Source organism: Staurois parvus, unplaced genomic scaffold, assembly GCF_062004578.1.
Source record: "Staurois parvus isolate SC_StPar_1 unplaced genomic scaffold, SC_StPar_1.0 ptg000249l, whole genome shotgun sequence".
Lineage (NCBI taxonomy): Eukaryota > Metazoa > Chordata > Amphibia > Anura > Ranidae > Staurois > Staurois parvus.
This window is the reverse complement of record NW_028318045.1, coordinates 7550918-7623006: the sequence shown is the minus strand read 5'-3', so window position 1 is coordinate 7623006 and position 72089 is coordinate 7550918. Positions and strand designations below refer to the sequence as shown.

General features: G+C 43.0%; 1 protein-coding gene across 2 annotated transcripts; it reads right to left on the bottom strand.

The window, feature by feature from the left end:
• Positions 1-14501: 14501 nt before the first annotated feature.
• Positions 14502-69789, bottom strand: SLC37A3 (solute carrier family 37 member 3). 2 transcript variants are annotated; one of them, XM_089680724.1, is made up of 15 exons: positions 69610-69789; positions 66467-66640; positions 62298-62412; positions 58488-58580; positions 56266-56349; positions 52861-53006; positions 51666-51762; positions 47839-47923; positions 46274-46461; positions 28556-28697; positions 25318-25419; positions 21534-21581; positions 21085-21236; positions 19261-19326; positions 14502-14764 (listed from the first exon to the last, which is right to left on the bottom strand). In XM_089680724.1, exons 2-15 carry the CDS (start codon positions 66565-66567, stop codon positions 14672-14674), a joined length of 1512 nt encoding a protein of 503 aa, XP_089536850.1. In that variant the 5' UTR covers positions 66568-66640; positions 69610-69789; the 3' UTR covers positions 14502-14671. The 2 variants fall into 2 exon arrangements, with proteins under 2 accessions (XP_089536850.1, XP_089536851.1); XM_089680725.1 differs by having other exon boundaries at positions 69664-69782.
• Positions 69790-72089: the final 2300 nt, after the last annotated feature.

Sequence of the window (72089 nt, the reverse complement as noted above, 5' to 3'; positions counted from 1 at the left end):
CACATTTATTTCAGGTAACCATTTGCAGCTTTATATTGAATACATGGAGCTAATTGTAGTCCTAGGTTACCGTTTAGTGTAATGAGACAATAAATGCCTTTTGCACTCATGAGCTACCATGCACCCCTTCACAATATAATGACTATATAATCTTCCCTCTGCTGGTCACACCATGCAATGACATGCAAATGAACTCAACTCCTTTGTTCTTCCTGGCTAAAATAAAGATCCAATTGCCAGTGTTATATGCAGACACTGATCAGTATCATTCTGTAAAGACGTGTAGCAGGATCTCTCAAATATTTTGTTACAAAAAGAGAATCTAGATAACAGGAGCTCATAGGGAAGAAGATAAAATGAATCAATTTTCAAATATCAGATTGTACAGTAAAGTAAACCACATAGCACATGCAATGTACAAAAGCAATAACCGACCAGAACACATCTTTTATTGTTCTAGTTACTCATTGTTAGCAGTCAGTTATTGCTGTTCCTATGTTTTTACTAACTAGCAGAAGCTGGCCATACACTAGTAGAATTTTATTGTTTTTATAGTGACAAGAACGTATTTTTCTCAAACAAACAAACTTCTAACAGTGAATGTGGTTTTGGTTTGGGAAAGTCTGCTCACTCCATAATCAAACGTTAAAAGCAAATGTTTTTTGAACTACTTTGGAATCACATTGATCATGTCATCGAATGTACTAAGAATTTTCGTATAAATATTTGCTTGAAAATCTACTAGTGTACGGCTATGTTAAGGTGCCGGAGACCACTGCAGTTTTTATAGGTTCCCAAAAAGGTGTTAACCTTGCCTAGGGTTGCCACCTCATCCCTTTAAAACTGAACACACATTAGTTACACAGATTCTGTGGCTGATTAACCGCTTCCCAACCATGCTATAGCCGAATGATGGCTACAGCGCGGTTGTCCAGTTCTGGGAGGGCGTCCATGGACATCAGCCCAGAGCACGCCCCCTGTGTGCTCCCAGCAGCATGCATCCAGCGCTGTCGGTGATAAGGTGAAAGGCCAATCATAGCAGCCTTTTACCACATGATTAGCTGTGTCCAATGACACAGAAGATCACCCGGTAAATACAGTTGCTGGTTATCAGCTGCACTTTCCTCATGCTGTCACAGCCCAGCAGTGTGACCCAGCAGTGCCATTCATCAGTGCCCATTGGTGTCACCCAGCAGTGCCGCCCATTGGTGTCACCCAGCAGTGCTGCCTGTCAGTGCCCAGCAGTGCCTCCAGTCAGTGCCACCCATCAGTTCCCATCATTGCTGCATATCAGTGCATCATCAGTGTCTCCTCATCAATGCCCACCAGTGCCGCCTCATCAGTGCTACCTATCAGTGCCGCCCCATCAGTGCCCATCAGTGCAGCCTCATCAACGCACATCAGTGGAGGAAATTACCATCAGTACTGCCTATCAGTTCCCATCATTGCTGCATATCAGTGCATCATCAGTGTCTCCTCATCAATGCCCACCAGTGCCGCATCATCAGCGCCACCTCATCAGTGCTACCTATCGGTGCTGCATCATCCGTGCACATCAGTGCTGCCTATCAGTGCAGCCTCATCAACGGAGGAAAATTACCTGTTTGCAAAATTTTATAATAGAAACAATTAAAACTTTTTTATTCCAAAGTTTTTTGTTTATAGTGCAAAAAATAAACACCCCAGCTCTATTTGTGTGAAAAGATTGATAAAAATGTCATATGGGTACAATGTTGCATGACCACGCAATTGTAATTCAAAGTACAACAGTGCTGAAAGCTGAAAATTGGCCTGGGCAGGGGGGGGGAGTGCCCGGTAGGGAAGTGGTTAAGGTGGTAATTAAACTCAGTGCCTTATCTTCATTAAATTAGTCTCATAACCTGTGTAATTAATATGTGTTCGGTGCTAAAGGGATGAGGTGGCGACCCTAACCTTGCTCCAACTTTGAGGGCCCCTTCATTCCTGTGCAGCCTGATGCAATGTTATTTGCGCATTATGTTGCATGTTAACGTGAAAGGCATTAAAGAAGCCAATTTATTATGAATACACTACAATGGACCTACATCATTTTTGCTGCTGCAGCACACTGCATTGCATTTTTAGTGCTTTACAACACAGGTGTGTTGGGTGTCAGCTTGTTTAATGCATAGTGGCATATGACTGCAAGCTAGAGTTGTCACTTCATCCCTTTAAAAGCAAACAAATATTAATTACACGGGTTCTGAGGCTAATCTAATGCAGGTAATTCACATTAATCAGCCACAGAACCTGTGGAATTAATATGTGTTCGGTTTTAAAGGATAAGTTCACCTTTGAGAAAAAAAAAATAATAAATGCACATTTTTTTACAGGTAAAAAAATGTGCATGTATTATTTTTGTCTACAGGATCCTGGAAAGCATTGCACCAGGGATCAGTAGATCGCTGGTGCCATGCAGGTCTCCTGCAGACCTGTCAGATTAAGTAATATGTTATCCTATAAACTAAGGGATGAGGTGGCAACCCTTCCTGCTCATGTTTTTTTTTTTCTTCCGTTTTTTTTTTTTTTTAATTTTCGGCTGGCCCTGCGGGCCAGATAAATGTCTTTGGCGGGTTGTATGTGGCCCACAGGCCAACGTTTGAGGACCCCTGCCCAAGAGGCTCTTACAATCCTGGTAGAGTGCACTCTCGCTAGAAAGGGTGGACAACAAAATGCACTGTACACTGTACCGCACTGGACAACAAAATGCACTGTACACTGTAGCGCACTGGACAACAAAATGCACTGTACACTGTAGCGCACTGGACAACAAAATGCACTGTACACTGTAGTGTACTGAACACCACAATGCACTGTACTCTGAAACGCACTGGCCAACGCAATGCACTGTAACGCAGTGGACACCGCAATGCACTGTACACTGTAAGGCACTGGACACCGCAATGCACTGTACTCTGTAACGCACTGGACACCGCAATGCACTGTACACTGTAACACACTGCACTCTGATACACTGGATACTGCAATGCACTGTACACTGATACACTGGATACCGCAATGCATTGTACTCTGATACATTGGATACTGCAATGCACTGTACATTGATACACTGGACACCGCAATGCACTGTACACTGATACACTGGACATTGCAATGCACTGTACTCTGATACATTGGATACCACAATGCACTGTACACTGGACACCGCAGTGCACTGTACTCTGATACATTGGATACCACAATGCACTGTACACTGGACACCGCAGTGCACTGTACTCTGATACATTGGATACCACAATGCACTGTACACTGGACACCGCAGTGCACTGTACTCTGATATATTGGATACCGCAGTGCACTGTACCTGGTGTGCTCTCCTCCTTTCCTGTCCTGTTGCTCCTCTGGCAACCCAGCAAGCAGCCTAGCTTTATGCTGGCCGATGCAAGGGTTTTTTTTCCACTTTTTTTTAATTTTTTTTTATTTCGGCTGGCCCAGCAGGCCAGATAAATACCTTTGGCAGGCTGTATGTAGTCCATAGTTTGAGGACCCTTGCCCAGAGTGCACTCTCACTAGAAACGTTGGGAGTTAATTATTCAAGCCTATGGTTTGAAGGCTAAACTGGTGGATCCAATGAGAAATTGTTGCCTTGGATGCCACTTGCCCTTTCCTTGGCCCCTCTGGTAGCACAAATAAGAAATCAGACCTCCTGATTTCTGACGACATTTCCAGATAGACTCTGACAGCTCGAACTTCATCCAAAGAATACAGCAATTTCTGTCCTGGTGAATGAGGATTTGGGAAAAAAAAGAGAGTAGAACAATATTCTGATTCAAATGAAAGCTAGAAACCACTTTAGGCAAGAAGGATGGATGAGGGCGCACACCACCTTATCCTGAAATATGATTAAAAATGTCTACCTGCAGGAAAGGGCAGCCAGCTCAGACACCCTTCTTGTCGAAGTGAATGTAATAGAAAAAAACAAACAAAAAAAAACATATTTTGAGTCAAAAGGACTAGCGGAATATCCCAATAGCTTCAAACAGCTGATCTTGCAAGGTAGCCAAAACTAAATTTAAGTCCCAGAGGCACAAGGGTGGCCTGACAGAAGGGACCACATGAATCACGCCATGAACCAGAGTGTGATGCAATAGATCTTTGAAAGAATACAGATAAGGCTGAAATCTGCCCTTTAAAGTGATTCTAAAGATGAAATAAAAAAAAAGTAAATAAAAACATAACAAACATGTCTATACTTACCTGCTGTGTGCTGTGGTTTTTGCACAGAGCAGACAGGATCCTCCTCTTCTTGGGTCCCCAACAGGCTCTCCTGGCTCCTCTCTGCTGTCGGGCTCCTGCTGCTGTCTCAGCCAATGAGAAGAGGGAGTGACGGGATAGTTGAGACTTCAGTGCACATCGCTGGATCAAGAGGGGGCTTAGATGAGTATTAGGGGGGCTGGGGGGAATACTCCACACAGGTTTTTACCTTCATGCATAAAATGCAAGAAGGTAAAAAACCTTCAGCCTTCAAAACCACTTTAAAGGTGCCCAAGCCCAGCCTTATTTCCACACCTGACTGAAGAAACAAAAGGATCCTCCCTCTGTAATAGAAACCGCCTTCCTAGTATTCCAGTTTATAAAAAACTGGACCCTAGATACTTTGGTCCTTCAAGAACCTGGCTTCAATAGCCCCACCATCCAATTTAGCAAATGTAAAGCAAGGTGCCATACTGGGCCGCTGAGATAATAATTCCGGCCGAAGTGGAAACGTGCATGGTCAGTTTTATTATATCTGCGTACCAAGCCCTCCTGGGCCAGGCCAAAGCTACTATAATCACCGGTGTTATCTCCTCTCAGATCCTGCACAAATGGCATGGCAGAAGCTGAATCAAGGGAACGGCATAAAATCAGGGAGAACTGATCTCAGTCACCAGAGCATCCACCCCGAGCACGAGCGGGTCCCTTGTTCTGGACACAAACTCATCCACCTTGTTGTTGAACCTGGATGCAAATAGATCTACATCTGGGGCACCCCAAATCTGGCAAATTGCCACAAAAATCGCAGGGTCTACTCCCCCCCCACCAACTGCTGGTGACTGAGAAAATCCACCTGCCAGTTCTCTATCCCTGGAATGTAAACTGCTGACAGGAAATGCACATATACAGTGGGGCAAAAAAGTATTTAGTCAGCCACCAATTGTGCAAGTTCTCCCACTTAAAAAGATGAGAGGCCTGTAATTGGCATCATAGGTAGATCTCAACTATGAGAGACAAAATGAGAAAAAAAATCCAGACAATCACATTGGCTGATTTGGAAAGAATTTATTTGCAAATTATGGTGGAAAATAAGTATTTGGTCACCTACAAACAAGCAAGATTTCTGGCTCTCACAGACCTGTACCTTCTTCTTTAAGAGGCTCCTCTATCCTGCACTCATTACCTGTATCAATGGCACCTGTTTGAACTTGTTATCAGTATAAAAGACACCTGTCCACAACCTCAAACAGTCACACTCCAAACTCCACTATGGTGAAGATGGCAAAGAGCTGTCGAAGGACACCAGAAACAAAATTGTAGACCTGCACCAGGCTGGGAAGACTGAATCTGCAATAGGCAAGCAGCTTGGTGTGAACAAATCAACTGTGGGAGCAATAATTAGAAAATGGAAGACATACAAGACCACTGATAATATCCCTTGATCTGGGGCTCCACGCAAGATCTCACCCTGTGGGGTCAGAATGATCACAAGAACGGTGAGCAAAAATCCCAGAACCACACGAGGGGGACCTAGTGAATGACCTGCAGAGAGCTGGGACCAACGTAACAAAGGCTACCATCAGTAACACTACGCCGCCAGGGACTCAGATCCTGCAGTGCCAGACGTGTCCTCCTGCTTAAGCCAGTACATGTCTGGGCCCATCTGAAGTTTGCTAGAGAGCATTTGGATGATCCAGAAGAGGATTGGGAGAATGTTATATGGTCAGATGAAACCAAAATAGAACTGTTTGGTAGAAACACAACTCGTCGTGTTTGGAGGAGAGAGAATGCGGAGTTGCATCCAAAGAACACCATACCTACTGTGAAGCATGGGGGTGGCAACATCATGCTTTGGGGCTGTTTCTCTGCAAAGGGACCAGGACGACTGATCCATGTACAGGACAGAATGAATGGGGCCATGTATCGTGAGATTTTGAGTGCAAACCTCCTTCCATCAGCAAGGGCATTGAAGATGAAACGTGGCTGGGTCTTCCAGCATGACAATGATCCCAAACATACCGCCCGGGCAACGAAGGAGTGGCTTCGTAAGAAGCATTTCAAGGTCCTGGAGTGACCTAGCCAGTCTCCAGATCTCAACCCCATAGAAAACCTTTGGAGGGAGTTGAAAATCCGTGTTGCCCAGCGACAGCCCCAAAACATCACTGCTCTAGAGGAGATCTGCATGGAGGAATGGGCCAACATACAAGCAACAGTGTGTGCCAACCTTGTGAAGACTTACAGGAAACGTTTGACCTCTGTCATTGCCAACAAAGGATATATAACAAAGTATTGAGATGAACTTTTGATATTGACCAAATACTTATTTTCCACCATAATTTGCAAATAAATTCTTTCCAAATCAGCCAATGTGATTGTCTGGATTTATTTTCTCATTTTGTCTCTCATAGTTGAGGTCTACCTATGATGCCAATTACAGGCCTCTCTCATCTTTTTAAGTGGGAGAACTTGCACAATTGGTGGCTGACTAAATACTTTTTTGCCCCACTGAAACTCTGCCCAAGCCAAAATGTGATTCTCCTTCTCCTGGGTCATCCGGCTACTGGTGCCTTGATATAAGCCACAGCCATGGCATTGTCAATCTGGATCCTGACTGGATATCTGTGCAACCTGATTGTCCAAAATCTCAGAGCAAAGTGAACCACCCGAAGTTCCAGGACGTTGATAGGCAGACTCTTTCTGGCTGAGCCCACTTCCCTTGGACTGTGGCTTCCTCCAGAACAGCCCCCCAGCCAAAAAGACTGGCATTCATGGTTACCATCCTCCAAACTGTGAGAAGAAAAGACTTCCTTTTCCAGATTCTGAGCCACCAATTCAAACTCTGCCACACTCTGGGGAACAGAGACATGTGACAATTCAGTGCTTGAACCTTCTTGTTCAAGACAGCCAGAAAGTTTCTTTGCAAAAGTTCTGTAGTGGAACTGTGCATAAGGAAGTGCCTCAAATGCAGATACCACATCTTCCCCAGCAACCTCATGCAGAGGCATATAGATGAATACCTTTTTCTCCTCAAATCCCAAACCTGATTTCTCAGAGTACTGTGTGGTGATCGTGGCGTCAGAACCCCAGCCCTTCTCACTAACTCTTGAACGAATGACTAGCCGATCTAAAAACCGCGCAGTCACGTGCGTAACAATACCACGCTCAGCTGCACCCTGTTTAAAGATTTTCCAGCTAATGGACCACAATCTATGTACCGAAGCCTGAGAGCGATTGTTACTGGGTCAGGTTAATTACGCAATTAACCCTTCACACTGCCACCACCGCCTTTTGTACAGAGAAGGAGGAAACTTGCCAATATTAGCAATAACACTATGATGTTTGAATAATCGTCTGTATACCACTGTCACCGCAGGCAGAGATATATAGAGGTTTAAAATACACAGTAGCGCTCTTCAGAGACAGGGATTCTTAGTTTGCATTAAAGAGATTTAGAAACAGTTCAACACTCTTCAGAAAAAAGTTTTAGAGAGGTAGAGTACTTGCCAAAAGTCCTGGGTTAAGCAGATCAAGTTTCAGAGCAAGGGTACCGTCTCACAAGTTGGTTCCAATGTTAAAAGGGGAGAATTCTTCAACTTCAACTCCAAGCATAACAGCCTTTTTCTAGGAACTCAGCAGGGTGTCTCCTTAAAGCAGAGAACCAATCGCCTCATTTGGGGAGGGGTGTTGTAGACGGGGGACTCAGGCTAGAACCAAAATCCCTCACAAGTTATAACAGGGCAATAACCTTCCCTAGGTACATGTAACATTCTATCCACATGTAGATTCATATGCAGAATCATCTGAACGTTTAGATATCAAACATGCCATAATTTACTATTCCAGCTAGAACTATATGGCTTTCTGCTCTCCTGTAGACTTCCACGAGGGATGTAAGATATCAGACGACTCGCATTAAACTGAGCTATCCAAATATATGCTTTATGTTTATGTAATTATTTCCTACCTTAAGATATAAAATTATATGGAAAAGTGGGTTTTAAATGTGAGGTCTGTTTTACGGCTAGCTGGAATGTCTTTGAAGCCCAGTGAAGGACTGGTTTATGGTTTTACGATTATCTCAGATTGAGAAGCTAACAGACACCCAGGCACCAACTAATTTGGGATTTATAACCATGAAGCTCTCCAGCTGGGGCCTGATGCCTTTTGAACTCAGCATACACACACAGACCACATTCCTGAGGAGGGGGATTGGAGGGAGAGAGATACAAGATGGAAGGTTTTGAGCAAGATGGATGACCGCGTCCATCTCTGTACGTACGATTGCTACACACTGCACTTTCCCAGAGGCAGGAATACTTTTACCTGCACTGTATCTAGGATCAATCCAAAATATTCCAAACTTTGAACCGACTCAAAGGCTGACTTCTCGATGGTTAGGATCCAGCCTAGATGTTCTAGAACCCACACTGCATGAGGCACATTTCGCTTTAAGCTTGGTACAGACTGTTCTCTCAGTAATAGGTCATTCAGATACCCTAATACTGATATTCTGTGGTCTCTTAGCAGGCCAAATACTGGAGCAAGAGCTTTTGTGAAAATTCAAGGGGCAGTGGCGAGCCCGAACTGATTAACCACAAACTGAAAATGATGACCTTCTATTACAAACCGCAGAAACCTTAAATGAGGTTGTAATATTGATACATGAATGTATACGTACTTTATGTCTATGGACGCTAGAAAATCCCCTATGTGCCGCGAGGCTACTACCGACAGACAGATTCCATCCGAAAAGAACAATTGGAAATCGATACAGAGCCTTGAGATCTAAAATAGGCCTCATTTCTTCATTTGGCTTTGGAACCGTGAACAGGTTTGAGTAGAAGAGATATATAGAGGTTTAAAACACACAGACGGCACTACCACAATTACCCCTTGGGACAGTAAATGATCGAGTGCTTGGAATAGAGAATTTCTTTTCAGCTGGTTTATGGGTACATTGGATTCCAAAAACCAAGGAGAGGGAAGCACCTGACATTCCAGTTTGTACCCCCGAGAACCTGTGGAAATTACCCATTGGTCCTGGATTACCGTCTCCTAGGCACTTGAAAGTTGCAAAAGCCTTACCCCACCTGCATGAATGGGGGAGTCCCTTCATAAAGAGGGTGTATGGCCCACCTTAGATGACTTCTGAACCCATCGCTTCCTCTGACCCTGAGGCTTGCCTCTGCCTGGAAGCTACAGGAAGAACTAGTGGTAGGAGCACTTGAGTTCCTAAAGGATGGATGCTTCTCCTTTCAACTGGTAGTCGAGAACTCCCCCTCCCCCCCTAAATTTTCAGGATGTATTTATCCAAATCGTTGCCAAACAGGTGCTTGCCTTGAAAGGGGAACCCAGCCAGCAGTTTCTTGCAAGGCAATGCCGCTGACCAGCTTTTTGACCATACAGGCAAATGCCTCGTCGAGTCCTCCATCTTCTATACCAGGCATCACTAAATGGCGGACCGGGGTCCGGATGCAGACCAAGTCACTGTCCCAACCGGACCCATGCAGCCCTGCCATATAGGAGCCTTTTCTTCCCCCAGCTGTCTCACGGTCATCCTCACAGAGCCGACAGTGTGAGGCAGGACAGTTCTTGATGGAGGGTGGGAGCTGCCTGAGGTTAAAAAGCAGGTGATTGGTTGCTAGGATGAAGAGCAGTTCTAGCAATCAATCACTGTCTGTGTAAGGTGGGGGGGGGGCAAAGTTAAAGGGGCTAAGGAAATTAGTGTGAAGGAGAGGCTGAGGACAGTAATGTGGGGGGGCTAAGGACTGTGGTGTGTGGGAGCTGAGAACTGTAATGTGGGCTGAGTAAATGTGTTTGGGGGGCTGAGGACAGTAACATGGGGGGGGTTGATGTCGCGGAGGTGTGAGAATACTACTGTGAAGGGGGTTGAGAGGGGTGATGTAAAGGGGGAACTGAGGACACTCATCAAGAGGGATCTTGCTGTGAATGAGGGGACTGTAATGTACAGTGGGGATTGAGGACACTGATGTTGGTTCAGATCTGTACATGTGCATTTGGTGCACACGTTGTGGGTAGGTCAGCACTACCTGCTAGAAACCTGAAGAAGTCCCCAACCCTTTTTCCCCAAAATTGCACTGCAGCAACGTGTGGTTTGGCGCACACGAAAATGCAACACTGGGACCTACGTGAGATTCGGACCTCTGATGCATGCAAATTTTAATACCCGGTCCCTGTTCTATACAAAGCCCGGGTAACATTCATTTTAGCCTTCAGGCACTTGAAAGGATCCGATTATCCAGGACCTTGATCTCTATTAGAATCATCTTGGAGACCAGGCAGCTTTCACAGAGAACTTGAACTTCAGTGACCATCATCTTTCAGACACTGGCAAAAAAAATGAAGTACTTGCTGTGTAGGAGGGGTTATATAGGAGAGGACCGTCTGGCAGTTTTGGTCTGCCAGTGTTCATTTACCTACAGGTGGCACATAACCCAGATAGTAATGATTACAGCCTGCTCTGTGTCCCGTGATGTACGATAACGAAAAAAAGGTTATATTGAATATGGAAATCCAAACCAAGGTTTTGTTTTTAAGAGTGGGGAAGGGTGCAACTTTTTTATTGCAGTCTGTGCATCTTTGGGGATATTCTCCTTACTTGCAGTCCCCAATAATCACTGCCAAAAGGAACAGAAAATGAGGGGAAATCTTCAACAGTGACAGTGTGAAAAAATAAAAAGCCTAATGAAAGTCCTAACCTGCTCCACTGGAAGAAAATAAATTTTTTTGATTTGTGCCAATGCTGAAGAGATATCCTTTTCCAGCGACCAATGTCATCAGGGTTGAAAAGGTTCTAACCCTTCCCTGCTCTGCAGTAGTACAGTATTACACATACACTTTAAATAAAAATCCCACAAATGCTATTCCATAATTTTTCCAAACCGTATGGAATCACAACACTGGCAACACTTTGCTCAACAGAATACTTTAATATGTGGTCCAAAAAGAAGACCTCAATCCCTTAGATAAAAACAAACAATACATCCATGGCATGAATGCTGTAAAATTAACTCAATGTCAAGTAAACATAAACCGGACCCTTTTACATTTCATTGTTTACAATTTGAGTGAATGCAATATAAAAGTTTGGTAAAAAAAGAATAGTTTCCTTTACAAATATACAAGTATACATGATTCAGCCCAGAGTCAGCTGTGACAAAAGGATACACAGCTGACAATGGAAATCCAGTACATTATTACATAAATAAACTACTAGAGGTATCAATTCTGGCTGTTTATTCTAGTGTTGCTTATTCTGTAGTGATCTTATGTACCTTGTTTTCAATATGGCATGCAGTATTTTAATTCCTGATACTTCACCAATTATCCTGTACAATTTGCTTCATCACTAGGGTGTGCTGCTTCTTGTTATTTTTTAGCTGCATAAAAATTCAAGTAATTAAAAAAAATAATCAAAAAAGTCTTTTGTCACCTGTATTTTATTAAAGTTGAACTCCAGGCAAACAACAAAATGCACAGCTGAAATACATATAAAATAATTTGATTTCAATCATTTTTCTTCACCTCTTCTAGGACTAATTCCACATATATTGACCTCACTTTTTGCCATTGCACTTTAGAAGTACAGCTTTTTCTTCAAAATTTCCCATCCTGTGACTGGACAGTGTAAGAGCAGCAGCAAACCAGTAAGGCCTCAATGTGCTTTCTACCTGTCAGTAAGCTCCCAGTGTTAGAATGACAGCATTCGTGCAATGCCGTAGAGCCAGGTTAGCAGACATGGTTATTCTTCCCCCTTTCAGCCCTGCTGTGAAGATTACAAAAATAAAGACAGATTACTGAGCTGATCTCACCCAATGAGGAGGAAAGGATTCTTATTTTTCAAACTCCTTCTCTGAGGGGACACAGAAACGTATGATATCCTGTTTAATGACGTACAGTATATATTCAATGCGCACACATTTTTATTTCTGACATGGGAAGACCAAGCTACATCCATGAATTGTACCACTAAATAAAGAGGCTTACACTCTCGGGGATCAGGAAGGAATTTTTTCCCCTACAGGAGCAAATTGGATCATGCTTTGCTGGGTTTTTTGCCTTCCTCTGGATCAACTTTGAGTATAGGATTATTATTATTTTTTTTTTTGTGGTTGTACTGAATAGACTTTTATCTTCGTTCAGCCAGACTAACTATGTAACTCTCATTATAACATCCTCCCAATAGCATTTAATTTTTGTAGGTGTCCGTAATGATGTGAACTGATGAGAAATTTATTTTTGCACTTATGTTCACTTTTTTGGGAGAAAAAAAACCAAACACATACTGGTTCTTATAATAGTATGTGAAACACATTTAACGCAAATATGAACTGAGAGAAGCTTGCTGGCTACTATTGCAGACCTTTCCTGAAAATACTAGGTTTCATGCTGATCAAGAGGCTTCAGATGTTTGAGTAAATGACTCTAAACATACACAAAGGAATTAGAATTTTGACTTGGCTGCATACTAGCTCCAGGCCAGTGACTCAATGTACTAAAGTCACCGATACAAATGGCTGCCAGACAAGTAGCATATTTAGAAAGCGGTTTCTTTATTGATTTCATAATCCCTGGTGATCTATTATATTTGTTAAATATTTTTAAAACTTTCCTGTTATAGGTTTCAAATGTATTGTAAAAACAGACATGACTGTAGTCCCTTAGTGATGGGAAAATTACAATATTCATTCCCTTTTATTCTGGATAATGAAGAACCATACTTTCCATACACATCCACAAGCTATTCTAAAAATCAGTTATTGGGAACATAGAAGAAAACATATTTTTTTTTAAAGCTCAGACAATCAAAGCAACTCACACTCACTGTGTGGAGATCTACAAACCTACTCAAGGGGAAGCTATAGTGTACTATCCCCTAAGTGCATACAAGACATTATTTATCAAACCTATCCCCATATTTCTGGGTCAGGATAAACACACATCTAGCCCCTCTTTCCTAAAAACTCCCCCAACAGATGGTGGCTTACAAAGTAACAGATACAAAGTAAAAAGTGTTGGCTCTCAGTCCAAATTCAGTATGCAGAAGAGTGTACGTAATGACAGAATTTCATTTTTTTCCCCTTGTTCTGAGGTTTGTGTGTGTCAATGAGATTCTCACTGGTGGCACAGTATTTAAGGCAAATATTGTGATTAGAAAGACTGCGGCATGGATGCACCATGTATGCAGAGTATGGGCTCATGTATTATCTAACCATTACATTGAACACATGCCCATTCTAAAGTAGACTTTTGCACTTTAATGTGTCTAAAGGAGCTACAGTGTGTTCCTATTATAAAGTGAATGGTTTCTGTGTAACACTACATCTTTCATTTTCTGACACAGAATTTCTCATTATTGTATGACTGCCTTTATTAGAACAAAGGATCCTGGGTTGGCGACTTATCTCCCCCCCCTTATATTCCTAGCACCAGTAAAATGAAACAATTGCCTGGAGCTGCCCTTGCTTGGGCAATATTAAACAAAGGAAATAAAATTGGTATTGTTTTCTAAAGTAGAACTCCAAACAACTAAATTACATATACATGGCCTGCTTTACCCACTAGGATATCTGTAGATTTAGCCATCTGTCCAGAGTTCAGCTCTAACAGTTGAAAATGGTTTAAAAAAAAAAATACAGCATCCAAACTTCAGTTATGATCCTAAATATCAGTGTGATGAAAGGTCTTTGCGTTGGCCTTGCAGAGGCCTTCCAAGAGCAGAAAAAGCGTGAATGAAGAGAATCCATTTGAACAAAACGCAAATCAGCTTTGTCAGCTACAAAAATGAATATAGCTTGTAAAGGGGGTAGGGCAAACACCCCATGGCAAATGGCTCTTGAGGATTACAAGCGGGCAGGGGATTATGGGTAGAAAGAAGTCTTCTATTATGCAAATTGAATAAAATGGTAGCGTTGAATGTGAATAAATGTAATTCTTCTAGGCACAGCGAGTCATCAAAGTAACAAATCAGTTCAAGTGAAAGACAAATGTAACAAATAACAGGTGATAAAGTGCTGTTTGTAGTGTCTCTCGCTTTAAATCCCTTTTTTTGGCTTACATTGGCAGGTGCCACCTGTATGGTGAGATGGACTTCGCAGTACAAACATGAATACAAAGACAAAGCACAGAAAATAAATGTAGACTGCAGGGCATTTTAAGAGGTCAAGCCTGGAATTTTTTGATAAGGTTTTTTTTTCCCCATACTTCAGATCCAGTGTGAGAAAAAACAGCTATAAGCAAATTGTGGATTGTTTTAACGTCTCTTTAAAGCCACAAATCTTACAAAAATATAGATTACTAAAACTGACAGACGTTATCCACAGCGAACTCTTGTCCTTATTCCTGGTCTTTACTTGACTCCCAAAACAGGTTCTGATTGTCTCGTGTGGATGCGAACAGGTGTCAGTGGATGTAATTGTCACCCCGCCAGTCGGGACATGCGTCGGTTCCTCCAGGCTGGTCTCAGCTCCCGCACCAGGAGTGGAATGATGAATAAGAGGGTAAGGAAAGTCTGTGGGGACAGAAAAGCATAAGCTTTAGCTAGCAGTTTGCCAGTTGGTTGTCATATAAGCTGAACAAGAAAATAACTGTATAAATCTGTTAAAATGACAGTTGTCAGTATGCATTGGCAGCCAGCCTCGACTTTGTCTGGGATCCAAATGTTAAGAAAAAAAAAAAAATCAAATGTGGTTCAAAGCTGCAGCCAAGAATTTATAATATAGTGTGAAGGTTTTTGTAACATGAATGAATATAAATAAAAGAGGCCCATGACATCACCGGGAATGCAGCCTATCCACTCATGACACACCAGTGACATCACCGGGAATGCAGCCTATCCAATAACTAAAGACCAGTGACACCACCGAGTATGCAGCCTATCCAATAACTAAAGACCAGTGACACCATCGAGTATGCAGCCTATCCAATAACTAAAGACCAGTGACACCACCGAGTATGCAGCCTATCCAATAACTAAAGACCAGTGACACCACCGAGTATGCTGCAGCCTATCCAATAACTAAAGACCAGTGACACCACCGAGTATGCTGCAGCCTATCCAATAACTAAAGACCAGTGACACCACCGAGTATGCTGCAGCCTATCCAATAACTAAAGACCAGTGACACCACCGAGTATGCAGCCTATCCAATAACTAAAGACCAGTGACATCACCGAGTATGCAGCCTATCCAATAACTAAAGACCAGTGACATCACCGAGTATGCAGCCTATCCAATAACTAAAGACCAGTGACATCACCGAGTATGCAGCCTATCCAATAACTAAAGACCAGTGACATCACCGAGTATGCAGCCTATCCAATAACTAAAGACCAGTGACATCACCGAGTATGCAGCCTATCCAATAACTAAAGACCAGTGACATCACCGAGTATGCAGCCTATCCAATAACTAAAGACCAGTGACATCACCGAGTATGCAGCCTATCCAATAACTAAAGACCAGTGACATCACCGAGTATGCAGCCTATCCAATAACTAAAGACCAGTGACATCACCGAGTATGCAGCCTATCCAATAACTAAAGACCAGTGACATCACCGAGTATGCAGCCTATCCAATAACTAAAGACCAGTGACATCACCGAGTATGCAGCCTATCCAATAACTAAAGACCAGTGACATCACCGAGTATGCAGCCTATCTTCTCATCAGAAAGCAGTGACATCATTGAAGCAGTACTCATCTCCCCTGAGAATGCAGCCTATCTACTGACTAGAGAGACCAGTGTTATCACTGCAACCTATTCAATTACAACCAGTGATATCAATGAGAATGCAGTCTATCTATTCACTAGAGGCCAGTGACACCCCTGACAATGGGGCCTATCTGTTCACTTCAGATCAGCCAAGCTGCAATCCCAAACACCAATTCACATCTGCATTACTTTAGCTGTTTAGTCTGGAAGCGGTCTGCTTTCAATTTAACAGGGACACCATGACCCTATTTAGTGGAACAGTAAACTAACCTTTGTATATCGTGATCACAATCTGTCCTCAAAATGTTTACTTTCTGGTGCAAGTTATTTGCACAATATTTGGCTGCTTCATATGACTGGCATTCTGCTCCTCATACACAAAAACCCAAGAAGCTTGTAAGCCTCAAATGACCAAAACACTAAAATTACCATCTGGGTGGCTGGGTACAATTAGATCATTTGACTCCCCAAGAGACAACAGGTCAACGGCAGGACATGGATGAATCTGTACATGACTACAAAGTAACCACGGAACTTTAACATAGGCACCCAAAGCATTAGCAGAAGAGCCTGCATTAAAACTAAAATCCAGGCAAGCAGCTAAATACACAGAGCAGTTTCAACTGCCACATAACTTTTCTATCCATTTACTCCTGAGATCAGCCAAGCTGAAGACACTTTCTCTGTTACATTTAAGGAATGAAGAAGGAATACAATGATGTTCTCACTTCAGACTAACTGGATAGTGAAGATTGTTGAAGTTATTCCACTGCTGTCTCCTATCAGCATGATCCTTGTTAGCACATCTGCATGCAATACACTTTACTGGTTTCCATATCCTGCCACAGCCTTTTCCCAGCCTGAGCTCTGCTGTATAGGGGCTTGCAAGAGGCTCATACCACGCCAAATTAAAGTGGTTATCCTAGCTGCATTTAAAGAAAAGGCATCTAAATAAGTATTAATAATTACAAAGCTGCAATAATGTGTGTTTTTTTATATCTGCTTGGACTTCAGTTTTAACAGCCTGTTGCTTCTTTTTAGCATTTTACAGCAGTCCAGATAGAATATACTGAAGCCACTATGCTGTATACCAGGGGTCTTCAAACTCTTCAAAGGGCTGGTTTACTGTCCTTCAAACTTTAGGAGAGCCGGATTGTGAACAGGGGGGGTAGAGAATGTCCTGGGCCCAGCATCTGTGAAAATAAACAGGGGGTACTATTCCTCCCATTAATGTCCATCATTGGTATTAATGGGAGAAATAATGCCTCATCATTGGTATTAATGGGAGGAACAGTGCCCCATCTTTGGTATCAGTGTAAGAAATACTGTCTCTTTGTTGGTGTCAGTGGGAGGAATAGTACCCCATATGATTGGAAGGAATAGTGCCCCAAGGGCCGGAAAAAGGCTAGCAAAGGGCCTCATCTGGCCCTAGGGCCTCAGTTTGGCAACCCCTGCTGTATGCTCTAGGAAAATAAATCTGAATGGCTAATTTCAACCAGGGAACGTTGTGTTAAAAATGAAAAGTCCTCTCATTTCACCTTAATTCATACAGGATATAAATATAGACAGAAGGCCTCAGGATCTCCATGTCCCATGGGATTACAGTTAGACTGCAGAGATTCTAAAGGGCAAAGCTGGGAACCTCTGTCTGTGGAATCAAACAACTCTTAACACTCTCTCGGTGTTCTCAGAGCATCACTTTTATCAGTGATCTGTAAACATTATAGACAAATGAGGCAGCCCTGGGCAGGCAGGCTGTGACCTTTGTATATAGGTTTGTTCTACATTTTTAAGTTTAACTAAAGTACAGCTTTGAAAATTTTAGCTAACAGAAGCCATTTTTTGTCTAGATGAATGCTTTTGATCGTTTAAAGACACCAAATGACATGTGTAGATGACAGCACTTATGTCACTCAAAAGGCATCTTGGGACTCCTGTAAAGCAATACATGCCAGAGGCTAAGCAAGACACAGTGCACTATGGGAAAAAAAAACGATCACAGCAATGGTGTTATAAAAAAGAATAGAAGATCATTGTGTGCCGTAGCTAGACTTCAGAATCTCCCAAATGACATTCACAGCTAGGAGGAGAGTTTATGGATATGGGAGTGAGATTTTTTGATGTGTTTTACTCTGTTCAAACTAATCCTTACTATCAACCAGCAAGCTGATCGCTCATGTGATCAGTGGCACACTGAGGTGCTGTTCCTGTTGCAAATCAGTCATCTGGGCAGATCCCGACCGATGTCGGCCGACAGCAGACTTTAGCCTGCTGTCGACAAGATCTGTGTCACAGGAATTCAGAAATAAGTGCACTACTGTGACCCACAAGAGAAGTATGGCCTTTAGATCCACTTTATTTATAGAGCATTTCTTCCCCAAGGCTGGTTAACTGTACCATTCATTATCAGTGTGGACAGGCCAGCTATTACAGGTACAGTAAGTAAAAAGCATTTGTAAAGCTTTCAGCTAGCTTCAAGCCATTTTTATGAAACCTTTAAAATCTTTCGATGACAGACCAATTTTTCTATATGCATGCTAAAAAGCATATTTTAAAGTGGATCTGAACATTCAATGTGAATATAAACCTATGATTCCCAAGCAGTACACTGAACAATGTACCTATTTGTCTTGAATTTCTCCTGAAAAATAGCACTGCACATCCTGGTATGCGAGGATGGCTAGGCACTCCTAGCCTGCCTACATCCTCACAACTGTATTTCTGCAGTGTGAGATCTAAGGCACTGCTGCATCTGAATATTAGTCTCAGGAGATTTGGTGTAAGATTCGGTAATGTCACTTCTGTGCCGTTCACTGTTCTCCTTGCTGGGTGCTCTGACATGAGAAAGCAAAGCCCTGCATTGACCAAGATCACTGCCCCGACAAAGAGCCAAAGTCAGTAACATGGAACATATCGACCACAGGTAACACCAATTGACCAGTCCTTTCCGCTCTGTCTGCTTTCTTGGCACAGCTTCCAGAATTCAGTTTCTGTCCAAGGCCACTGCATGACAACCAAGGGGGTCAAAGCAAACATAGGACTGAGCCAATGTCCAATCAGTAAAACCAAAACAGATTTGGTGCAATTAAATATAATCTGCCCTAGAGGGTGGACAGTAACAGTTCTGAACCTTAGATCAGTCAAGAAATGAATGGAACCGTCTGTTTTATTGTTACCAGCCCTTATGAGGTCTCACTACATGAGAGGAAAAGCAAAATTTGTCTCCAACTAGAATATTCAGTTTCTTCCAGTTGTCATAATTCAGCTCTGCTGTGCACGATTGGATCTTACCATAAGAATGAAGAAATAAAAGACCCACATCCAGCTCAGTCCTCCCTGGATCACTGACACCAGAACCTGGAAATTAGAGCAGAGTTAGATATGAGACCCAAAAAAAGACTGATATTCTATGAGGATCCTCTGTATGTGATAAAATGTATGCAAGTAAAGCACTCCAATGCTCCTTTATACTAGGCAAGGCTACTATAATCTGGCCCGAAGGATTTTTAATAGCATGAGGAAAGGTTAAACCTCATCAGGTTTTTTTTTTTTCTTGCTGCCTGCGTCCAACTGGGGAAACTTCCTCTCACTTCCTTCCCCATAATGTAAAGAGAAACAAAAGGAAATCTATCCAAAGTGAGAGAAATCCTCACTTAGACAATTGTCGCCACATTGTCCCCCATTAAAGGACTCCCTCTCTATTCCTGGTTCCAAGACAACTCACTTCCCGCACTTCAGTCCCAGTGACAGTGTGAACTGTAAGGGCTCGTTCACACTTGACTGTTTTACCAACGCTTGCCAAACGCCCCTATAACATTTGGCAAGCGTTGGTCCGGTGTTTGCGGAGCATTTTTTAACGCTCGGCAAACGCCACATGCGCGGTTTAGCGGAGGTTGCTAGGCGTTTGCCGAGTGTTAAAAACGCCCCACAAACGCCTATAATGAAGTTTGAATGGTGTTACCGCTCCGCAACCGCCCCGCAAACGCCGGCTGGGCGTTTGCGGAGCGGCACCATAGACTAGAATAGGAGGCTTCAACTTCTCCTGACTCGACCAGAGGCGTCTGTTTTGCCACGACGCTAACGCTCCCGTTAGAACAGCACCATGTGCTGCAATGTGCAGAATTGTCAGAGGCATTTGGGAAGCAGTAAAAACGCTTCCCAAACGCCTCTCTGCTGCCTGCACACAACGCTAGTGTGAACGTAGCCTAAGACTGCTTACTGGGAGCGCTAATCTCCCTCCCCAAAGAAATTCCATGTACAAACCCACCCTACTATAATCATAACAATTTTCTTGTCTCAGTTAAAGAGAACAAGTCTCAAATAAAGAAATACCAAGTCCTAAATTATTATAATTTTGAGGTATTACTTATGAAAGAATTACTGTATATATGCTGCCTTACTTAGCTTTACTTTTGAGCCTGACACTTTAATGTCAGGTCAGAGATCACTTGAAGTCACAGCAGTCGCCATGAAAACTGCTTGACCTCACACCCTATTCCCCCAGCTTCGGAATGCCTAAACAAAGTCCAAAAACATAGGCCTAAGGTAAAAAGAAATCTAAAACTAAAAAGGTTATTTGTCTCCGTTATGTACTGTCAGGAGCCGGGAGACAGTCTGAGAGGCTGGTGAATTTACAAAGCAGCAACTGTAGGACTTTCAAAAGAATGTGAAGAAATTAACACTTACTGTGCCTAAAAACTGGTGGAAGAGATGTGTGCCACATTTAAAAGGAGCAAGAAAAGCAGCAAAAGCCGTCCTGCTCAATATGCCATGTCTGGCACAGACACAGCATATTAAACAAAAATAAACATAACTGAAGGGTTTGCACCCCTGTTAATTAGACTCAGGTTCTGATTCATTTTCTCAGTTTGAAAGAGTCAAGCTCCACTTTATGAAACTATTTGAACTCATCATATAAATATTTCAAATGTCACCTCTTGCACATTATTTGGCAATCTACACCTTAAATATAATTGACAGGTAACAGCTAAGGCTGTTCATGGGGGTATCAGATCAATTACGCATCAATATTCAGTTGCTACTGTAGGCACAAAGGACAGGTAAATTAGTACCCTCTTCAAACCACAAACCTTTGCTCCACATGTGTGTACTCACTTGGCCCACAGCAGCTCCCATGCTTCCAGTTCCATCCACAATGCCGGTTACCGTAGCTAGTGCCTCACTGCTGCCTCTAACCATTTCCTGTCGGCCCAGGTCTGCAGAGATTGCCGAGCTGATCATGTTTGAGGGACCGCCAATGAAAAAGCCTAAAAAGGACAAGGCTCACGACTAATTATTACAGGAAACAATAAAAAAAATAATACATACCATTATGGCAATTGTGCCATTAAAATAAAGGGGTTACTGTATATCTTTAAGTCAAAACAGATTATATTTTTTATATTAGGATTCCAAAAAAAGCATTCAAGTTGCAATTTCTGGTGTAGATAATTTGCTACCAGACTCCCTGAGATGAAATGAGAGAACATGCAATTCAAGCTGACATCAAGCATGTAACATTGAAGTGTCAGTTTGTGGTAAGCTGGCCTTTAAAGAGGACTTACCAGTGATTGCCATTAAGAAAGCATTCAAGGGCTTGTTATTTGGGGAGCCTAGAGAGAGGGAAAAAAACAATTATAATTTATTCTAATACAGCATGGAAACATAAACCTTTTTTATATATAAAACGTACAAAGTATAGTTTAGATGATCTCTGAAAAACACATCAATGTGTAGAATAGCCATTACAGGGCTGAAGGCAGCTACATTGCATTATAGGAAAACAGGTTATTTATCTGTATTATTCAATTACTTAAAGTATACATAAACCCAGTAACAAAAAAATTCATATAAGTCTTAAAGTTTTAGTTCCCCTTTACATTTTTCTGAAAAAGGTGAACACCGGACACCTTCCCACTCCCTCTGGTACCCACTGTACTTACCTCAGTGGTTGCCAAGCTGACTGGTTAGCATTGTCACACTGATAATGTTGACCAATCAGAATGCATCTGGTCCACCCTGGAAACACTGATGAAGAAGAGGGAGCTAGAGCGGCTGTGAGGGTGTCAACAGCTCAGCAACCCTGAAGGTACGTACTGTGCGGGCCTTGGGGATGGGGAGGGTTTACCTTTACATACACTCCAAAAGACAGGTTTAGGATGACCAACCCAGATTCAATCAGAGAAACCAGCACTAGCAGTGATGTAGTGTGAGCGCCTTAACTAAATAAAAAAAATGTTGAGGAAAAAATGATGCTAGCAAATTAGAAAAAAAAAAAACATGTCCATCCTCTTAGGACACTAGTAAAATTGTCATATTGATAATAGGAGAGGATATCCTATGATAGCCTACTTTTTTTCCCCTCGTTTTCCAGGATTATACTGCTCTAGACTGCAGTATAATCCAAGGGTTATGACTTCCTGTCTCCCTCAATGGATGAAATAAATTACACTTTTTTTTAATGCACCATAGTATGTTGTTAATAACAAACTACAAATAATTCAGATAGGGTTGCATCTACTTTAGAAAATGCCAAAACTATGTGGACATGCAAATAAATCAAACGTTTATTATTACTGTCAAGGAAAACTGGTTGTAATCTCTAGTGAAACCACAAACACACCAATAGAACACACACACTTCCCCTTTCTCTCAACACACACAGACTTGGCCTAGATCTTTCAGTCCTTCAAAAAGCTATCTAACCGTTAACGCTGTGTTCAAAAAAATAATGTTCCCACTACATTTGCATTGCCCTGTGGCACAACCTCTGTGTCACTTTAGTTATCAGTCTACTGGGAACACAGGTGCAGTACGTGCTCCTTTTTAAGTACCGTATTTTTCGCTCCATAAGACGCACTTTTTTCCCCCCAAAAAAGGGGGGAAAATGTCAGTGCGTCTTATGGAGCGAATATAAAGTGGCCGGTCCGGTATTTTTGCGGCCACCATGTCAGAACACCGGGCCGGCCGCTCAGCTGTTGTCTCCTGCAGGGCCTTACCTGTTCCTCGCTCCAGCGCTGCACACTCTTCCCGCGCTGGCTTCTGTGACAGCCGGGTGCCCACTGCGCATGTGCTGCGCTTTGTGAATGATCCAGTGTCTTCTGGGACACATGAAAGGTCCCAGAAGGCGCCGGGCCATTCACAAAGCGCAGCGCTTCTCGCACATGCGCAGTGGGCACCCGGCTGTCACAGAAGCCGACCCGGGAAGAAGAAGGAAGGACAACTCCGCGGAAGTGGGAGCGGGTACCTGTCAAATTCAGGTACCCGCTCCCCCTCCCTCCCCAAAGGTCAGCAGTCTCTGGTCGTTCCCTGCACTGTGTCCGCAGTCTCTGGTCGTCCCCTGCACTGTGTCCGCAGTCTCTGGTCGTCCCCTGCACTGTGTCCGCAGTCTCTGGTCGTCCCCTGCACTGTGTCCGCAGTCTCTGGTCGTCCCCTGCACTGTGTCCGCAGTCTCTGGTCGTCCCCTGCACTGTGTCCGCAGTCTCTGGTCGTCCCCTGCACTGTGTCCGCAGTCTCTGGTCGTCCCCTGCACTGTGTCCGCAGTCTCTGGTCGTCCCCTGCACTGTGTCCGCAGTCTCTGGTCGTCCCCTGCACTGTGTCCGCAGTCTCTGGTCGTCCCCTGCACTGTGTCCGCAGTCTCTGGTCGTCCCCTGCACTGTGTCCGCAGTCTCTGGTCGTCCCCTGCACTGTGTCCGCAGTCTCTGGTCGTCTCCTGCACTGTGTCCGCAGTCTCTGGTCGTCCCCTGCACTGTGTCCGCAGTCTCTGGTCGTCCCCTGCACTGTGTCCGCAGTCTCTGGTCGTCCCCTGCACTGTGTCTGCAGTCTCTGGTCGTCTCCTGCACTGTGTCCGCAGTCTCTGGTCGTCTCCTGCACTGTGTCCGCAGTCTCTGGTCGTCTCCTGCACTGTGTCCGCAGTCTCTGGTCGTCTCCTGCACTGTGTCCGCAGTCTCTGGTCATCTCCTGCACTGTGTCCGCAGTCTCTGGTCATCTCCTGCACTGTGTCCGCAGTCTCTGGTCATCTCCTGTACTGTGTCAGCAGTCTCTGGTCATCCCCTGTACTGTGTCTGCAGTCTCTGGTCATCCCCTGTACTGTGTCTGCAGTCCATTGGTTCAGAATATTTTTTTTTCTTGTTTTTCACCTCTAAAACCTAGGTGCGTCTTATGGTCAGGTGCGTCTTATGGAGCGAAAAATACGGTAACATTCAAAAATATATCCATTTCATTACAGTATGTTAAGTAACGTGTACTGCTTTAAACTACAACTAAGAGCTCCCCCCCCCCAAAAAAAAAAAAAAAGTGTGCTGCTGCACCTAAACATAAGTGCATGTGCACCGACTGTTTTATCTTATTCCCCTACAAAAGTCCAACAAGTACTTGTTGCTCCTGTCAGTAAAGTTCACCTAATGCAGCTTCATGTGATCATGTAGAAATAACACTGCACTTCTCCTGAATTCACAGCAGAGTTGTCACTCTCATGTAGGCTGTGCTTGCTGCACAAACAATTGTTGCAGGAAGCATGGGTATCAGCATTTTCACTGTTGATTGACAAGCTGTAGCTTGTCAATCATCACCCTGCCAAACCAAGACCTGTCTCCTGTTTTCTGGATTTACAGGACTGCCTTTGCTGCTATAAACCTCCCACTGTGAACTGCAGTGTCTGGGAGGGCAAGAACATGAGAGCTTGTGCATCCCACAGTAACTGGGTTTGGTACTTGTCACACAGAATATTTTAGTTGTATTTTAAAGTTCCACTCTGGGCTGCTGTTAAAGTTCTACAGTTAGTCTGCATCATATGTTTTTTCTGCCTGTCAGAGTTCCCCCTATAACAGTTTTGTTTCCCATTTTTCCTGCCAGAAGATATGTAATTTTTACACTTCCTGTAGAACAATGTTTTTCCCTCTACAGTGAAATTAGCAGCATTGTCACCATGTGGACAGGGCCGTACAAAATGGACACGTAGTTTTAAACGGACTTGGGACAAGTAAATTAAATTACAACTCCAGTTTTAAGCAGTTACAAAATCACTTTGTTTTATCTTTTGGAGGCTTAAGCCATATTTAAAAAAAAAAAATAAAAAAAAAAATGACCCCTTTTCCGTGGCAGTGTTCTATGATCTGTCCTGACCCAATGCAACAGGCTTTCCTAGAAAACGCAGCTTGTTAAAAGGAGTATAAAAACTAGATAACAGATCTAATGGCAGGATCAACAGGAAATAAAATGGTTACAGGGGAACAAAACTGCTGTTAATTATTGACAGATTACAGAAAATATTTTATTTTTGGTTTTGTACAGTTACACATTTTATTCCTTCACTATAACACTATGGATATCGGAGGACATGTGACTTACGGCTGTATCCAAATAGGGATCCCACTGCACACACCAGACTAATAGCCAAGACAGGTGATCTTTTTTGCATGATGTCCGAGATAAACCCTTGGACTGTTCCTCCTGTGACGAGACACAAGGCACCAATCAGGACACAAACAACTGCTACATTTACAGATCACACTTTGTGATCATGTTTAAATGCTGAATACTTGTATCAGGTAAGTGACACGGAATATTAAATCCACTGGATCAACATGACAGCCAGGTAACTAGAGTTTTCAGAATGATAGGACAGCCAAATTACCCTGTGTATTTTTTTTTTCTGAGCAGTAAAAAACAAATGTTGTATAGTCAGAGCAGTAAGAGCAGCCCAAGTATGTAAATAAGCAAATGTGGCTGCACCCTTGTACTGTGTGGGATAGAAAGATATGGATATATAGAAAGGAACATGTTGATAGGAGGTGAGTGAGCACAGGGATGACTTTGTTAATCAACTGATGCTCTATCAGCAGGCTGGGGGTGAAGGAGGATCACCAATGTATGCCTTAGCTGTATGCAATGTAAGCAATGTCATTCACTGGCTGCACAGTGTGGCAGGGCTAATTATATATCTCAGAAAAGGATGGACAGAAATACAAATTCTTTGGAAGGTAAAAATTCCAATATATGTATTTTATATGTGCACTCTGTAGTTTGGCTCATTGTAGAAAAGAGAATCATTGAAAGACCTGCACATTCCCTTCATCTCTTCATTATTCAGCTGTATTCCAGCAGCCGGTACACCTCAGTGAGTGAAACAGAGTTTTTATGGAGGGAACAGATGTGCAGTGCCAGCAGGGTGACTGATTCAGTATAATTAAGCAGCAATGGAACTTCCCATATAGTCTGATGACAGACGGCATCAATGTGGCCCACCCGCATGATTATGTTATGACTACCTCCTGAAGGCCCTTCACACCCATCATCTCTCACCAGCCTCTGCAGTTTTTTCCTTAAATTCAGTAAAAGGAAAATGTGTTGAAATTATATAAAATAAATTAAAGCTGTCCAGTCTCCAGTCTTACCTTCAGTTTTGCACGGTTGTACAGACTTCTCATCTGAACTGAAATTGCTTAATCTGATTTTACTACACACTGCGAGCTTCTCACACACAATCTGGCACAGCTGTGCATAGTAACTAATCAGCTTCTAACTTCAGCTTGTTCAATTAAAGCAGTAGTAAACTTTCCTGAATGCACACAGGAGTCTCAGCCATGGCACACAACTCTGAATGAGCGGCACAGGTATGCCGTTCCTTCAGAGCGCATACTAGTGACATCACCGGCTGCTGCTCGCTACAATATCTCCTAAGAGATGCCCATTTATGAGATATTCATTTTACCTACAGGCAAGCTTTATTATAGGCTTACCTGTAAGTAAAAATCAACATTGTTACTTTACTACTTTCACTTTAAGCTTTGACAATAAAACCTGGAAGCTGATTGGTTACTGTGCACCAGTTTTAGTAAATCTTCCCCAAGGTGTAACAGAAGCTACAGCAAGCCAGATGGAACCCGCCACATTTTCTGCCCATCCTGCATCATCTAGAGCTTTCCTCTCTAGCCTTTCATTCATTGGATTTCAGTTCTTTCACTCATGGAGGCTCAGCATCATATTGTTCTGTCCTTGGACCCCTTCTCTTCTCCATCTACACCTCCTCCCTTGGTCACTTGATAAACTCCCATGGCTTTAAGTACCATCTCTATGCTGATGACACACAAATCTATCTTTCTACCCCTCACCTCACCCCTTCAGTCTCCTCTCGCATTACTAACCTACTAAGTGACATATCGGCATGGATGTAACTCCACTTCCTCAAACTCAATCTTTCCAAAACTGAGCTCTTAGTATTCCCTCCAGCCCGTGCCCCCTCCCCTGACTTCTCCATCAAGATCAATAACACAATCATCAGTTCCTCCTCTCATGCCAGGGTACTAGGTGTAATCCTAGACTCCCATCTGTCCTTTCAGTCCCAAATCCAATCACTGTCCAAATCTTGTAGACTTCACCTCGGCAACATCTCCAATATACGACCATTCCTAACCTCTGAAACTACTAAGCAACTTATCCACTCCCTTGTTATATCTTGCCTTGACTATTGTAACTCCCTCCTCATTGGCCTACCTCATCGCAGGCTATCCCCTCTTCAGTCTATCATAAATGCTGCTGCCAGACTCATCCACCTTACTAACCGTTCTGTATCAGCCACCCCTCTCTGCCAATCCCTCCACTGGCTTCCCATTGCCCGGATAAAATTCAAAACATTAACAATAACATATAAAGCCATTTATAACTCTGCCCCAAATTACATCACCAATCTTGTCTCCAAATATCACCCAAACCGTCCTCTCCGCTCCTCGCAAGACCTCCTGGTCTCTAGCTCCCTTGTCTCCTCCTCCCATGCACGTCTCCAGGACTTCTCCAGAGCTTCCCCTATCCTCTGGAACTCTCTACCCCAATTTATCAGACTATCGCCTAACTCTGCTCACTTTTAGGCAATCTCTGAAAACCTCTCTCTTCAGGGAAGCCTATCCTGTCCTCAGCTAATAATGGAATCTTCTACTCTTCCAACCAGTCCATTCCCCACAGTTACTACCTTTTTTACCACTAGCCCCTCCCTCCTAGATTGTAAGCTCCAAGGAGCAGGGCCCTCCTATCCCTCTTGCATTGAACTGTATTGTTGCTGTATTGTCTCTTGCTATATTGTAAAGTGCTGAGCAAACTGTTGGCACTATATAAATCCTGTATAATAATATGTGGGCGTTACCACAGCTTTGTTTTTATAGTAGCCCCTGGCGCCAGTTATGATCTATCTGCATTGCATAGAGAAGCACAGAAATCCAGTAATGATGGCACTGGGTCTGAAATAAGGTATTTAATAAAAATGGACAGGTATATGTTATAAATTTTATTAGAATGTTGCAGAGGAGCACTGGGCAGGGTTTACAACACTGCTTGGGATTACTATAGTAAGTTAGATGAGCTCAATTAATTTGTGGAGTATCAGCAGCTATTTTTCTGTACTTGCATGCATCAATTTTTACTGGGAAAAACACGGGGAAATGTGCATATATTGCAAATATTTTTTTTTCTTTTTTAAATTTAAAATTTGTTCCCAAAACACACTTTACATTCTATCGTGCCTGAAGCATGATCTATCCCCATACCAGCTTTCAGTTCCTATAAATGGATCTCATAATAGGAATATTTCACTGACCTATAATTCCTCCGATGTCATACCAGATAGACAGCTGGTCTGCCTCCGCCTCTTTCCAGTTGAAGTTTATGCTCAGATAGAAGGGAAGCCAAAAGAAGAAAGAGTAATTCACCAGCTTCAGACAGGCGTAGGCCAGAGAATACTGCAAGCAAACAGAGGTAACAGTTACAGTGTGACCTATAACATACCAGACAAACTACACATAGGCAAGTCCCTTTAGACACAAGCCCTTTCCCATTTTGATGAGATAAAAAATAGCAAATAAAAAAAATATATAGCATACACAATTGTTACACAAACCATATTAAAAATGAATGGTATTAAAAATTACCTTTCCTTTACAATCTGCAGCCACTGTAATTTTCTGTAAAAGTCAACATGGCAACCTAAAAGTGTTCCGTACACCAATGGACCACCCACAGAAATGTCATTTCCTGCTTGTGTGATTGACTCACCGATTTTCCCAGAACTGAACACAAAAGGTACAAGTCTGATTTTGGGCATCCTCAGCATCAAAAATGTAATTTTTGGTGAAAATCCCAAAGGGTTAATCACTTTTAAGGGCACATTCACACTTGCGAGTGCACCCTGCCTGCGATTACATGCGAGAACCCCAGCGGGGGTTCCCATGTTCAGCTACAAGTAGGCAGCCCCATTGAAAGCATAGTTTCTTCATTAGAACACTGCTAGTACATCAGCTGGGTAATATTGAAAAAAATCAACAGCTTTTCTTCAAAACAGAAACAGGCAGGACTCTGCAACAAGGTTTGTTAAAATCCTTGTAATGTACAGATATTACCCAAATGGGAATGTTTTTTCTCAATAAAAGTGGAATCATTCTTTAAGCATCAGTAAAGTTGTACTGCGTCCAGGTCCATAAACCAAACCAAAAATAGAAACATTAACATCCATGGTAAGTAATCTACCCATGTACACATGTAAACACGTGTACATGGACATATGCATTAATGCATAAATATAATCCTTGGAGAATTTTACAGAGGATTACATGTCATCTGTGTGTAAATATAAAGCACTTCACAAACTTTACTTGTGTTTTTAAGCAGGATCTTTATGCCATTCTTTGTCCCTAAATAATAAGGCCCGTGTGCAAGGACCCATATAGACAAGACTTCCTTTGAGAACTGCCATTCTTACAGTCATTTTGCCATTGCAAAATTAAAAGGATAAGTTCACCTTCATACAAAAAATAATAAATACACATTTTTTTGCAGATTGCAGGAGCCTGTAAACCATTGCACCAGCGATCAGTAGATCACTAGTAGGTCTCCTGCAGATCTGTCAGTATAGCTGCTTGCCTATGCGAAATGTAAGGGCAAGCAGATATACAGACAGGAAGACTCCATGAACTACCACAGTGCTTCCCAATGCTAAGGCTGTTGGTACTTGTAGTTTCTCATTCACAGAACACAGTGAATGAGTGACATGGCCAGGCAGGCAGAGCATGGCACAGCCACTTTTTAAATATTTGACAGCTAGCAGGGAAGAAGATCCCCAGCTAGCTGTCAAAGCGGGGGGAGCAGGCGCCAGTTTGATCAGAGCATGTTACACCCTGAATATGGGTGTAACATGTAACGAAAGGTGAACTTACCCTTTAAACTTTATCCTTTATACTAACCAGGAGTCGTAGAACATAACTGAAAGTTATTAAAAGCACAACCGCGATCCAATAATGACAATTTTGAAAACTACTTGGTTTAGAAAATGTATATGTTTATACACACACTCACACACACACTCAATATAAATATCCATCTATCTATACACACTTTTCTGCAACTATGTGCAAAAGAAAAAATGTACACACACACACACACCTTTACCCGCTTGCCGCCTACCTACAGTAGTTTTACTGCGAGGGCAGCAGCTGCAAGTCAGGCAATGTACCTGTACGCCGCAACCTTTCTTCCACGTATGAGGCGCAATTATGCACAAGTTTGGAAGCTGATTTCAGCCAACAATTTACAAAACACAGAACTGTGTACAAGGAACAGCGACCTGTTTATTCCCCCTGCAAAACAGGGAGAATAAACCACCATGCAGTAAAGTAAAAGCAGCACATATAACACATTGTTAGGCACACGCAGCTAACCCCTTGACTGCCCCTAGATGTTAACCTCTTCCCAGCCAGTGCCATTAGTACAGTTACAGTGTACAGTATTAGCAATGATCACTGTATTAGTGTCACTATTGATGTGTCAGTAACTCAGTGTACCACCCAGCCAGCGTCAGATTGCCTGCCACACTATTACAGTCCCACTATAAAATGCTGATCACCATTATTACCAGTATAGCATCATGTCAGCGTAAAGTGCAGTATATATACACTATAGTTTGTAGATGCTATAACTTTCACACAAACCAATCCATATACAGTTATTGTGAATTTTTTCTTGTTTTTTTAACCAAAGACATGTAGCAGAGTACATTTTGGCCTAAATGGATGAAGAAATGAGATTTTTTGATTGTATAAGTTTTATAACAGAAAGTAGAAAATATATTTTTTTTTCAAAATTTTCAGTCTTTTTTTGTCAAAACTTAATTGAACAAGCTGAAGTTAGAAGTTGATTGGCTACTATGCACAGCTGCACCAGATTTTGTTAGGGTTGCTCCGGTACCAGCTTTTTAAGAACGAGCACTGATACCTTTTATCAGGTACTCGCCAATACCAATTACAGATACCTATTTTTCATGCAGTGCGGTATGATTTCAACCCATACTAAATGAACAGGCTCAAATTGCACGGCAAAGAATTGCGAAGCAGTGTGATTCCTGTCCAAATCACGTGCAATTTCCTGCACAGCTCCTGAGTTAACCCAGGCTGTAGTCACTATGACAAGCCTGGGTTCACCCAACAGCGGCTTGGGAAACTGACTTACCTGATTCATGCACTGACTGACTTGATTCCTACGCTGACCAACCTGATTGACCCTTTCCATTCATCCTGGTGACCATTATAATCAAAAAAGAAAGTAAAGGAAAAACCCAAATTTTGAGTGGTAAACAGCACAGAGGGGAAATCTTCGGAAACCTCCCCGATAGGGCACAAAATGAAAAAAAAAAAAAACTGACAGAGGATATAGCCCTCCCTTATTCTATCCAAAGCAAAAATAAAAAGTTTTGCCTCAGTCCTGCTTCAGGACTACCCTATCCATAGATAGACAATGCTGCTGTGTGACTTCACTCCAGAATGTTACCCCAGTGGGAAAATACATTTTTTTTTTACTGGCAGGATGAACAGGTAATAAAACAGTTATGCTGGACTCCTACTTTACATTATACAGATCTTGTTTCCTAGTCCAACCTAAATACAGGCACATGAGCATTTCTAATAGGACCAATCAGATGTAAAGGATTAGTAACGGCACTTTCACACTGATCCACGGCAAAAACACATATGCGTTTTTGCTGCATTTTTACCATGCTTGCAGTGTGTTTTAAAAGGAAATTTTTTGAGGCTATTTCCATTGATTTCAATGGGGAGGGGAGTTCTTGGTGCATTTTTTTTTTACTGAGCAAACATACTCCAAAAAGGCTGCAAGCAGGATTTTTCTACACCCCAACGGAAGAGCAACGCCCCAGTCTGAAAACATACATAGGGAAGCATTTTTCATGAGCTTTTCTTGAGCTTCAAAAATTCCTAAGGGGCCTAAATGTTATACAGATACTACTGCGTGTCTTCGATTAGAGGCAGCATCGGCACATGAAGAGCAGATACAGAGCTCAATGCTGCCACCTGCTGATCCTTGAATCATCTCCCCCTGTGGAATAGGGTGGCATCTTCATGGCTATGGACTGCTCAAAGTTGGCCAAAACAGCATGCAGTTTGAGGAATAGGTGGTCCTAGCACCAACCAGCTCATCAAAGGCTGATTTCAAAATCAACTGAGTTAGTTGAAAATGTATTAGCCGAACAGTGACTGCATCCCATAAAATGCAATTCAGAAAGCAGAATGGCTGCCTGAACAAAATAGCCAACACTGGAGATTCCTCCATTCACATCTGTTTAGCGCAAATGGAGGAATAAGTTCATGGGCTGAACAAATGAAAATTAAGCTTTGTGTGGCTAGCTAAGAAGTCCACAAATGGTCTGACCATTTGCATCCTCTGACTGCGTTTCCCAATCAGCCTTCATTCTTGCCATCTACAGTGGGGAAAATAATAATTTGATCCCTGCAGATTTAGTAAGTTTGGAATGAAGTGTCTATAATTTTTTTTTTTGTTTTGTTTACAAACGTTTTATATTAAGAGCTAGACTACAAAAACCGCACTATACAGTGAGGTAGAATCAACAGCGTAAAACAAAATACATAGAGAATAATCAGAAATACAAAGCAAATTCATAGAAAGAAAATAGTAAAAATTAAAATCAAGTACATGAATGAGGTAGTCAATAATGACAGAACAATCACAAGCTCATTAATAGGTATGATGTAAACAATCCCTGATAGATCATCGCTCAAATGATAGGTGTCATTGCGCTCTCCAACCATCCCATTTACTGTCGAATAAGTGCATCCTATCAAACAGTGTATATTGAATACGTTCTATAAGCATAACCCCATCAACTCTCTGCAAGACAGAAGCCAAAGGGACTACTGGTGACTTCCAGTAAAGGGCAATAGTGCACAGAGTGGCGTTGCATATAGAGTGAATTAGCCTCATTTTGTTAAATGGGATCCCAGGAATCAACACACGCAAAAAGCAAATTTGCAAGGATAAATCCACCAGGGAGCCTGCCAGAGCAGAGGCCACTTCCGAAATTCTACACGAGATCAAAGAAAGACAAGGGCAGGCTCAAAATACATGTACAAGGGTACCAGCCAATCCACACCCTCGAAAACAGAGGTGCGATGTCCCCGGAAACATAACATGGAGTCTAGAAGGGGTATAGTACCAGCGAGTTAAAACCTTTAGGGCTGCCTCACGGACCATGAGAGATCTAGATCCCTTCCGTATATTCTCCACCATAGAATCCAAGTCCTCATCGGAAAATGTAACCCCACATTCAATTTCCCATTTCCATCTATACAAAGGAGGCATGGGATAAATGCTAGTTAAAAAGGAGCGATATAAATCTAAGATAAGTCCCTTACCCCTGGGTGAATCATGGCTGATACGTTCAAAATAAGTTATTGGGGACGAGGGGGTCAAACCAAAATGGGACTTAAAAAAGTGTTGGATTTGCTGATAGCGAAAATGTTCACAAAGTGGAGTGTCTATAATTTTTTATCATAGGTATATTTTAAATGATAGAGAGAGAATAATCAACCAAAAATCTAGAAATAACATGATACAAATGTTATAAATTGAGTTTCAGTTCAGTGAGTAAAATAAGTATTTGATCCCCTACCAACCAACAATTCTGGCTCTCACAGACTGGCTATGTGCTCATGTGGTACACAGGTTAGTCCTGTCAATTTAAGAAGGTGCTCCTAATGACAACTCATGTGTATAAAAGACACCTGTCCACATAATCTCTTTCTTCCATTCAAACCTCACCATCATGGGCAAGACCAAAGAGCTGTCAAAGGAATTCAGGAAAAAGAATGTAGACCTGCACAAGGCTGGAATGGGGTACAAGACCATCAGCAAGAAGCTTGGTGAGAAGGAGACAACTGTGGTGATTATTCGCAACTGCAAGAAATACAAAATAACCATCAATCGCCCTTTGTCTGGAGCTCCATAGATTTCACCTCATGGGGTACGGATGAACAGGAGAAAAGATGATTCAGCCCACAACTACACGGGAGGAGCTTGTGAATGCTCTCAAGGCAGTTGAGACCACAGTCACCAAACAAACCACTGGTAACACAATACACCATAAATTGAAATCCTGCAGTGCCCGCAAGGTCCCCCTCCTCCTATAGGCCCATCTGAAGTTTGCCAATGAACACCTAAATGCTTCAGAGAAAGATTGGGAGAAAGTTCTGTGGTCAGATGAGACCAAAATTGGGTTCTTTGGCATTAACTTGACTAGCCATGTTTGGAGGAAGAAAAATGCTGACTATGACCCTAAGAACACCATCCTACAGTCAAGTACGGTGTTGGAAACATTATGCTTTGGGGCCGTTTCTCTGCTAAAGGTACAAGCTGACTACTGCACTGAGCAACCTATGCACAGGACCATGTATTGTAAAATCTTGGATGAGAACATTCTTCCCTCAGCCAGAACACTGAAAATGGGTCGTGGATGGGTCAATAACCCAAAACATACCACCAAGGCAACAAAGGAATGGCTCAAGAAGAAGCACATTAAGGTCATGGAGTGGCCTAGACAGTCTCCAGACCTTAATCCTGTAGAAAATGTATGGAGGGAGTTGAAACTTTAAGTTGCCAAGTGACAGCCAAGAAACCTTAAGGATTTACAGAAGATCCTTAAAGAAGAGTGGACCAAAATCCCTCCTGAGATGTGTGCAAACCTGGTAACCAACTACAAGAAATGTCTTGCCTCTGTGCTTGCCAAGAAGGGTTTCTCCACCAAGTCATTGGGGATCAAATACTTATTTTACTCACTTAATTGCAACTCAATGTACAACATTTGTATCATGTGTTTTTTATGTATTTTTGGTTGATATTCTGTCTCCATCATTTAAAATACACCTTTGATAAAAAGGATTGATCCTTAATTTTTTTGTAAGTTGGCAAACTTACAAAATTTGCAGGGGATCAAATAATTATTCTCCCCACTGTAAATATAATTATACAAAAAAGTCAATTAACTTCGACCAATAGCAAAAAAAAAAAAAAAAGAAAAGAAGACTCCATATACAGAATCCTACCTACACCCACAGTTGATCCAGAGGAAGGCATGGTCCAATTTGCTCCAGCAGGGGAAGAAATGCACGGTCCAGTGGATTCCTTCCTGATCCCCCAGAAGGCAGTCAGATATTTTGGAAAGCTGCAGCTTGGTATTGCATGCCATTAAGTCTATAAGCATCACTAAATGGCAGACCACGGTCCGGACCCTGACCGAGCATCTGTCCTGTCAGGTCCACCACAGCTACACTATTTAGCTGCCTGTGTCCTTTCTTCCTCCCACTGCTGCTGTCATCTTCACACCAGGGCAGAGGGCAGGAGCTGCCCTGCCTTTCACATTAACAAACGGCCAATTGGTTGCTATTACGTGGGGCGACCCGAACAACCAATCATCCCTTGTTAACAGGAAAAGTTGAGAACTTCCTGTCCTTCATCCAGATTGATCACTCCTCCTGTCCTCTGGTATGACGTTAGGACTGGAAGGGGAGAAAGAGGGATGGTCACACTTTTGTATAGGTAGAAGGGCTGTATTCTGAAAGTTCACCTTCAGTAACATGTTACACCTATCTTTAGGGTGGAACATGTAAAATATTTCCAATGCTGCAGCCGCTGCCCGATCCCCCCCCGTGACAGCAATACGGGGAGAGGTTCCCCATACTAGCTGTCACTTTTTAAAAACAGCGCAGCCATGCAGGGCTCCAAACACACAGCCGAATCATTCATTCACAGGGTGCTGTGAATGCATGAATTACAAAGTACAGACGTCCTTTGCGGATGTCAGCTTGTAGTTCTCAATGAACTACCACGGCGCTGTGGAGCAGCATGCTAGTTCATTGATTCTTCCTTTCAGTGTATCTGATTCCTGTACGGGATGTACGGGCTAGCAGATATACTGACAGGTCTGCAGGAGACCTGCATGGCACCAGCAGTTCTGCTGATCACTGGTGAAATGCTTTACAGGCTCCTGCAACAAAAAATAATAAATGCACATTTGTTAACCTGCAAAAACAATGTGCATATATTATTTTTTTTCAAAAGGTAAATTTATCCTTTAAGGCCATTGTTTTGTAAGGAATGAAATGCTATGGAAAGGGGACACTGAGATGTGGGTGCAGCAATGTAAAAGGGGATGCTATAATAAAAAAAGGGGTCTGTACTGTAAAGGGGGGGGGGACTTTGATGTAAAGATGGGGGACTGTGATGTAACAATGGGGGACTCTGATGCAAAGGGGGAGAGAAAACCTTTATAAAGATTGGCGACTGTGATCCAAAAGGGGGAGACTGATGCAAAGGTGGGACCCTATATTGTAAAGGGAGGCTGTGATGTGAACGGGTTGTATAGAGGGGACTGTATTGTAAAGGGGGCCGTGATATAAAAGATTGTGCAGTGATATAAATGGGGGGACTGTAACATGAAGGGGGGGGGTTGTGATGTAAAGGGGGGCTGAGTAATAGCACAAATTGCGATCCTTACCCCTACTCGAAGAAATATTTACTGACCGGACCTCTATGAATTTTAATTCAATACCCATGATCTAGTACAGCAATGGGCAAACTACGGCCCGCGGGCCGTATACGGCCCGGCGGACCTTTTAATCCGGCCCGCGGAGCTAGGCTCCTCTCACAGTCCGCCCTGAAGACCGGTGTAGCATGAAAATCTGTCTCCTATGAGGATCTGTCCCCCTCGACGTATCTGCGCATGTGCCGGAGATCGCCGATCGGCTGCTAATGCCTGAAACTGGCACATGCGCAGATACGTCGAGGAGGACAGATCCTCATAGGAGACAGATTTTCATGCTACACAGGAATGGCGCGGGAACACGGCGAGAGGAACGCGCGGAGCAAAGGTAAGTGAATTGACACAGGGGGGACTTAATATGGGGGATGAATTAATATGGGGGATGAATTACTACATGGGGGATGAATTACTACATGGGGGATGAATTACTACATGGGGGATGAATTACTACAGGGGGGATGAATTACTACAGGGGGGATGAATTACTACAGGGGGGATGAATTACTACATGGGGGATGAATTACTACATGGGGGATGAATTACTATAGGGGGGATGAATTACTATAGGGGGGATGAATTACTATAGGGGGGATGAATTACTATGGGGGATGAATTACTAGATGGGGAATGAATTACTAGATGGGGAATGAATTACTATAGGGGGGATGAATTACTATAGGGGGGATGAATTACTATAGGGGGGATGAATTACTATGGGGGATGAATTACTATAGGGGGGATGAATTACTATAGGGGGGATGAATTACTATATGGGGGATGAATTACTATATGGGGGATGAATTACTATATGGGGGGTGAATTACTATATGGGGGGTGAATTACTATATGGGGGAATAATTACTATGGGGGATGAATTACTATGGGGGGTGAATTACTATGGGGGGTGAATTACTATGGGGGGGTGAATTACTATATGGGGGATGAATTACTATATGGGGGATGAATTACTATATGGGGGATGCATTACTATGGGGGATGAATTACTATATGGGGGATGAATTACTATATGGGGGATGAATTACTATATGGGGGATGAATTACTATATGGGGGATGAATTACTATATGGGGGATGAATTACTATACTTACTATGGATGACACATACACATCATTCATCTACTCTTGGTCCGGCCCCCGGGTCCAATATATGAACCCATTGCGGCCCTCAAGTCAAAAAGTTTGCCCACCCCTGATCTAGTAGAACACCCAGATCCTTCTCAACCACAGACTCTCCCACTTGTCCTCCTCCTAGAATGTATGATGCATATATACTTGCTCTTTTTTTTTTTTAATTTAAATATTTATTAAATTTTTCATGTTAATACAAAAACCCAAAAAGGGAAGTAATTCTCATACAAATAGACATTTATAACATTTCTGCCTTTCCCTTACTAAAAACTCTTTTCTTTCCCATCCCACTACCCCTCCTTCCCACCCCTCCTCCCCCTCTGCAGACTCTAACCCATTCTATTCTCTTGAGGCTTTTTAATTTTTTGTTAACATCCTAGTTCATGTTTTCCTATATTTCTCTTTCAATCCTGCTCTTTCCCACTTTTCCCATCTCCTGAGATAAACTCTCATCCTATCTTCCTGCATATGATACGATCTTTCCATTCTACCTATCTGGTTTACTCTGTTAATCCAGTCCATCTCCTTCGGTACCTCGACTTTCCGCCAAAACTTGGGTATCAACCCTTTCGCCGCATTCAAGAAGTACCAAATACCTGAATCTTTATATTTATTTACAGATGTCTCCACATTGTGTAGGAGACACGTCGTTGGGTCTAATCCTATGTCAATTTCAGTTATTTCTTCAATCAACTTGACTATTGTCTTCCAAAAAGCCTGGATTTTCGGACATTCCCACCATATGCGAAACACCGTGCCTATATCTCCACATCCTCTCCAACACATATTTGAACTTTCCCCATTCATCTTGTGTTCTACACTCGGTGTGATGTGCCATCGTGTCACACACTTATAATTGACCTCAACCTCTCTCATACTAACATTATCGTGTATCAATCTAAACATCTTTCTCTGTCTATCTTCATCAAACCCAACTCCCATATCTCTTTCCCATTTTGTCATAAAGATTAACTTTGTATTTGTGTCTAATTCTGTGAGTATTCTATACACTTTTGAAATACCGTGCTTCCCATCCCTTCGTGTCTCTAACAACCTTTCAAACATATTCCACTCCTGTTTTATTCTCAAAGGTTTCGGTAGTTTTCCAATAAAACTTTTCAATTGATGGTATTTCCACTCATCCATTCTAATAAAAATGTCTCCCTTCTTCTCTATTAACTCTTTAAGTGATCTCAATTCCCCCTCCACCAATACATCTCTCAGTTGGGTGTCCTCCTTTCTAAACCATCTCCCCGATATCTTGTTCTTTCCCGGAGGAAAGTACTCAGTGTTTGTGAGAGGCATTAATATTGAATTAAATTCCCATTTCATATTTTTATGTAAATTGTCCCATACCCTAAAAACATTTAAAGTGTAAATACTTGTGCTTTCTTTAGTTCCCCTTTACTGTGGTGGGACCGATATCATCTGACTCAATCTAATGCCACTAAGATCATTTTCAATTGTTACCCAACTTTTCCCCTTATGGTTAAATGTCCAGTCATATATTCTTGCCAAAACCACTGCTTTATAGTATCTCTTGACATCTGGTAAACCCAATCCCCCTTTCTCTTTAGTCCTACTCAATGTTTCATATGCTATTCTAGGTTTTTTATTCTTCCATATGTATCTTGTTAACATTTTTTTCATTATCTTAAAGAAGGCTTCTGGAATTTTAATTGGTACCATTTGAAATCTATACAGTATTTTAGGCATAATTACCATTTTGACTAAGTTTATACGTCCTATCCAGGATGGATTTCCTCCTTCTAGTCTTTTTAAATCTTCCCTGATCTCATTTATCAAAGAGATATAGTTTAATCTATACAAATGCTTAGATGAGGCAGTGAGTTTTATTCCTAGGTATTTTATCTCTTTTTCTCTCCATATAAAGGGGAATTCTTTTTGTAATTTTTCTTTTTCATTCTTTGATATATTAATATTCAGGATCTCTGTTTTCGTTGGATGAATTTTTAAATTTGATAGTTCACTGTACTCCTTCAGAATATTCATTATATTTGGGATAGTTATTCGGGGATTCCCCACGTAGAACAATAAGTCATCCGCAAAGGCCGCTACTCTATGTTCTTTGGATTCTATCTGAATTCCCTTTACCGAACCACTATTTCTTATTATTGACAACAGGGGCTCGAGTGACAATACATATAGCAGAGGGGACAGAGGACAGCCCTGTCTTGTACCATTTGACATTCCAATGGGTTCTGATCTCTCCCCATTCACCGTGATGATTGCAGTAGGCTCCCTATATAGTTTACTTATCCACTCTCGCATTCTATCTCCTATCCCCAACACTTTTAAGTTGTCCATCATAAAGCCCCAGTCCACTCTATCAAATGCCTTCTCCGCATCAATTGACAAGAGCACCACCGGGGCTTTCCCTCTTCTACTCTTCTGAATAAGCATCAGGGTTCTCAAGCCGTTATCTCTACCTTCTCTCCCCGGTACAAAGCCCACCTGATCTCCATGGATCCATTCAGGCATCAGATCTCTCAACCTGTTTGCTAACACCTTTGCATACAGTTTAGTGTCTGTGTTCAATAGTGAGATAGGTCTATAGCTGGAGCACCGAGATGGGTCCTTTCCCTCCTTGTGAATAAGTACTACATGTGCCTGTAGGGATTCTCTCCTTACTTCCATCCCACCTCCCAGAGCATTCATATATTTCTCCAGCTTGGGTAACAATACTTCACTAAATTTTTTATACTACTTAACTGTATAGCCATCCGGACCTGGACTTTTTCCCCCTCCTGTACTTCTTAATGCTATTTTAATTTCTTCCTGGGAGATTTCTACGTCTAGGGAGTTCAACTGTGCTTCACTTAGTTTTGGTAATCCCGCATTTTTTAAGTATGTCATCTTTTTTTCCTTAATTCCCTCTTGGGCTTCTTTTAGAGGGTCTTGGGGGCTAATATTATATAACTTTTTGTAATACTCCGTAAACACTTTAATAATCTCTTTGAGTGGACCAACTCCCCCTTTGAGCTTTTTATCTTTTCTATATAATTTCTATTTTTCTTTTTATTCAAAGCTCTCATTAGATATCTTCCTGGTCTGTCTCCCCATCTATACCTCTCGTTCAAAACCCTGTTGTATACTCTTCTCTTCTCCTCATCCATCAACCTCTCTAGCTCCTCTTTTTTATCCAGTAACTTCTGTCTCGTATCTTTTGTTATTTTCTTCTTATGGATCTGCTCCAAGTCCAATATTTCTTTTAAGAACCCACTGACCCTCTCTCTTCTTTCCTTTTTCTTCCTTGCTCCAGCCGCAATCAAGATTCCTCTTATGAATACCTTATGACTTTCCCAGACTGTAGCTATCGATACTTCCTCTGTTTCGTTCTCCTTAAAATATACCTTGATCTCTTTCTCGATTTTCTGAACTACATCCTCATCCAGAAGAAGAACCTCATTTAACCTCCACCCTAATCCTCCCGTCCACCTTCTTTCCCATCCCAACTTCATCACGACCGGAGCATGATCCGAGAACATCCTTGTCTCTATGTCAATTTTTACCAGATGATCTATTAGTTGATGGTCTATTAAGATGTAATCTAATCTCGAGTATATCTCGTGTGCATTAGAGAAGAAGGTATAGTCTCTGTCTTTCATATGCATTATTCTCCAGGTATCCACTAGTTGATATTCATGCATCACTTTTTTCAAAGCTCTTAGAGACCTGCTCCCCTCTTTTTGCACAGAAGAGGTATTATCCTTTTGTGGGTCCATACAAAAGTTTAGGTCTCCAGCTACTATCAAGCGCCCTTTTTTAAAGTCCATTAATTTTTTCAACAAGCCCTTCATATACTTCTCCGAGTTTTTATTGGGGCAGTATATATTGGCTAAAGTACACTCAATCCCCTGAAGTCTACCTTTTAAAAATAAAAACCTCCCCTCCGGGTCGGTTCTTCTATCCTCCAACTCAAATCTCATGTTCTTTGCCAAACCTATTGCAACCCCTTTTGCTCTTTTAATTGGAGAATCTGCATAGTACCATGTTGGATAGTATTTGGATTTCAATTTCACGTTTGCCTCTATCTCAAAATGCGTCTCCTGTAAAAATACCACTGACGTAGCCCTGTGATGTAACTCATTAAACAACCTAAATCTCTTCCCTGGACAGCTCAGCCCGTTCACATTATAGGTTATAAACTGTAATTCTTCCATCTTTCCCAATTAAGTCCATCTCTCTTCCAGATTGCCTCTTCCTCTTTATCCCTTCTGTCCTGTAGAGTATTGACCCAATACCTCCTCCCCTCCCTTCCTCCCACCCAACTCTCGTCCCCTCCCCCCTCCCTCCCTCCCCCCCCCACCACCCCTCTCATCCTCCCTTCTTTTTCCCCTACCCGTTTTTAGGCCTATAAACTGCCTACAAATCATTTGTGGATCTATTTCCACCATTGATTTAAAATTTGGGGCGTCAGCTCCGCCTATGTACGGTTCACCTCTCCTCCTACCACCCCGATTCCCTCTCTCTGTCATCTAGATTCAACAAGAGTCTTTACTCTTTACCTCCCTGCCTTAATCGGAGCCTCCAAGCGGGTCTCAGCATCCGGAGGGGGAAGGCTAGGGGCGAGAGGGAGAAGAGAAAAAAAAAAAAAATTCATTTTCTACTTAATTCTCCCTCAACCGAGGCCTCCCTCAGCCCGACCTGTTGCCAGTCCTCTTTTCTTATAACATTTATGTTTCCTTTATCTTCTTTTTCTTCTTCCCACCCAGCTATCTCCATTCTTTGCAAGTCCAGTCTATCACAGAAATCTCTTAATTCATCCGGAAATCTCAGATACGCTGTGACCCCATTTTTCCAGCCAATTAGAAATGCTGAGGTACCCCATCTATACTGCACATTCTGTTTTCTCATTTGCTCCAACAGGGGTTTCAGGGATCTCCTTCTCCTTAGGGTCTCTACTGTTAAGTCCGCATAGATTTGGATAGTCAAGTCTCCACACTTAATTAATGATCTTCCCTTGGTCTTCTTCTCGTCTTTGGCCCCAAAATTTTGGAACTGGACAATTATGTCCCTCGGTCTTTCCTTCTCAGTAGCCCGTTTGAACTTTCCTACCCTAAACACTCCATCCAAATCGATCCCATCAGATTCCGGTTTATCTCTTATGGAGTTTAGGATTTTTTTAACTAGTTCATATAGTATTTCCCCTTTAGCAGTCTCTGGGATTCCTCGTATTCTAAGATTACTCCTTCTTTCTTTATTTTCTTGAACTTCCATCCTAAAGATCATTTTTTTCTGGTTATTTTCTAATTGGCTTATTCTTTCCCTTAAATTATCTATTTTCTGGGCCTGGATTTTAACTTTCTCCTCCGTTTCTTCCATTCTTAATAGAAGGTGACCTAAATCATTTCGAATAGCTGTCATTTCATGTTTTATCGTTTTTTCCAGATTTTGAAACATTTCTGCCATCTCCTTATTTGGTAATTGTAGTTCACCTTCTGACTCTTTTTTTCCCAAGCCCCCCACTATTTGTTGGCTACCGCTGCTGTTCATGCTCCATGATAATCTAGGGCTATTTCCTGAACTAGTGTCCATTTCCCCCTTTGCACCTTGGGCCCTTTCTGGCGTAGTATTTCCATATGATGTAAATTTCTTTATTGTTCCTGTTTGGGCCCCTTTGGGCCCTGCTCCCTTGGGACCTTTGTTCTTCATATCCTCTATATATCTTGATAGCCTTGCAATTTTTCCTATATCCTTTACTCTCCTGGGACACCTGGGCCTCCTTTCTTCTTCTCTTCTAACCCCTAGGAATCCTCCCCTCTTTGACCCCTTGGACGCCTGTATCACTCAGGGGTTCACCATGCAATAAGCCCCCAACAGTTTTCACTCACCCTTCCCTTCTCAGGACGGTGGTTCCAGGCTTATGTGGAGGGCCTTCACTGCTGCTCAGTCCTGGGGGGGGATTCCTCAGGGTATCCGATACTTTATTTCTTTCTTTCCACCTCCTTTCTCTCTCCTTGGGGATGGTCTTGGGGAAGAAGAGTAGATGTCCTGATATTTATGGGTCTCCCTGACCCAGGATCAAACAGCCGGCCAGGGGGATACAGGCAACTATAAGCCGGCAGCACTTTATTTAATTAGAGCACCAACCAGCCTCCTCTTTCCCACCGAGGTCCTCCTCAGCTGGTCCCTTTCTCCTGCTTCACTCCTCCACTGGCCGCACGGCTTTCCAGTCCTGTAGCACAGGGGGAGCCGACATGTCACTGCCGCTCTGACAGGGAGCCGGCCGGCGTCTCTGCCTCCCAGTGATGCCTTGCGGCGAGCAGCGTGCTCACACCACCCTGCTTCGTCTCCCCAGCAACCCGACAGCTGCACTGGAGTCTCCGCAGCGAGATCACCTTCCGGAGGTCCGTGCCCGCTCTCCTCTCCCCTCCACGCGCCAGTCTCTCCCCGCTTGGAGCCCTCCTCAAGCAGGTAGGGCTTCACTCCATGAGGGTCTCGGAAGGTTAGTTTTGGAGGTTATCGGAGAGCACTCACATCGTGCTCTCCGACGCCGCCATGTTTAGGCTACACCCCCCCTGCACACACCGCCCTGTAGCAGTATTACACAGCAGCCCTCATCTATATACTTGCTCTTGACCTGTCAAACTTTATTTTTCCAGAGGATTATCGGTCAACAGCAACTAATGAACATCTGCCAGATGTCAGGATTCAACAAAAATATCTGGCAAGTACCTGTCAGTTTTAATACTTCCACACTCAACAAGCGCATCAGACCACGGATTAGTAACAGAAAGGTTTTTTTTTCCCAACTAAATAATGTTTTTATTTAAAGTTGCCAGGATTGAGACTCAAACATTGGGAGCATATTTATAAATCAGTGAACCTGACATTTACCAAACATCCACTGCATGGACATCTTTCTGGTGCAGGTGATTTAAATGCATGATTGATTCACCACCAGTGAACGTTTGGTGAAAGTCAAATTGAACGCTTTGTAAATCTGCCCATAAAGTGCTTGGTTGCTACTGAAGTTCCACTAAAAGTTCCCTGCAAAAAATGTAAATATGTACCCTCTTCTGCTGTACACAAGTTGCATGCTGCTCTAACGCAGAGACATCTCTTCCATAGTCTCTTTGACAACTGACACTTCAGGGAGTCTGTGCTCAGCAATACCTCCCACCAACCTTGACATCACTATTGTGTCCTGTAGTGGTGTAGGGGTTGGTGAAAGGACTGGCCAAGCACAAAGGGGGACCATGAGATCCACACATGCACAAGAGTCAGTTTTTGAAGAAACTAGCAAACATCTCTGCACTTGAGCAGAATTAGGTGGTGCAGGTAGCACAAGAGGTATTTACAATCTTCTTTGCTGGCAGGTCTTTTAATGGATTTTCTGCTTTCACGACAAGTTTCTTTAACCTCCCTGGCGGTTTTCCCGAGTGTAGCTCGGGGTAAAATTTCTATACCACAAGCGGTAACCCCGAGCTACACTCGGGCTTACCATGCGGCGCTGCTCTGGGGGTCCCTGCAGCACTTACCTTGTCCTTCGTTCCCACGATGTGTCCCCTGCAGCGTCCCCGGCCATCTCCTCTGGCCGATGCCGGCATCCGGCTTCTGTGTTCCGGTCCTGTGACATCGGGACGTACGGGCGCCGCCGGCGGCGGGAAATTTGAAAAAATTTAAAAAATGTCATTTTTTTTTTTTTTCAATTTTAAATAGTAAAACATTGCTGTTTCATCCCATTTCACATACATATTGTCCCTAGTGCTTTGTCCTGTGCCCTGCCTGCATTTTGTCTGTTCTTTCTGCCTGGAAACTTAGAAAAGTCCATGGCGTCCAAAAAGCGTCCCTTTACATCAAAAGCGGTTTTAGACCGGCTAGAGAACAGCGATAGTAAATCAGAACCACTTACAGAATTGAGTGATAATGATTTGTGGGGAAATTTTCCTAAAAATTACAGCCTACAATAAAAAACTATTTCCATGCGAAAAAATGGTACCGCTTTCAGCACAAAAAATCGGAAGGAATCATACCGCCAAGGAGGTTAAGAGAACAAAACAGGAGACAGTCATTTTAATAGAATGGCAAAGGGTTAGAAGCTTTTATTACTTCATGTGACTTATTTTTCCAGTGATACCAGCACCCCCGTTACCTGTACGGGTGTCACAGACAATAAGTGAGGTAAAATCTCCCCAATGGGTCACAAACAAACATAAAAACCTTACAGAAATTGTAATGCTTTCCCTATCCTTAAAGCGGCCTTTTAAATTGCCTGCAGTTAGGTATGAATAAAAGTGTTTCTCACCAGCAGCACTCCCGGTAAGCAGCAGGCTTGCATAAAGCTGATCGCTTTAGGTGTGCTGGGGGTATCCGGAGCCTGGACAGAATAACTCGCATCACTGTCCACCTCATTATCCTCACTGATAAGCGGTCGGTTAGCCTCTTCCTCCTGGTCTCTGGTCTCACCCTCCTGTTCTCCAGCGTTTGGTAAACCTGTGGAAGAGAAGCATTCATAGGGTTTTCTTTGGCTCACTGGATTGGTGAGCTATTACCCTTCAGGACTGCCCTGACTGAATAGGGGCTTTTGGAACCCTGCAGAGGAGATCCAGGGAAGGAAGGAAGCTGCTGGCCTTTTCAAACTAAGGATCCAAGGTGATCCTGCAAGCCTGTTGGCCCTTCGGGGTCAGTAGGAGGAGGTGAGGGGGCAATCTAGCCATTTTCGGAAGGAGTTTGCACAGTCACGTTTTCATTCAATATCACAGTTGCACACCGCATGATTATTTTTTCACTAAAAGGACATTGTCCGTATTTATACACAAATGTTGATTTATTTTTGTGGCACTGTGTGAGCACTGCTAAAGTTTTTCCTCATTGGACATTGTTTTTGGAGTGTCATTTATTATATTTAACTGTGTGTACACTATGTTTATGGTCATGGTTTGGCACTTTATATTTTATATTTTTTATTTTTATTAAGGGTTGGCACTATTATTTATATCACTATTGATATTTTTGTCATTTTTATTATATTGAGTTGTAGTTGTTTTGAGCGCTGCACTATTCACTTATAATTTATTCACACTGTTTTTTTTGGTATCAGTTCTGAGTGCTGGCAGCTAGAGAAGAGGTTTAGGAGTTCCATTCTCATAGCGCAGGAGGATTTCAGATTATTCATAGGGCTAGTGCCAGTGGCTTTTATGGGCAATTGCAGCTTGCTGGTATCAGTTTGAGACGCTTTTGAGACAATTCACAATTCATTGCAGTTACGTTTGGCCTGCTTCAGCTGCTTTTCCATTCTCAAACTTTGGGAGACAAGCAGTACAAAAGCCCATCTGAAGATAATGAATTAACCCTTTGCACACTGCTATACACCCTCACATATTCCTTAACCCTTTGCACACTGCTATACACCCTCACATATTCCTTAACCCTTTGCACACTGCTATACACCCTCACATATTCCTAACAAACTTTTGCATAAAAAAAAAACAAAAACAACTTAATTTTTGGTTCACATATATTGCAAAATATGTTCAAGCTGGCCAGCTGCACCAAAGTGATCCCTCTCTAGCCAGTCCCTACTCTACTGTGCAAAATGTCACACACTTACTTGATCATATCATACTTTAATGGGACATATAGAATCAATATGGGTTAGACAGACACCATTTGGTGAGAGCTACAGACTGATGTCTGCTTATTGACCTGCGCTATTCAATAGAAATGGATGTCTGCACTGAAATCTAAATATCTTACATAAATAGAACACATGAAATTTAAAGGGGTGCAACAAAAACCTGTTGAGATTCTGGCCCAAATAATGGAATTTGAATAATGAGAGTTCATCATAGACAACTCAACTTTTCTTACCTAGCTCCTTGGGAGATGTCACCAGGCCAAAGAAAATGATCACACCACCAGCAAACTGCACACATGCTGTTACGAGGAATGCATACTGAGGAAAAGAACAAAATAGTTATTTCTGACAAATCTATGACAAAATTGTTAATAAATGGTTTATAAACCCCAAGGTTGAATGTTTTCTATTTGCTCCTTTTTGATCTGTTAATTAGACTATGTAAATCATTTTGTTACATCCTATGCAAAATATCTGTTAATCTTGCTAGAAATCTTGATCACATTTCTCCTGGTGGACTACAAACCAGCACCTTACTTAATGGAGATAAGGAGGTATTCTGTAGCCCTAGCACACTTAAAGGGTTACTAAACCCAGGACCCTGCATTCTCTCTATCTGGTCTCGCACAGTACACACTACATGGAAATGCAATTATTTTAGTAAATATAAACTGCTAAATACCCTTTCTCATCAGCAGTTAGAGCATCCTTGTGGCTTCTATCAGTGTTCTGCAGAGCACTGGTTAAAGCTTGTGGGAGAAGTTTTCTTTCTGCTCTAGGAGGATGCAGAACCTTTGACCTCTGTCTGTACAGTGCTGATTGGCCCTGTGCTGATCACATGCACTCTCCCAAGAAAAAAAACCTCTCTAGCAATACACACCAAACTGAGCATGTGCAGAGTGTCTCTGCATGATATGTCTTATCAGGAGATAAGACGGGACAAAGGAAGAAGGGGAGGATCAGAGAAGTCAGGATCAAATTGCGTTTTTACACAATGCAGAGGATTAACCACTTAAGATCCACAGTGAGTATAACAAGCATGCTTTACTGCATATACAGACTGATTTTACTGTTGTGGGTTTAGTAACACTTTAAAATCTAGGGGGTGCAACTTTTACATTTGCACTGTACAGTGAGTGTGTTACAGACAAAAAAAAAAAAAAAAGATATAAAAACCCCTCATGCAGCCATCATATCTAAGGACTGATAATTTGCAATATATTACATTTTGTTTTTGGAATTTAGATACACTTTAAATACTAAAGCAAACAACCTTTATAAAAAGCACAAAATGTTTTGTGTGACATGAGAAGGAAGGAAGGGTAGTGCTGAAACCTTGGGATTGTCCCATTGCTAAAGGAATAGTAGTATTTAGATGAGGTATCTGAATTTTGAGCCAGCAGATCCCCACTCCAAGGGATTTCCAGTGTTTTCTTGGTTTGTTAAAGTGATACTAAAGGTTCAATTTTTTTTGTAAAATAACAAACATGTTATACTTACCTGTTCTGTGCAGTGGTTTTTCACAGTGCAGCCCAGATTCTCCTCTTCTTGGGTCACCTGCCGGCGCTTCTGGCTCCTCCTGTCAGGTACACTCATAGCAAGCTGCTTGCTATAGAGGCACTCAAGCAGGCGTGTTCCCAAGCCGCTGCTCCAGGTGTCCATTCACACATGGAGCCACGGCTTGGCTCCACCCCCTGTCTCTCATTGGCTGACTGGCAATTATTGACAGCAGCGAGAGCCAATGGCTCCAGCTTTCTGTCTCAGTCAATGAGGTGGCAGAGACCCAGCTGTTGTGCACTTCGCTGGAACTTGATGGGGCTCAGGTAAGTATTGAGGGGGCTGGGGGCACTGCTGCACACAGAAGGTTTTTTACCTTCATGCATAGAATACATGAAGGTAAAAAACCTTGAGCCTTTACAACCACTAATGTACAGGTTCTGAGACTGAAATGCCACACGGAAAGCTAAAGTGGTTGTAAAGTATAATTTTTTAAAATAACAAACCTGTTATACTTACCTGTTCTGTGCAAACAAATTGCACAGATTGTCCCCGAATCCTCTTCTCCTGGAGTCACCTGTTGGCTCTGCTGGGTCCTTCCCTTCTTGGTGTGCCATCATAGGAAGCTGCTTCCTATTGTGGCACACCCGTGGGTTCGGTCCATAGACACAGACAGGACAACTCAACTCCACCCCAAAATGAGATAAAAAAAAACAAACAAAAAAAAACAACAAAACAAAAAACACTATCACAAGCCATGTTTTGAGGGTCAAACTAAGCCCCCTTTATTGGGGCTACAAAAGTATACCAGAAGAACACAGAAAATGAATCAATGAGTAAAATTAGGATTTTTGGTTTACTTGTAAAATTCTTTCCTTCAATTAAATCACGGGACACAGAGGAGTTAATAATCATTACTCCATGGGTTAGGCTACCACTTCACTTTCAGGTGAACGGACACAAAAAGGTCGGAATCCCCTCCCAGCTCAGCTAAGCCTCAGTTTGAAAGCAAATAATTAGGAATCAGCGAAAGCTTGATGCTGAATGGCCCAGTTAGCACCGACACTCAAAGGCAGCAAAGGCATCCAGTACTTCTCTGCACCCAATTTGTCCAACTGTACAAAAAAGTGGAACCACCGAACTTACAACTGGCCTTTGCAGCAAGGTGCACATGGAAGGGCAATGCACATCACAAGCAAATAAAGGATTTCCCAGCACACTTACCAGCCAGATTGCAAAGTAACTGAATTAGTCCCTAACAAAAAATAATAAATGCACATTTTTTTACCTGCAAATATGCATTTATTTATTTTGTAAGTGCTCATTCACATTGATGCCGTGCAGGATTCGCAGCTATTACTGTGCATTTCCTGCAACGCACCACAATTGCACAAATGAACCAATGCAGGTGTCAATGCTAAGTTGACAACACCCCATAAACAGGTTGAAAAACGCAGTGTGATTGGCTAAAGCGGATTGCATGGATGTGAACACCCATGCAATCTGATTCCAATGTGGCAAAAAAAAAAAAAAAAAAAAAAAAAAAAAAAAAGAAAAAAAAAAAAAAAAGGTGCATGCACCTTTTTCGGGTGGGTGTGTTGCGATTTGCACCATACAAAATTAATGTGCTCAAATCGCACTGCAAAGAATAGCATGTTATTTGTATAGGAATGCCGTGTGCAACCCCTGTCCAAATCACAGGCAGTTCCCCAAACCACATCAGTGTGAACCAGGACAAAAAGTGATCTTATCCTGAACTATCTTCAGAGTCCTGGAATTGATGCCTTCAAAAACTGTGTGCACGTGTACATAGAAGAATTGATGATGTTTTAAAAGGCAATTGATGGTCATACCAAATATTGATTTGATTTGGATTTATCTTCTGTTCATTTACTTTCCATTTTGTTAATTGATAAAAATAAACTCTTAACACATCTATTTCTGAAAGCATTCTTAATTCACAACACTTTTTCACAACTGCCTAGAACTTTTGCACAGTAGTGTATATTCCTTAAAATACTGCAAAGATCATAAAAAGCAATAAGATAATAGAAAAGACATTGTGTGTTAGTAAAAAATAAATAGCGTTAAAAATCAAATAGGTTAAAAATTATGATAAACAATTCAATATTCCACAGATACTGCACAGTGATCGTGTGTTGTCATTCTATGCCAGGAGGTGTGTCACTTGTAAAAATAAAGAAAAAAAAAACTGATGCGGCCACCACATCTAACGGACTAGTGAACTGCAATGCTACATTTTTATTTTTTTTTTCGATTTACATACTCTAACTAAATCAAAATGAGCACAAAGTTTTTTGTGTAATGACACAGGAGCTTTGGTTCTGCTGTCTCTTAGGGATAGTTTTTTTTTGTTTGGTGCAGGCAGCAGGTAACCAAACCTTCAGCATAATTAGGTCTGCCATGAAAATGACCCTTTTATCTCTAAATTGGCCTGGAGTTTTAACACACAGGAATATAGAAAAATAAGCTGGAATAAATTTAAAAACCTTTAATTTGCATCACAGCCCTAATCTCAACCATTGTTATCATCAGCACATACCTCATAGCCATATTTAAGAACAGATGATGCAAGGAAAGCTCCCAAAATATTCCCAACAGATGCGCAGGCACTCCAGAGTCCAAATACAAGGCCGCGTCTGTACAAATTAAAAGTGGTAAATTAGAACTTTGTACAAGGCAAAATATGTTTATTGCAATAACGTATTTGGATCCCTAAAGACAGGAAGTGAGAGGAAATCTCTCCAAAAGGGGACACCAACATTTTTCTTTTTTCCTCGAGTAGGGACAGGTTAGAATCGATGTCGGGTTAGCTTCTGCTATTTGTGTTTTTGCTTAGAGTCTTTCCTTAAAGGCTAACATCACCTTTTGCACCATGTTACACCTGCATGGGTGTAACCTGTAACAGGGTGCAAATACCTCTGCTCCATGCTTAAACCACCCTCCTAGGTGCGTGACAGTGGATGGGGATCCATTTCCCTGAAGCCACTGCTACATTTAAAATTGGCATAGCTGTGCAGGGCTCTGCTAATGCAGGCCATAGACGGGTCGTTTTATCGGCCGAATTTTCGTCCACACGAAAAATTGTCTGATATTCACGCCGTTAGTGGGACCAGCCTGGCAGCCAGTTTTCGTTGATCTTCACATTTATTTTTAGCGGTCATGCTGGAAATCCACGAAAAACGGCCGTTTTTCGTGGACATTAGTGGCAGCATTGGCATTGGGGCCGACCGATTTTTTGTTTATCGGCCGAAAACGTGGCCAATAAACGGCCCGTCTATGGCCTGCCTTACAGACTTGTAGTTCTCTATAGACTACAAGTGCAGTAATCAGCACACTTGTACTCCATTGAATCTTGTTTCAACTCTCCAACTGACATCCTATACAGAAGTATGAGCAGAGAGCTGGAGGAAGAGTTTGCAGGAGCCTGACACTGACACAGGACCCTGATACTTCTAGTCATTTTGATGAATAATTTTCATAGTCATTTTCCAAATCATTAACCAATCTTCAGTCCTTCCTTACAAACGGAGTGTCATGGATGTAACGTGTAAAACAATATTGCGTACAAACCATTAAAAATGATATAAGCCATCAGTTGATGAACCCGTAAACGAATTTAAAAAAAAAAAAAAAATGACCAAAAACCATCACAGTTTCTCGCTCAATTTGACTCCTGTACTGAAATTGGTCTTCAAGCCATTATCAAGCCTCAAGAGTAAATAAAACAAACTTACCCAGATTTTCCAAACCAGTTCCCCATGACAGCTACCACACAGGGCCAGCCTGTGGACTGAAGTAGGCCATTTATCACCCATACGAAGCAGTAGAAGACCTTGTTATAAAAATGCAGCCACTCTGTGAGCGTGCCAAACACAAACATCTGGAAGGAATAGAAGAGATTCAGGCTTGTGAGGGAGGTCAATAACTGATCGGAAAGACAGACAGAGGGTAGGTAGTGGCCTAACAAGAGCCATAGCTTTTTACATGACAGGTATGGGAGGGAGGCCCTACATAGGAAAGCTGTTAAAGAAAATTGAACTAAGTTTCAAGTATAGAAGGGCTGAAGTCAGGCCTTGGGATCTGCTCTAGTCACAGATCTGCCTCTGAACAAGAGATAAGCATTTGCTTATCTGTCTTGGCTGTGTAAATTTATTGTACTCTGAACTTCTGTTACAGACCAACATTTCATATTCCTGATATGTGTGTCTGCTGTACCAAGTACTTGTGCTAAAAAGTATCCGGTTTTCCTTGTATTCCTTTCTTTGTGTGAAATACCTAGTGTTTCTGCCAGTCCCTCTACGTTCCTATTTCAAACCGACCACGCAAGGCATGAGAGCACATCCATCCCAGCGTGGTCAATTTTTTGGCTGTGCCGGGAGCATAATCTGCCTGTCCTCCAATGATCAGATTTTTTTGCTGACACACTTCCCTACACAGGCATTCACTGGTAAGATCAGTGTACTGCAGTTTCTCCACCCACAGTGCTCTAAGCCCAATATGCAGCTGAGAACAAATGAGTAAAAAAAAAATATTTTTTTTTTTACTCATTTCTATACACAAATGTTTTGCCTTTCATTTATATTTCAAACTTGTTTTAAAGGCTAAGGGTTCACATATATATTTAACGGAGTATGTCTAATGCACCCAAAAAGCTCATTTTCTCCTCTGCTAAAACATTATAGGACAACTGAGGTTTGTATCCCTACAAAAAAAAAAAAGAAGTTAGGGTTTAAAAAACTTTGCATTAGTGTTTTAGAGTACTTGTGTTCAAGAACATTAATCACTTTGTCATAATATAAATTATGGTTGTTATTTACATAGCTACTAGAGCTTCTATCCACAGAACTGCTCCCTATAGTGCACTTACTATGCTGACAGCTCTCTTGCTGGCTGCCCTTGATTACTGAAAACTTTAGATCAAGATTATTGACACGTATTGTCACTTATTAATGCTGCCAGCTGCTACAGAGAGAGTTGGTGGTGGACCCATCAAATTTTTGCTACGGGGCCCCATTATTTGTAGTTAAGCCCCTGACAGTAGGACAATATGTTTTTCAAAATACATAACACAGAGGGGAAAAATAAAGCTTACATTCAAAAACAAATTTGGCAATGTTAATGTTTATATGATCTCAGCAGCTGCAATGGACCTGATGGCAGAAGGTATACACTATATGCGCAAGGGTTTATGACCATCAAACCTATGAGTTTGTTTATATCTCAATCTAAAAAATTGACTTTAATAAGAATATTCTTTTTGTGGCTAGAACAGTCTCTTCTGGGAAGGCTTTCCATAACATACTGGAGTGTGTCTGTGAGAATGTGTGCCCATTTGTGAGGTATTGATACTGGATGAGAAGACCTGGCTAACCATAAGCATTCTAATTTATCCCAAAGGTGTTCAGTAGAATTGAGGTCAGGTCTCTGTGCAGGTCACACGAGTTCCTTCTCACCAAACGTCTCAAACCATGCTTTATACTAAAGAATCTATACTTCTTGTTGAGAACAGTTAGTCAGATTCCAGATATTAAGTTCCTTTTTTCGTGTGAAAACAAAATACAAATGATTGGTTGCTGTGAAAACTTAACTTTTTCAGAAATCATTCCCTTCAACAAGGTCTGAAGTGCTCAGTCTTGCAATCTTTGATCTAAAGTTTACACAACTGTGGCAAACTGAACACAAAGATAATATTTAACCTCAGGATCCTTGTCAGAGAGTAATTCCACACCAAGACAGATCTCCAGCAACTGTGGTTTTTCACAAGGTATTTAAAGCCGGACACCAAGGTTTTTCATTTCCAAACAGTCCAGAGATTCAAACAGCTCTGCCACAAAGCACAGCCCTGTCTGTCAAGAGAGGATACCTGATTGTTCTCTGCTGCAGTTCAGTAACACTTAAAAATCATGTCCCTCCTGTAGCCTGACTGGACAGGGAAAGAAGCAGCAGCAGCTCAATTCTGTTACTCTGCTTCAATCAGCATGTCCCTTGTTAACGCATGAACACTGCAAAACAACCGACTGGCACCTTGTGCTGCTTCTCCCTTCCTCATTCTGAGCTCTGCTGCACAGTAGACTGCAAGGTTTAAGCAAAGCTAAAGCCCTACTTTATTAATATTGCAGGTAGGCAGGAGTTTTATGCAGATATCTTTTCTGCAAAGAAGAAAAAAAAAAAAAAAAAAAAAAAGCAGTGTTTTCTTCTACATCCACAATGATGTATGCACAGCCCCGGCACTCAAGCTGGACGAAGATGCAAAACCTAGCAGAGGACTGGGTGAAGATGTCAGCAGCGGCGAAGGAGTGGATATGCACATTGTGCCCCTCACAGCACTGGAGGGGGGTGCTTTGCAGGGAAAGTGTGCTAAAATGCGCAAATGAATTGTTACAGAGCTGTTAAATGTGTCTTTTATATCTGCTTGAACAGATCTGAGCAGCCTTCATCCTCCTGTTTCCACCACAGATGCTTGTGGCCCCTCCTCCTGGTTGATTGCCCCCAGAGCAAGCTGCTTGCTCTGGGGACATTCATTTATGCTTGCTTCCGAGCAACCTCTTTGTATCTATGGGACACACAGAACATGGCTCAGTCCCGGCGCTGCTCCCTCCTCACTGGCTGTGATTGACAGCAGCAAGAGCCATTGTTTCCCACTCCTGAGTCTCATCCGATGAGGGGAGAACCAGGAGAACCTTGGCTCTCATGCACATCGCTGGATCGGGATCAGGCTCAAGTAAGTATTACTGGGGGCTGTGGGGGTGGCTGCACACTGAAGATTTTTTTACCTTCATGCATGAAGGTAAAAAAAAACCATTCGGCCTTTACAACCACTTTAAGGAAATATACGTCCATGTACACCAGCCTAAGGCAGATCTCCTCTTCAAGAAAGGCTGTGGTCATAGTCAATCTTCTTCAAGGATTATTTTAACTTTTATAAAAAGGCACACGTGCAGAGAATGATTGGTTATCTTGACTAGGGGATATGCAGGATCCTTTGCTCTTAGGTTGGAGAGGTTTTTGAGTCAAAAAATTATGCAACCAGTAGCACTCATTATTACCCCTGCACTGCCAGGCTGTCAGAAAGGCTACTTGAACTGAACACATACAAATTCATACTCTGGGATAAAATTATGTGAAACGTCAATACTCACAGTTACAGCCGATGAACACATGCCAAAAGTAAGTACATAACGCATGTTTAACCGGTCGCCAATAATCCCGCTGATAAACAGACCCTGTTGTCAAAAGAAACATATTTCAACGTAGAAAATTTTCTCTCATTTAAAAGCAACCCAGGAAACATTTGTGTATGAGCATTTTCACTTCTCCCACCAAACATGACCATATTCATTCTGAAAATGAAATTCCTCCATAGAAGTGTCACTTCAACATTTTTTAAATACCACAAACAATTCAAAGTGAAATCTTTGTATGGGCTTTTATAGGTGGGTTACGTAAAGTCTTAAAATGTATGTTTCAAGAAAAAAAAAAAAACAAAAAACGTATTACATGCACATTTCCCTGTGTGTTAAAGACCCTATATATAGAAAAATTCCTGTTGATCTGCCAGAAACCCAGTGAGCTCCTAACTTCTCATTACACCTGACAAGTGATGGACTTGGATCCATACCCACGTGTGGATCGAGGGGAGAACAAGTAATCTTTCAGAGGAACAAAGGAGAGTGGACAACAATGCTAGGGATTTTAAGGCAGCAGAGGCAGTGTTGTCAGCAAAAACCTGAAATTAGAAGCTCAAAGCATTTCAAGCAGATAATCAGGTATCAGAGTCCAGTGGTGGCGTGTTTTACACCACAGCATCTAACGCTTTTTATTGCACTTAGTGATATAAGGCTTGGATGCAGCTGCTCAGCCATGGAAACCCATTCCATGAAGCTCTCTATTCACTGTTGTGCTAATCTGAAGGCCACACAAAGTTTGGAGGTCTTTAGCTATTGACTCGGCAGACAGTTGGGGACGTCTGCGCACTGTGCGCTTCAGCATGCGCTGACCCCGCTCTGTCATTTTACGTGACCTATGACTTCATGGCTGAGTTGCCACTGTTCTCAGTTGCTTCCACTTTGTTACAATACCACTAACAGCTGACCGTGAAATATTAAGTAGCAAGGAAATTTCACAGATGGACTTATTGCACAGGTGGCAACCTATCACGGTACCACGCTTGAAATCCTGAACGCAACCCATTCTTTCACAAATGTTTGTAGAAGCAGTCTACATGCCTAGGTGCTTAATTTTATACACCTGTGGCCATGGAGGTGATTGGAACACCTGAATCCAATGATTTGGAGGGGTGTCCCAATACTTTTGGCAATATAGTGTATGTGAACACCTGACCATCACACCTATATGAGCTTGTCGGACATGGCATTCAAAAGCATGACCATTGCATGGAGTTGCCCACCTTTTCAGCAGTAACAGCCTGTACTCCTCTGGCAACGCTTTCCAAAGGATTATGGGGGATCTATAGGAATTTGTGCCCATTTGTGAGGTCAGGTACTGATATTGGATGAGAAGATCTGACTCACAAATCAGCATTCCAATCCCAAAAGGTCTCTAGTAGGGTTGAGCAGACCACTCAAGTTAATCCACACCAAACACATCAAACCATGTCTTTATGGAGCTGGCTTTGTGCACAGGAGCACATTTGCATCAAAGTTGAATTGTCCACTAATGTCTATCTATGCTGCAGCATTAACAGTTCTCTTCACTAGAAACACCAGAACTAATAATTTAGAGGGGTGTCCAGATACTTTTGACCATGAAGTTTATGTGCTTGTGGGTTCACTATTAAATTGAACCTCTCAGTTTGCATGAACAAAAGCATCAAGTGCCAATTCACACTAAGGCCCCTTTCATACAGGCGGACTCTGCCAGTGGATCCTCCTGCTCAGCCTGTCTACTGATCCATGCTGAGCAGGTGGATGAGAAGTCAGTGTCTGCTTCACTTATGAAGACTGGACACGGACACAGCCCTCTTTTCTCTATGGGCTGTTGGATGTAAACTGACCGCCTGTCCATTTACCTCAGACTGCCATCCCATCAACAGATGGGGCATGGATCCCCATCTGCCTGTTTTAAGCAGATCAGATCGGATGCAAGCGGGAGTAAACTGACACATGTCCATTTACATCCACCGCTGGCAATGGATGGTCCAATTGGGTCCGCCTTAAAAAAGGGACAGGTTGACTCGATCAGTATGCCTGGGTGAAAGGAGCCTAAGCCTAGAAACATCAAAACATAAGGACTTACTAACACTTCTCACACAGCAACACAGGCAAGTCTGTTGTTACAATTAAAAAATGAATATTGCAGCTGGTGACCACAAGGAAAAAAAATACAGCGTAGGATAACTTACCACTGCATAGGAAAAGAGGAAAATGGTGTCCAGGAGGCCCAGGAAGATGGTGGCAGAATTGGTATTGGGGAAGAGGTGACTGCCATTCCAAGTCTGATGAAGATATCAGAAACATGTTAGAAAGACATTTTATAAAAAAGTGATCAGTCATAAACTATTTAATACCTGCCTGTTCCACCAATGAACTTTGTTATTTCTCCCTTAATATTTTTGGCTTGTATTGCTGTAACTTAGTGTAAGATTTGGATTTTCAAATATATACACAAAGAAAATGACACCTGAAAACCAATTGGCTGGTTTGGGCAACAGAGGCCCATTCCTTTATTGCATTATTGTACAAAGGCTTTGTGTGTAATGTGCGAACGTGAAAAGTTTTGCTCCCCTCATCCCAGACTATGCCATAAGTCCCCTTTTCAGATCCTGTTCAGCATAACTGTATGTTCCTTTTGAGCTTGCTAAAAATATTAAAAGTGATGCAAAACCACCGTGTATAAGCCAACCCTGTGGTTTAAGCTACCTGAATAGTCACTTTGGGGTGTCAGATCAGCACAATTTGCAGAATATCTAGTGTGAGGGCTAACTTTACAATCTGGGCAAATAAAAAAAACATTCAGTACATCTCTGCAATACATGCACATTTCCCCTATTTTTTCTCTTTAAAAATGCTGCAAGTACAGAAGAATACAAGTTGACCTCACGAGAAATGCAGTGAGCTGTAGTGACAACACTGCTTCTGCTGGACTGATTTCCCAAGCAGTGTCATCACCCCTGCCCAGTTCTCCTGTGTTGGAATCCAGAGCACATTCCCCTATCTCTGTAACACAAGGAGGTGTATTGTATTACAGCAGGGAAGAAGGGCATAAGAGGCAGCATTGTTAGCTCAATACAGGAAGTTAGGGGCTCACTGGATTTCTTTCAGGATCAACAGGTAATTACAACGTTTTTAAAGAGACAAAAATGCACACAGCCCTGGCCAAAAGTGTTGAGAATTACGCAAATATTAATTTACCTGCAAGAAAACACGTGCAGTCACCATTGCTTTGCACAAAAAGGGATACACAGGCAGGGATATATTGCACCCAAATCAACCATTTATCAGATCATCAAGAACTTCAAGGAGAGAGGTTAAATTGTTGTGAAGAAGGCTTCAGGGCGCCCAAGTGAGTCCACCAAGCGCCGGGACCATCTCCTAAAATGGATTCAGCTGTGGGATCGGAGCACCAACAGTGCAGAATGGAAGCCATCAGTGCTCAGGAATGGAAGCAGGCAGGTGTGAGTGCACCTGCACACACAGTGAGAAGTCTTTTGGAGGATGGCCTGGTGTCAAGAAGGAAAGCAAAGAAGCTATTTCTTTCCAGGAAAACATCAGGGACAGACTGATATTCTGCAAAAGGTACAGGGATTGGACTGCTGAGGACTGGGGTAAAGTCATCTTCTCTGATGAATCCCCTTTCCGATTGTTTGGAGTATCCGGAAAAAATCTTGTCCGGAGAAGAAAAGGTGAGCGCTACCATCAGTCCTGTGTCATGCCAACAGTAAAGCATACCGAGACTATTCATGTGTGGGATTGCTCCTCAGCCAAGGAAGTGGGCTCACTCACAATTTTGCCTAAGAACACAGCCATGAATAAAGAATGGTACCAAAACATCCTCCGACAGCAACTTCTCCCAATCATCCAAGAACAGTTTGGTGACTAACAATGCCTTTTCCAGCATGATGGAGCACCTTGCCATAAGGCAAAAGTGATAACGAAGCGGCTTGGGGAAAAAAATATCGAAATTTTGGGTCCATGGCCAGGAAACTCCCCAGACCTTAATCTCATTGTGAACTTGTGGTCAATCCTCAAGAGGCGGGTGAACAAAACCCCCCCCCCCCACAAATTCTGACAAACTTCAAGCATTGATTATGCAAGAATGGGCTGCCATCAGTATGGATGTGGCCCAAAAGTTGATTGACAGCATGTCGGAATGAACTGCAGAAGTCTGGAAAAAAAGGGGCAACACTGCAAATATCGACTCTTTGCATAAACTTAATGTAATTGTCAAAAAAAGCCTTTGACACTTATGAAATGCTTATAATTATACTTCAGTATACCATAGTAACACCTGACAAAAAGATCTAAAAACACTGAAGCAGCAGACTTTGTGAAAATTATTATTTGTGTCATTCTCAAAACTTTTGGCCAGGGCTGTATATTGCAGAGATGCACTAAATAGGGGTTTTTTTTTTTTTTGCCCATACATACACTATACCGGGTGTCGGCAACCCGCGGCTCCGGAGCCGCATGCGGCTCTTTTTCACCTTTCCTGCGGCTCCGGAGCACACTGCCCACCAGGTGACAGGCAATAGGGTCGGCAAGCCGCGGCTCTTTTAATGCAGCTCTTCTGTGTGCCGGGCGCCCGCTGGCAAACATTGGCTGTCAGGATGTAGGCGGGGCAGCGTGACGAACTCCTCTCCTCTCACAGTCCGCCCTGAAGACCAGAACGGCGCGGGAACACAGCGAGAGGAACGCGCGGAGCAAAGGTAAGTGAATTGACACAATATGGGGAATGAATTACTATAGGGGGGATGAATTACTATAGGGGGGATGAATTACTATAGGGGGGATGAATTGCTATATGGGGGATGAATTGCTATAGGGGGGATGAATTGCTATAGGGGGGATGAATTGCTATATGGGGGATGAATTGCTATATGGGGGATGAATTGCTATATGGGGGATGAATTGCTATATGGGGGATGAATTGCTATATGGGGGATGAATTGCTATATGGGGGATGAATTGCTATATGGGGGATGAATTGCTATATGGGGGATGAATTGCTATATGGGGGATGAATTGCTATATGGGGGATGAATTACTATGCGGGATGAATTATTATGGGGGATGAATTACTATATGGGGGATGAATTACTATATGGGGGATGAATTACTATATGGGGGATGAATTACTATATGGGGGATGAATTACTATATGGGGGATGAATTACTATGGGGGATGAATTACTATGGGGGATGAATTACTATATGGGGGATTAATTACTATATGGGGGATTAATTACTATATGGGGGATGAATTACTATATGGGGGATGTATTTTCAGTTTTAAAAATGTTTCTCTCAAAATAAATTTCAATCGTGGTTTTGGCGAGATTTGGCTCAGTTGAAAAAAAAGGTTGCCCACCACTGACCTAAGGCTATGATTGTGATTATGACGATACACTGTGGCCCTGATTAACCCTTTGCTTACTGGGCCCTTAAACCCCCTTCATGACCAGAGCGCTTTTTGCAATATATGCAGTGTCGGATTTGTTTTAAATGTTGCAATGGTTTTGCGGCTCCCAGTCTTTTTTTCCCTCTCGGAAACGGGTCCAAGTGGCTCTTTATGTCTTAAAGGTTGCAGACCCCTGCACTATACCAATGCACACATACCATATAGAATCTAGTAGAACCGCACACAGTGATAATTTGTTTTCTTATAGGTTAAAATTTGACTTTGCTTGCTTTGCAGCACTGAGATTGTGGGTTTAGTTTCCATCAAGAACAATCTCAGTTTGTGTGCTCTTCCTGTGTTTACATAAGTTTTATTTTAGGTGATCCAGTTTCGTCCTACAATCCCAAAATACTAACAGATGAATTGACTTCCACCTTAACTGCCTCAATCATATGTATATGTTTGCTGGGGACAAAAGAGTACAATCTTGTGTATGCAGCATGCACATTGCAAAACACAGAGGAAAACATTGGTGCTACATTTATTACATTTTTTTTCCATTTCTTATCTTGTTCTGTTTACAGACTAGCCTTACCGAGTTTGGGTCGACGATGGACATAGAGGCATTTAGACTGGATGGGGTCCACTGGTTGGTTATGCTGACTTTAACATTGCTAAATGCTTTCCTGGATGCATGGAGCAGCGAATAACTGGGGGAGCAGAATAAAGACACATAATTAATAGATATATATCCTAATTGGATGAAAATTAAATCTCCATGTTTTAACCAGGTTTCATGCAGTATTCATATTTAGGGTATAACATGAAACATGGTGGCATACCCCATGCCCAAAACGCCCCCCTTACCTGTATCACAGGGTGCATCTTCTAGAAGTATCCTGTGATATATATTTTTTTTAATTTAGCACGGCTGTGCATGACTTTGCCCTCACAGCCAAAACATCAAGTTTCAGGAATCTGGATGAAATTTACTACAAGTCCCCTCTATCACAACAGCAAAAGGAACTAGGCAGAGCATACTGGGGACCCCTTCCTCCACTCTCTACTCAGTAGTTCTGCTGCATTTTCTCAAATAAGCTTTGAACCCCATATGGACTTGAGGTTGGGGGCATACATTAGACCCTGTGCACTGCCCCCATGAAGCACTGATCGCAAGTGCAATGCTCTAGATCAGGGATGTCAAACTGGCGGCCCTCCAGCTGTTGTGAAACTACAAGTCCCATCATGCCTCTGCCTTTCGGAGTCATGCTTATAGCTGTCAATCTTGCAATGCCTTATGGGACTTGTAGTTTGGCAACAGCTGGAGGGCCACCAGTTTGACCACCATGCTCTAGATAGACAGTACCTTTAATTTGTTGAGGCACCGCCTATCGAATTCTTGATATTGGTTTATTTTATTACAGGTATTTATATAGCGCCGTCAATTTATGCAGCGCTTTACACAATATATATATATATATATATATATATATATATATATCTTAGTACATACACATCAGTCCCTGCCCTCAAGAGCTTACGATCTAAGGTCCCTAACTCACATTCCTACACATATTAGGGCCAATTTAGACAGGATCCAAATAACCTAACAGCATTCCTTTGGAATGGGAGGAAGCCAGAGTACCCAGAGGAAACCCACACAGGCACAGGGAGAACATGCAAACTCCAGGCAGGTAGTGTCATGGTTGGGATTTGAACAGATGACCCTTGTGCTGCTAGGCGGAAGTGCAAACCACTTTGCCACTGTGCTGCCCTATTGGTTTTGATAAAATACTTTCACTCACTCCAGACACAGCCCTACATAATTTCTCTAGAACCGATTTTCATTGGTGTTGACACTGCTGCTTGTAGTCCCCATCAGGAATGCACACGTCAGGGTGACCACACAAAAGCAGAATCAGGAGAGTGGAACAGTACTGCAAAATGTTTGTCAAAATGGCCACTTGTATTTTCTATCGGAAGCCCATGCTGCAATGCAGCACAACAACTGGAGAACAGAGTACTGTCACTCTATAACAGGAAGTTATTGAGAAAGGACCTTTATGGCAGGATTGACAAATTTTTATTTTTTTTTTTAAATGAAAGAAGCATATTTAAAGATTGAAAATTATTACATTTATCTCTAGCCAGGGAGGAACCAATAAGCAGCCAAGGACCTGACGGCCCAAAAAAGTTTTCCATCTGTGCCTATAGTGAACAGTAGATCAGGGTAGGCAATTTCCAGCTGTTGTGGAACTACAAGTCCCACAAGGCACTGCAAGACTAACAGCCACAGGCATGACAGGATATGCAGTTTCACCACAGCTGAAGTGCAAGGCTTGTGGACATTAAAACTTGTAGTCTGGCAAAATGGGAGCGGAGTTTCACAGTTTCAGGCCTGTGCAGTTCTGACACACACATGGAAGCAAATATTGAAACTTCTTACAACTCCTGGCACAAGATGTTAGAGGAATGGACACAACGTTACAAGTTCGTTTTACACAGAAAAGGGTGCAGATTTTCTATTACAGGGTTTGTCCATTTCAAAATGCCTAGGAGTTGTTCAAATGGGTTAGTATTTTAAGATAATATCTCATCGCCTCAAACAATATAACCTCTTGTTATCGGAGGTTCCGTCAACATTCACACAGCCTCTCCTGACTACATAATACAGTTGGTGACAAGCATTCCAGATCACATGACCTGTACATCCTGGATGTCCTGGCTTGTAAACTTGCACTTCAGGTCAGACAACACCCAATGATGCTTTATGTTGCAAAATTAGATTTCATAAATTTTGATATACTAGATAAAAAGATAATTACCTGAATCTGGGTTACATCATAGAAAAAAAAAAAAAAAGATTTAAACCTGCATTTTGCCCCACACTGCACAATAGCCAAGTGGTTAGCACTTCTGTCTGGCAGCACTAGGGTCATCGGTTCAAATCCCAACCACGACACTACCTGCCTGGCGTTTGCATATTCTCCCTGTGCCTACCTGGGCTTTCTCTGTGTATTCTGGTTTCCTCCCACATGCCAAAGGCCCCTTTCACAAGGGAGATCCAATCAGGTCCGCCTCTCAGTTTTTCAGGCAGACCTGATCAGATGGGCCTTTCATCCCCATGTACAAGCGAGTGTAGCTGGACACATGGACTATCTCCGTGTCTGATCCAGTCTGCTCAAACAAAACAAAAAGATCTGTCCAACCGCCCATAGATAATAAATAAAATAAATGTAGGGCAAAGCTATAGATTTACTTAAAGGATAAATGCACTTTAAAATAAAGGATATTTAACTTTTTTTTTTTTTTTTTTAATTCCTGCAAGGTGAATGGGGAAATCACTTCCACTGTGGCTTTGTATTCTGACAGTGGGGAGACTTCCCTGCCATCAGAATACACTGATCAGCACTTTCAACTATTGGTAGATCAACTTCCGTACAACCAGCCTGCCCATGCATTGATTGAATTTCGGCCTGTCCCCTGCTGAACTAGCCGCATTTCGATCCATGTATGGCCACCTTTACTTTGAACTGATGATTGCAATTACTGTACTTATTTACATCCAGGTCTTTATTGTCCTGGCTGTGCCTGCCTCTATGAGACCGTCTACGATCGTCTCCAGCTTCGGGACATAACACTACCTCTGGATAAAAAGGAACATCAGAAACCTGGCAGGAGGATCAAGGCAAGTATGCATCTGTGGAGGGGTAGGGTGGGTGGGTTGGTTTAGGTCAGGGAATGGAGGGAATTGAAGGGCAAAAAGGATAAATGCACTTTTTAAAGTCCACTTATTCTTTAAATGTCTACTTTGCCCCATATATAGCCACCTTTCCTTAGTGCCACTACTGCTACATTTACCTATCTGGTATGAAAAGATATACCCAGTGTTTCTGGGTATGGCGGTAACAAGGGAGGAGGCAATTGCCAGTCACCAGCATTCGTATATGGAAACAGGGAGGTAAGTTGCATGGTAAGCTCTGACCAAAACAACTGGGCATAGCACTGTACCATGCTTTGCACATGAAGGGTAAAGCAACAGGTTTGCTTTAACCCCTTCCCAGCAGCACACACTCACCTTTCTTTCCCTGCTGCCCTGTTCATCTGCCATAAGCAAAGAAAATACCTGGTACTTCCAGATATGGAGGGGCATGTGACAATACTGGGACTATCACCAAGTACCCGCACTGTAATATTGGAGAGTTCATAGCCTTGTGTAATTCAAGCAAATTGTATATTAAAAAGGACCGATTCTCCTGTTCCCAGCAGACATACAGTGCAGCATGCTCCCTACCCTGCCCTTTGCAATACCAGGAAGGGAAAGAAGTGCTGCTTTATGGCACCCTGAACCTGCATATATGGCATCCTGCAGGAGAAATGCACTCCACCTGCTGTACCCTCTGTGATTGACAGCCAACAATAGGGGCAAACACCCATAGTAAGGCTCCCATCCTGCAACAATAGCACCTGTTGATGAGGAAGTAATTGTCTATAGAGTCCTAGGTATAAACTTACTCCAAAGAAAACAACTAGAAAGGTGACTTTTAAACACTATTTTTAGGTATGTTGTGAAAAACAAACAGCAGGTGTTTCCCAAGTATAGCTGCAAAAACTGAAATACACCTTATAGCATTTGTGTCCCTGTGCAGGAAGTATGCACTGGCAGCTTTAGCTTTTCAAGATTGTTCCACTTCATTATTCAGAGAGAAACTAACTCTTTCACCCACTACTTCAGAAGGACGGTCTGCCACAATGTGTACAAACCTGAAAAATGTTAGCAGGAAAACCACCAAGTGATGGTGAGTGTACTGGGCACAGAATCTAAGGCGAGGAGATGCCCTGCGTGCAGACCCCGGGAAGTCCATTTCTGTAAATCCTCAAACAGATGTACACATCAGCTCAACTTCTCAAATGAGAAAGGATATCCTTTATAAAAGCCTGCAGGCAAGAAAGAAGAGAGAAAAGTACATCAAACATAATAACCATGTATGATTATATAGCACAGTGATGAGTTTAAATATATCACAGCCAAACCATTCACGGAAGAAAGATTGTGTCACCGAGGAGGTCTAGGCAAACCCACAATAGTAAAGCAAATTCCAAGGTTGTAATAATTACCGAAGGATAAGAATGACCTCACAAGCATGACAGTGATTTGTATGATAGTAAAGCCAGGATGGCGCTGGAACCTGCACCCCAAGTTGGCAATGTTAGCTCTCACAGGATACCTTTTACAGGTACCCCAATTATACTGACCTCTGTGTACTAACCTCCGGGGGAGGGGGGGGTTCAAGGAAGGTCATACAAAATGTAGGCTATGGCATTATCACAATGTTCTGAATGGCCGGTGCTGGTGTTCCCATTGGCGGGCTGTAAAGTCATACAGATCACTTTCCGACTTAGACACCATGAAGCTGTGCAAAACCACAAGCCTATGTATATCCTGCTAGGAGAACATGTCAGCTTGTCACAGGCTTCATTAGTACATAGCAGTGCAGTCTGGTTTTGCCCCCACTTCTTCCTCTCAACAGGATTGCCAAATTCCAGTATGGCAGCATATCCCTTCTATATTCCAGCATATCACTCTGCACAGCAGCATAACCCTTCTATTTTGTAGCATACATCTTCTACATACCAGCATACCCCTTCTTTATCACAGCATACCTCTTCTATATACCAGCATACCCCTTCTATTGCAGCATAACCTTCCTTTATTGCAGCATATTCCTTCTACTTTGCACCGCGCCCCTTCCTTTATTGCAGCGTACCCCATTCTATTTTGTAGCATACCCTTTCTTTATTGCAGCATATCCCTTCTATATACCAGCATACCCATTCTACTTTGCACCACACCCCTTCTATTCTGCACCGTACGCCTTCTACTTTGAGCCGTACCTCTTCTACTTTGCACCATACACCTTCTACTGTGTGCCGTGTCCCATCTAATGTGCTCCTTCTACTGTAAGCAGTGCCCTTTGTACTGTGCGCCATGTCCCTTCTACTGTGCACCGTGCCCCTTCTACTGTGCTCCTTCTATTGTGAGCAGTGCCCATTCTACTGTGCACTGTGCCCCTTCTATTTTGCGCCGTGCCCCTTCTACTGTGCGCCATACGCAATCTATTTTGCGCCGTGTCCCTTCTACTGTACGCCATACGCATTCTATTTTGCGCCGTGCCCCTTCTATTTTGCGCCGTGCCCCTTCTACTGCCCATTCTATTTTGCGCCGTGCCCCTTCTACTATGGGCCGTGCCCCTTCTACTTTGCGCCATACGCATTCTATTTTGCGCCGTGCCCCTTCTACTGTGCGTCGTTACCCTTCTATTTTGCACCATACGCATTCTATTTTGCGCCGTGCCCCTTCTACTGTGCGCCATACGCATTCTATTTTGCGCCGTGCCCCTTCTACTGTGCGTCGTTACCCTTCTATTTTGCACCATACGCATTCTATTTTGCGCCGTGCCCCTTCTACTGTGCGCCATACGCATTCTATTTTGCGCCGTGCCCCTTCTACTTTGCATTCTATTTTGCGCCGTGCCCCTTCTACTTTGCGCCATACGCATTCTATTTTGCACCGTGCTCCTTCTACTGTGCGCCGTGCCCCTTCTACTGTGCGCCATACGCATTCTATTTTGCGCCGTGCCCATTCTACTGTGCGCCATACGCATTCTCTTTTGCGCCGTGCCCATTCTACTGTGCGCCATACGCATTCTATTTTGCGCCGTGCCCCTTCTACTGTGCGCCATACGCATTCTATTTTGCGCCGTGCCCCTTCTACTTTGCGCCATGCGCATTCTATTTTGCGCTGTGCCCCTTCTACTTTGCGCCATACGCATTCTATTTTGCACCGTGCCCCTTCTACTGTGCGCCATACGCATTCTATTTTGCGCCGTGCCCCTTCTACTGTGCGCCATACGCATTCTATTTTGCGCTGTGCCCCTTCTACTTTGCGCCATACGCATTCTATTTTGCACCGTGCCCCTTCTACTGTGCGCCATACGCATTCTATTTTGCGCCGTGCCCCTTCTACTTTGCGCCATACGCATTCTATTTTGCGCCGTACCCCTTCTACAGTGCGCCATACGCATTCTATTTTGCGCCGTGCCCCTTCTACTTTGCGCCATACGCATTCTATTTTGCGCCGTGCCCCTTCTACTGTGCGCCATACGCATTCTATTTTGCGCCGTGCCCCTTCTACTCTGCGCCATACGCATTCTATTTTGCGCCGTGCCCCTTCTACTGTGCGCCATACGCATTCTATTTTGCGCCGTGCCCCTTCTACTGTGCGCCATACGCATTCTATTTTGCGCCATGCCCCTTCTACTGTGCATCGTGCCCCTTCTACTGTGAGCCGTGCCCCTTCTACTCTGCGCCATACGCATTCTATTTTGCGCCGTGCCCCTTCTACTTTGCGCCATACGCATTCTATTTTGCGCCGTGCCCCTTCTACTCTGCGCCATACGCATTCTATTTTGCGCCGTGCCCCTTCTACTTTGCGCCATACGCATTCTATTTTGCGCCGTGCCCCTTCTACTGTGCGCCATACGCATTCTATTTTGCGCCGTGCCCCTTCTACTGTGCGCCATACGCATTCTATTTTGCGCCGTGCCCCTTCTACTGTGCGCCATACGCATTCTATTTTGCGCCGTGCCCCTTCTACTGTGCATCGTGCCCCTTCTACTGTGAGACGTGCCCCTTCTACTGTGCGCCATACGCATTCTATTTTGCGCCGTGCCCCTTCTACTTTGCCACATGTCCCTACTCTATGCATACAAGACCCTCCCCCTATCTGGAGTACGTATAGTAATTTCCCTCCACTGTAGAGTATTTCTGATTAATAACAGACCCCCATTCATCCCTCCGTATGGTAGCATATCTCTTTGCCCCTTAGACTAAACCATCACCCTCACCCCGTTCAGTCCCCGGTACAGCAGAACCCAGGCTCGCCTCCCTGTGCCGGTTACCAGAGCTCCCGGGTGAACAGAGCCCCTCTCTCCCCGGGCCGCTCTCCTCTTCCCCCGGCTCATCAGTCTTGGACCAGCTGTTGCCGACTCCTCTCAGGCCACTTCCGGGATCACATGACCGCTCAGAGATAGTGCGAGCGTGGCATGCCGGGAACTGTGGAAAACAGGGGCGAGGGGCGTGTTCTGCTGGGCTGTGCAGGGTTGGCAGTAGCTGAACTGTCACTACTGGACGTCCCCTGGCTGCCTCTGGCTCCTGTGATATCAGTGTGTGACCTGTGACAAGCATGCACAAAGTGAAGCCACAGATGCTGATGTCCATACATGACAGCCAAGAAACTGGCATTTTCTAATGGTCAGCATTGGCATTATAAATCCCCACTGTTCAGGTTTGTGACACAGAGCTTCTCACACCACCTCATAAGAATACTCAGACCATGGCGAGGGCCTGATCACCCTGCAATACATGTTTCTGCATCATGGTGTGCTGTGTCAGTCTATTCAAAGCCAATGGCCTAAGAAGCACCTCAGTGCACAAAAAGGGGCTTGCTGTATCTTTTTTTTGCCATGCTCTCCATTGATTGGTCATTTTTTCAGCCTTCTCTCCTTTATTTTCCCTGGTGATCCTGCCAGTAACACGCTTCCTGTCCTAGAGTGACAACACTCACTGTACAGTGTCTATGGAGGAGCAGCATTGTCACACAGGCAGGAAGTGTGTTAGTACACCAGAACACCTCCCACTCTACACATCTCCATAACACAGGAGGTGTTCTGTAGTCCTCAGATATATCTGGGACCAATGCTAACTGATAAGGCAAAGAGCACAGGAAATTATCAGGCAGAATCAACAGATATTATTTGCAGTAATTGAACAGACATAACAAAACAGCCAGATCCCTGTTCCCTGTATATAGAGTTCTGTGTTTTTGTAAGCACAGAACTCTGTGTGTGATTGACCATAGCCAATCAGCTGACTTCAGCCATAATCATTGGCTGAAATCAGCAGCCAAACTTGTGTTGTGTCCAATCATAGCATTGGTCAGCCAGGGGCGGGCACATGCAAACCCCAAACACAGAAGAAAGGGCAATGAACCAATATGTCGCCCGACCTGCAGCTGCCACCCGCTCATAGTACAAATACCTGCTTTTACCTTTTTTTCATCCAGTTTTATCTCTGTGCTGCTGCTCTCCTACAGCCTCTTTGCAGCCACTACCTTCTACATGTACTCCAGGAATGACTGCATGGCATCTCTCAATGCGTGTTTCCTGATGGTGACAACAGTGGACCATGTCTGCATAGTGTGTGTTGAAACGGTCACTTGTAGTCTCTATCTTAAGCCAGAGTGACATGATGACCACTTAGGATCACATTTGGAAGACAGGGGTCACCAAATATTATTATTTTAGCTTCTAAAAGTCTGCCTATTCAAGAACTGGCAATGCTTGGGATAGTACAAGCAAAAGAAAAGAAGTGCCATATTGGGCACTATGTAAAGGAAAGGAATGTGAAGGGCAGGACAGTGGGCAGTATGTGCAGGGGAGAATTGCAGAGGGTAAGACAGTGGGCACTAAGTACAGGGGGGCATTAGGTGTCTGGAGGGTATGATGGGAGGCAGTATTGTAGAGGAAGAATGCAGTAAATATGACAGCAGGTAGTATGTGTAGGAGAGAAGTTTGGAGGGTGTGATGATGGGCAGAATGTACAAGATTGCAGTCCAAAGGGTATGATGTTGGGAAATATGTGCATATGATTGCGGAGGGTACGATGACAAGCTTTATGGGCAGAGGAGGAGTGCGGAGGACATGATGACATGCATTATGGGCAGAGGAGGAGTGCGGAGGGTACGATGACATGCATTATGGGCAGAGGAGGAGTGCGGAGGGTACGATGACAAGCTTTATGGGCAGAGGAGGAGTGCGGAGGACATGATGACATGCATTATGGGCAGAGGAGGAGTGCGGAGGGTACGATGACATGCATTATGGGCAGAGGAGGAGTGCGGAGGGTACGATGACATGCATTATGGGCAGAGGAGGAGTGCGGAGGGTACGATGACATGCATTATGGGCAGAGGAGGAGTGCGGAGGGTACGATGACAAGCATTATGGGCAGAGGAGGAGTGCGGAGGGTACGATGACAAGCATTATGGGCAGAGGAGGAGTGCGGAGGGTACGGTGACAAGCATTATGGGCAGAGGAGGAGTGCGGGGGGTACGATGACAAGCATTATGGGCAGAGGAGGAGTGCGGAGGGTACGATGACAAGCATTATGGGCAGAGGAGGAGTGCGGAGGGTACGATGACAAGCATTATGGGCAGAGGAGGAGTGCGGGGGGTACGATGACAAGCATTATGGGCAGAGGAGGAGTGCGGGGGGAACGATGACAAGCATTATGGGCAGAGGAGGAGTGCGGAGGGTACGATGACAAG

What these genes read in the sequence shown, in the direction of transcription:
- SLC37A3 (XM_089680724.1), bottom strand. Translation starts at nt 66,567, where the DNA reads ATGGACTTCCCGGGGTCTGCACGCAGGGCATCTCCTCGCCTTAGATTC. An exon ending in TGTGTTCATCGGCTGTAACT is followed by an intron (nt 53,007 to 56,265) that starts GTGAGTATTGAC and finishes TATTCCTTCCAG; the next exon opens with ATGTTTGTGTTTGGCACGCT. An exon ending in TTTATTTCTTCATTCTTATG is followed by an intron (nt 14,765 to 19,260) that starts GTAAGATCCAAT and finishes CTGTCCCCACAG; the next exon opens with ACTTTCCTTACCCTCTTATT.